Source organism: Hypanus sabinus, chromosome 20 (assembly GCF_030144855.1).
Source record: "Hypanus sabinus isolate sHypSab1 chromosome 20, sHypSab1.hap1, whole genome shotgun sequence".
NCBI classification, from domain to species: Eukaryota; Metazoa; Chordata; class Chondrichthyes; order Myliobatiformes; family Dasyatidae; genus Hypanus; species Hypanus sabinus.
This window is the reverse complement of record NC_082725.1, coordinates 68,433,552-68,505,640: the sequence shown is the minus strand read 5'-3', so window position 1 is coordinate 68,505,640 and position 72,089 is coordinate 68,433,552. Positions and strand designations below refer to the sequence as shown.

Sequence of the window (72,089 nt, the reverse complement as noted above, 5' to 3'; positions counted from 1 at the left end):
TCAGACATTGTACATATATATCATATAATCATTTATGTCACAAATCTCCACAAAGTATTTATCTGGGGTATACACTTATAGAGAATAGTGGAAAGAAAAAACAAGCAAAAGGAAAGAACTAAGTACAAGTAGGGAGTGATCTTTTTTTACAACAGTTTCATTGATTTGTGAGAATAAAGTCAGGCCTATGAGGCATTATGTAGTTAAACCATTCATTTGGCAAATGTCGTTTTTCTGTTTTTGTTACTCAGGTGATGTCCAATGAAAGACATGGAGAAAGTATCAGAAGTGAAGGAGACGTTCTTGTTGAAATCCTTAAAAGACTGGCTCGAGGTGCCAGGTGAGGCCTCTTAGGCTAAAAGAATTTACAAACCCTTGAATGAGTATCCATCTTCTGTTTAATATACCAGATTCATACTCGGGTCTGTTGAAGTGTCTTGGTTCTGGGTAAGACTATATAAGAACCAGCCTGCATTACTGAGACTGACTTTGATTAATTGCAGCAGGAAGTCAGGGTTGACTGCACGATGAAAGCTTCCCAAAGCTCGTGCTTTCGTTCGTAGCCAGTTGCAGTTTTCTTGATTCCTACTTCTGAATAGAACTTGTATCATTTCAAACTGAACAACTTTTTAAGTACCAGAAGGGCATGAAAATTCTTCTAACCCACATGGATGTCCTTGACAAAGGTAGTGTTTAACAACAAATAATAGCATGGATCTTTAGACAGATATAGCACAGAAACAGTCACTCATTTACAATAAACCTATTGTATACTCCCCACGTATTCTCATGAACTCCCCATTTCCACCACTAACTACATGCTGGAACTATTTACAGCATCCAATTAATCTACAACCCCTCCCTCACGAGTTATGAGAGGAAACCAGACCCACGTGCACTCCCGGATGAGTCACTGGAGCTGTGAGACAGTGTGTCATCTACAGTGCTGTAAGTGTTCAGATTTGCCCTGTTATAGGGAGGATATGGAGGCATGGGAGTGGGTGCAGAAGAGGTTAAACAGAATGCTGCCTGGATTAGAAGGCATGTGATACAGGGAGAGGCTGGACAAGCTAGAGTTATTTACTCTAGAATGATGGAGGCTGAAGGGAGACCTGAAAAAATTATGAGATGGATAAGCAGAGTGGACCCTCTTTCCGAGGGTCATGGTAGCTTGGTGGTTACAGTACTGCCAGAGAAGTACAGCACAGAAACAGGTCCTTAGCCAATCCAGTCCATGCTGAGCCATTTAAACTGTCTACTCCCATCGACCTACACTGGGATCATAGTCCTACCATCCATGTACCTACCCAAACCTCTCTTAAACGTTGAAATCCAGCTCACATGCACCACTTGTGCTGGCAGCTCATTCCACAGTCTCACGACCCTCTGACTGAACTTCAATTCATGTTCCCCTTAAATTTTTCTCCTTTCACCCTTAGTCATGACCTCTAGTTGTAATCTCACCCAACCTCAGAGGAAAAAGCCTGCTTGTCTATATCTCTATCAAATAACCTCTCGGTGTTCTACGTTCCAAGAAATAAAGTCCAAACCTTTACAATCTTCGTCAAGTCAAGTCACTTTTTATTGTCATTTCGACCATAGCTGCTGGTACAGTACACAGTAAAAATGAGACAATGTTTTTTCAGGACCATGGTGCTACATGAAACAATACAAAAATTACACTGAACTACGTAAAACAACACAGAAAAAAAAACTACACTAGACTACAGACCTACCCAGGACTGCATAAAGTGCACAAAACAGTGCAGGCATTACAACAAATAATAAACAAGACAATAGGCACAGTAGAGGGCAGTAAGTTGGTGTCAGTCCAGACTCTGGGTATTGAGGAGTCTGATAGCTTGGGGGAAGAAACTGTTACATAGTCTGGTCGTGAGAGCCCGAATGCTTCGGAGCCTTTTACCAGACGGCAGGAGGGAGAAGAGTTTGTATGAGGGGTGTGTGGGGTCCTTCATAATGCTGTTAGTTTTTCTGGTGCATCGTGTGGTATAAATGTCTGTAATAGTGGGAAGAGAGACCCCGATGATCTTCTCAGCTGACCTCACTATCCGCTGCAGGGTCTTGCGATCCAAGACAGTGCAATTCCCAAACCAGGCGGTGATGCAGCTGCCCAGGATGCTCTCATTACAACCCCTGTAGAATGTGTTGAGGATGGGGGGGTGAGAGATGGACTTTCCTCAGCCTTTGCAGATAGTAGAGATGCTGCTGGGCTTTCTTTGCTATGGAGCTGGTGTTGAGGGACCGGGTGAGATTCTCCGTCAGGTGAACACCAAGAAATTTGGTGCTTTTAATGATCTGTACCGAGGAGCCGTCGATGGTGGTGGCCTTGCCATATAACTCGGGTCCCCCAGACCTGGCAACATCCTTGTAAATTTTCTCTGTACTCTTTCAACCTTATTTACATCTTTACTGTAGGTAGGTGTCCAATTTCCGGCCTATAATTTCCTGGTTTATTTTTAGAGCTTTCTAAAACCGCAGAACAACATAGGCAATCCCCTAATGTTCCAGCATTTAACCTGTCGCTAAATATCTCTGCTGGAGCCCCCACAGTTCCGAACTGCCCTCCTGCATGGTCCAAAGGAATACCTTGTCAGGCCCTGGGGATGTATCCACCCTGATTTGCCTCAAGACAACAAATACTTCCTTGTGTGTAATCTGTAAGGATTCCATGAAGTTCATGTCATTTTGTCTACTTCTATAGTCTACTGAGTAAATACAGATGCAAAAAATGCACTTAAGATTTCCCCCATCTCTGCTCCAACATCCTGGTCTTCCAGGGGATCAATTTTGTTCCTTGCAATCCTTTTGCTTTTAATATATCTACAGAATCACTTAGGAATCTCCTTCACCTTGTCTGCTCAGGCAACCTCATGCCTCAGCCCTCCTTTGTCTCAGGAATCTCCTTCACCTTGTCTGCTCAGGCAACCTCATGCCTCAGCCCTCCTTTGTCTCAGGAATCTCCTTCACCTTGTCTGCTCAGGCAACCTCATGCCTCAGCCCTCCTTTGTCTCAGGAATCTCCTTCACCTTGTCTGCTCAGGCAACCTCATGCCTCAGCCCTCCCTTGTCTCAGGAATCTCCTTCACCTTGTCTGCTCAGGCAACCTCATGCCTCAGCCCTCCCTTGTCTCAGGAATCTCCTTCACTTTGTCTGCTCAGGCAACCTCATGCCTCAGCCCTCCTTTGTCTCAGGAATCTCCTTCACCTTGTCTGCTCAGGCAACCTCATGCCTCAGCCCTCCTTTGTCTCAGGAATCTCCTTCACCTTGTCTGCTCAGGCAACCTCATGCCTCAGCCCTCCCTTGTCTCAGGAATCTCCTTCACCTTGTCTGCTCAGGCAACCTCATGCCTCAGCCCTCCCTTGTCTCAGGAATCTCCTTCACCTTGTCTGCTCAGGCAACCTCATGCCTTAGCCCTCCCAATTTCTTTCATAAGTGTTCTCTTGCATTTCTTATACTCCATAGGTACCTCATTTGTTCCTACCTGCCTGTACCTGCAAGCACCTCCTTTTTTTCTTAACCAAGGCCTCAATATCTCTTGAAAACCAAGTTCCCCTACACCTGTTATTTTTACCTTTTATTCTTACAGTCACATACAAAATTTTACTTTTAAAGACCTGCCACTTACCATGTGCAGCTTTGACAGAAAACAGCCTAGCCCAATCTACTCTTGCCAGATCCTTTCTGAAACCATCAGAGCTGGTCTTCCTCCAGCTTAGATGAGGTACAATAGGTACAGTGATCTATCACATCAGTGACCTGTTCATTATTCAGACCAACCAGCTGGAATGTTAAAGCCTCTGGCTCTCATGCTGAGAGAAGGAGAAGCCGGTACTTGGGCCAGAGAAAGTAGGAGGTGACATGGGCGCAGATAGTTATGCTTCCTTCTGTATTGAAGACGTCGGAGTGAGTGCGCGAAAGCAGTTCAACTTGGACATTTCTCTTGCGATCGCAAGACCCTGTTGGATGTTGATAGTATAAGAAGCTGCAGGCCTGCTTCCTTGTTTGGTGATGAGACAGACGACGTGGCAGCTGCACGGCCTTGGTTATAGCGAGGACTAGGCGTCAAGCTGCAGGCTTACCAGCTTCTGGAGTCCAGGTGAGGAGACACTGGAGCCGGTGTAACATGGTGTCCATGCTCATTTGGGAGCTCACCTCTCCCATCAGTGCTGCTCTCCAGTGTTTGACCAGTAGTATGACAAGCTGGATTGCCAGGAGCTGTACCAGCAATTTGCACGTCACTCAAGGACTTGGACTATACATGTGTTTTCTTGCATAACAGTGTGGGTTTGTTATCTCTCTCTCTCACTATTTTGAATGTATTTAATTTGATTTATACACAGTAAGCACCTCCTGTACCAAATAAAGTGGCCACTAAGTGTATGCTTGTGGTCTTCTGCTGCTGTAGCCCATCCACTTCAAAGTTGAACATTTTATGCATTCAGAGATGCTCCTCTGAACACTGCTTTTGTACCATCTGCTTCTTTGAGTTACTGTCACCCTCCTGCTGATTTAAACCAGTCTGGCCATTCTCCTCTGACCGCTCTCATTAAAAAGATGTTTTCACCCATAGAACTCCTGCTCACTGGATTCTTTTCTTGTTTCTCACACCACTTTCTGTAAATTCCACAACTGATGTGTGTGAAAATCCCAGAAAATTAGCAGTTTCTGAGATACTCAAATGCCCCATCTGGCACCAACAGTCATTTCATAGTCAAAGTCACTTGGGTCACATTTCTTCCCCATTCTGATGTTTGGTCTGAACAACTGAACCTCTTGACCATGTCTGCATGCTTTTATGCGTTTAATTGCTGCCACACGATTGGCTGGTTAGATACTTGCATTAATGAGCAGATGTACAAATATGTTTTTCCTCAATGGGGGCAATCAGTGCGAAAGGTTCGCTGGTGATGTGGAGCGAGATTTAAAAGAGCTCAGGCCCTTTTTAGCTTTTATCTTAGCAGGTGGTCAACAGCATGAGAGATCATTGGCAATGCAGCAGGAGGTTTAAAAAGAGCTCCAAGTGCTTTTCAGCTTTTTTCCCTCGGTAAGCAGCAGTCAGCGCGGGGCTAATAAAAAGAAAGGGGGCATAGGTGGGGCGGCCATTGGTGGAGTGGGGCATTCTTAGATTGGTTTGGTTTGGCTCATAAAGCTTATGCAAGAACAGGCTTGGGCACGTTCTGAGTAAGTAAGAACACTTCTAGTAAGTTTTTCTTTTATCTCTATCGCTACATAGTGTGCTGAGGATAGATCAGAAGATAGTGGTATGTTACTTGTATGAGATGTGGTAAATTTGGAAGACCTCCAGTCTCCCTGATAATTACACTTGCATGAAGTGCATCGAGTTGCAGCTCCATAGGGACTGTGTTAAGGAAATGGAGCTGCAGTTGAATGACCTTCAGCTCATATGGGAGAATGAGGAGGTGATAGACAGGAACTACAGGGAGGTAGTCACCCCTGACTTGCAGGAGACAGGTCCCTGGTTGTCTGTTTGGAAAGGGAATAAGCAGCTAGTGCAGAGTACTTTTGTGGCCATTCCCCTCAATAACAAGTATACTATTTTGGATATTTTTGGGGTGATGACCTACCGAGGTAAGCGACCAGGCCTCTGATACTGTGTCTAGCTCTGCGGCTCAGAAGTGGGCTGAGGAGACGAGGATTGCAGTAGTGATAGGGGATTCCTTAATTAGAGGAGCAGACAGCAGATTCTATTGACATGAAAGAGACACCAAGATGGTGCGTTGTCTCTCAGGAGCCAGGGTCAGGGGTGTCTCAGATCGGGTCCATGCATTCTAAAAGGGAAGGGTCAACAGCAGAAAATTGTGGTATATATTGGTATCAATGACATAGGTAGGAAAAGGGAGGAGGCCCTGAAGATAGAATATAGGGAGTTAGACAGAAAACTGAAAAGCAGGGCCTCTAGAGTAGTAATTTCTGGATTGCTGCCTGTGCCACATGCCAGTGAGGGTAAGAGTAGGATGATTTGGCAGATGAACTTGCAGCTGATGTGTTGGTGCATGGGGCAGGATTTTAGATTTTTAGATCATTGGGATCTCTTCTAAGGAAGGTATGGCCTGTACAAAAAAGACCAGTATCTTTGCAGACCATATAACAATTACAGCACGAAAACAGGCCATCTCGGTCCTTCTAGTCCGTGCAGAACACTTACTCTCACCTAGTTCCACCTATCAGCACTCATCCCATAACCCTCCATTCCTTTCCTATCCATATACCTATCCAATTTTTTTTTAATGACAAAATCAAACCTGCCTCTACCACTTCTACTGGAAGCTCATTCCACACAGCTACCACTGAATGAGTAAAGAAATTCCCCCTCATGTTACCCTTAAACTTTTGCCACCTAATTTTCAACTCTGTTCCTCTTGTTTGAATCTCCCCTACTCTCAATGGAAAAAGCCTATCCTCGTCCACTCTATCTATCTCCCTCATAATTTTAAATACCTCTATCAAGTTCCCCCTCAACCTTCTACGCTCCAAAGAATAAAGACCTAACTTGTTCAATCTTTCCCTGTAACTTAGGTGCTGAAACCCAGGTAACATTCTAGTAAATCTCCTCTGTACTCTCTCTATTTTGTTGACATCTTTCCTATCATTCGGTGACCAGAACTGTAAACAATACTCCAAATTCGGCCTTACCAATGCCTTGTACAATTTTAACATTACATCCCAACTCCTATACTCAATGCTCTGATTTATAAAGGCCAACATACCAAAAGCTTTATTCACCACCCTATCCACATGAGATTCCACCTTCAGGGAACAATGCAACAATATTCCTAGATCACTCTGTTCTACTGCATTCTTCAATGCCCTACCATTTACCATGTATGTCCTATTCTGATTAGTCCTACCAAAATGTAGCACCTCACACTTATCAGCATTAAACTCCATCTGCATTGCTCAGCCCACTCTTCTAACTGGCCTAAATCTCTCTGCAAGCTTTATAAACCGACTTCATTATCCACAACGCCATCTACCTTAGAATCATCTGCATACTTACTAATCCAATTTACCACCCCATCATCCAGATCATTAATGATTATGACAAACAACATTGGACCCAGTACAGATCCCTGAGGCACACCACTAGTCACCAGCCTCCAACCTGACAAACAGTTATCCACCACTACTCTCTGGCATCTCCCATCCAGCCACTGTTGAATCCATTTTACTACTTCAATATTAATACCTAACGATTGAACCTTCCTAACTAACCTTCCATGCAGAACCTTGTCAAAGGCCTTACTGAAGTCCATATAGACAACATCCACTGCTTTACCCTCATCAACTTTCCTCATAACCTCTTCAAAAAATTCAATAAAATTTTGTCAAACATGACCTTCCATGCACAAATCCATGTTGACTGTTCCTAATCAGACCCTGTCTATCCAGATAATTATACATACCATCTCTAAGAATACTTTCCATTAATTTACCCACCACTGACATCAAACTTACAGGCCGATAATTGCTAGGTTTACTCTGAGAACCCTTTTTAAACAATGGAACCACATGAGCAATACGCCAATCCTCCGGCACCATCCCCGTTTCTAATGACATTTGAAATATTTCTGTCAGAGCCCCTGCTATTTCTACACTAACTTCCCCCAAGGTCCAAGGGAATATCCTGTCAGGATCCGGAGATTTATCCACTTTTATATTCCTTAAAAGCGCCAGTACTTCCTCCTCTTTAATCGTCATAGTTTCCATAACTTCCCTACTTGTTTCCCTTATCTTACACAATTCAATATCTTTCTCCTTAGTGAATACTGAAGAAAAGAAATTGTTCAAAATCTCCCCCATCTCTTTCAGCTCCACACATAGCTGTCTGCTCTGATTCTCTAAGGGACCAATTATATCCCTCACTATCCTTTTGCTATTAATATGACTGTAGAAACCCTTTGGATTTATTTTCACCTTACTTGCCAAAGCAACCTCATATCTTCTTTTAGCTTTTCTAATTTCTTTCTTAAGATTCTTCTTACATTCTTTATATTCCTCGAGCACCTCATTTACTCCATGCTGCCTATATTTATTGTAGATATCTCTCTTTTTCCTAACCAAGTTTCCAATATCCCTTGAAAACCATGGCTCTCTCAAACTTTTAACCATTCCTTTCAACCTAACAGGAACATAAAGATTCTGTACCCTCAAAATTTCACCTTTAAATGACCGCCATTTCTCTATTACATCCTTCCCATAAAAGAAGTTGTTCCAATCCACTCCTTCTAAATACTTTAGCATCTCCTCAAAGTTAGCCTTCCTCCAATCAAAAATCTCAACCCTGGGTCCAGTCCTATCCTTCTCTATAATTAGATTGAAACTAATGGCATTGTGATCACTGGACCCGAAGTACTCCCCAACACATACCTCCGTCACCTGACCTATTTCATTCCCTAACAGAAGATCCAACACTGCCCCTTCTCTAGCTGGTACCCCTATGTATTGCTGCAAAAAATTATCCTGAACACATTTTACAAACTCCAAACCATCCATCCCTTTTACAGTATGGGCTTCCCAGTCTACGTGTGGAAAATTAAAATCTCCCACAATCACAACCCTGTGCTTACTACAAATATCTGCTATCTCCTTGCAAATTTGCTCCTCCAATTCTTGCTCCCCATTAGATGGTCTATAATACACCCCTATAAGTGTTACTACACCTTTCCCATTCCTCAATTCCACCCAAATAGCATCCCTAGACGAGCTCTCTAATCTATCCAGCCAGAGTACCGCTGTAATATTTTCTCTGATAAGCAACACAACACCTCCCCCTCTTGTCCCTCCGATTCTATCACACCTGAAGCAACGAAATCCAGGAATATTTAGTCGCCAATCACACCCCTCCTGCAACCATGTTTCAGGAATAGCTACAACATCATATTTCCAGGTATCAATCCATGCTCTAAGCTCATCCACCTTTCTTACAATGCTCCTAGCATTAAAATAAATGCTTTTAAGAAACTCTCCATCTCTTCCTCTCTGTTTATCTCTAACAGTACAAAGAACTTTACTGTCTTCTTTTTCTTCCTTCTCCTATACATCTATTCTACACTCTGGTTCCCCTCCCCCCCCCCCATATCTAGTTTAAATCCACTGGAGCCTCTCCAGCAAACCTACCTGCAAGAATATTTGTCCCCCTCCAGTTCAGACATCCCACAAGAACAGGTCCCACCTTCCCTGGAAAACTGCCCAATTATCTATAAATCTGCAGCCCTCCCTCCTGCACCATGTCTTCAGCCACGTGTTGATCTGCACTATCTTACTATTTCTAAACCCACCTGCACGTGGCACTGGTAGCAATCCTGAGATTGCTATCCTGGAGGTCCTGTCCTTTAACTTGGCACCTAGCTCCCTCAACTCACCTTTCAGGACCTCCTCACTCTTCCTACCCACGTCATTGGTCCCTACATGGATCACCACATCCGGCTGCTCACCCTCCCTCTTGAGAATACTGAGAACTCAATCCGAGATATCACAGACCCTGGCACCAGGGAGGCAACAGACCATCCGGGATTCTCGAGCTCTTCCACAGAACCTCCTATCTGTCCCCCTGACTATCGAATCCCCTATCACTACTGCTCTCCTCTTTTCCCTCCTTCCCTTCTGAGCTGAGGGTCCAGTCTCGGTGCCAGAGATGCAACCACTGCAACTTTTCCCTGGTAGGTCATCCCCACCAACAGTATCCAAAACAGTATACTTATTGTTGATGGGAACGGCCACAGGGGTGCTCTGCTCTTCCTGTCTATTCCCCTTCCCTCTCCTGACAGTCACCCAACTACCTGTCTCCTGACTCCTAGGGGTGACTATCTCCCTGAAACTCCTGTCTATTTCTGCCTCTGCCTCCCGAATGATCTGAAGTTCATCCAGCTCCAGTTCCCTAACATGGTTTGTCAGGAGCTGCAGCTGGATGCACCTTTTACAGGTGTAGTCATCAGGGACAACAGTGCTCGCCCTGACTTCCCACATACTGCAAACGGACACTCAACTGCCCTAACTGCTGCCTCCATTACCTACTCCTAATCTAATTAGATTAATTAAAGGAGCTTACCTGGCCTTACCTCACCTGGAGTGAAGCTCGTACTCAGCCTCTGCTCGCTATTTAAATTCTCCCGCTGCCACACGGGCTGACTTTAATGCGCTTGCGCAGTCTAGCCTCTTTGCCCCAATCAGTTTAAAAAAAACAGCTTCTCTCCGAGCTTGTTTTACCTCTTTCCTCTCCGCCTCTTGCTGCGATTTTGATCCAGATCATTAATGTATATGACAAACAACACTGGACCCAGTACAGATCCCTGAGGCACACCACTAGTCACCGGCCTACAATCTGACAAACAGTTATCCACCACTACTCTCTGGCAACTCCCATCCAGCCACTGTTGAGTCCATTTTACTACTTCAATATTAAGACCTATCATTTGAACCTTCCTAACTAACCTTCCATGTGACAGGTTTGCTAGAGCTGATGGGGAGGGTTTAAACTAAGTTGGTAGGGGATGGAACCAGAGTGATAGGGCTGAGGGTGGGACAGCTGATATACAAGGACTGTAGATGCAGTATGTAGTCAGACTGTGATGAAGAACAGGCAGATAGTAAGGCAAAATTGTAGTCAGTCAGAAAATCCATTTGGTGCTGGATCCCAAGAGACAGAATTTGTAGTATGGCTACAAGATGACTTTTTAGAGCACCTTGTGTTTGAGCACACAAGGGGAATGGCAATTTCAAATTATATTATATAATGACCCAGATATAATTAGGAAGTTTAAGGTAAAGGAACCCTTAGGAGGCAGTGATCATTATATGATAAAATTTACCCTACAATTTGAAAAGGAGAAGTTAAAATCAGGTGTATTAGTATAACAGTGGAGTAAAATGGATTACAGAGGTATGGGAGAGGAGCGGACCGAAGTTGATTGGAAGGGGACACAGCAGGGATGATGGCAGAACAGCGATGGCTGGTGTTTCTGGGGAAATTTGGAAGGCGCAGGAAAGATACATCCGAAAGATGAAGAATTATTCTAAACGGAGGATGAGGCTATCATGGCTGAGAAGGGAAATCAAAGACAACATAAGAGGAATAGACAGAGCGGTCAGCCAGCGCCTCTTCCCCAGGGCACCACTGCTCAGTACAAGAGGACATGGCTTTAAGGTAAGGGGAGGGAACTTCAAGGGGGATATTAGAGGAAGGTTTTTCACTCAGAGAGTGGTTGGTGTGTGGAATGCACTGCCTGAGTCAGTGGTGGAGGCAGATACACTAGTGAAATTTAAGAGACTACTAGACAGGTATGTGGAGGAGTTTAAGGTGGGGGAGTTATATGGGAGGCAGGGTTTAGGGTCGGCACAACATTGTGGGCCGAAGGGCCTGTACTGTGCTGTATTGTTCTATGTTGTTTTATGTTGTTCTGTAAGAGCAAAAGGGAGGGCATATAACAAGTAACGCACACTGAATGCCAGAGAAACTCATTAGGCCAGGCAGCATCCATAGAAAAGAGCAACCAGTCGACATTTCAGGCTGAGACCCTGTTGCTGCCTGGTCTGCTGAGATCCCCCATCATTTTGTGTGTGTTGCATCTGCAGATTTTCTCATGTTTGCATATTATAAGTATTTTGTGTCAGTCTTCACTCTGCGAGAGAGTGAGGGGTCAGAAGTGAGTGTCATTGCTATTACTAAGGAGAAGGTGCTTGTGCTGCTGAAAAGTCTGACGGTAGGTAAATCACCTGGACCTGATGGATGACACCCCAGGGTTGTGAAAGGTAGCTGAAGATTTGGTGAAAGCGTAGTAGTAATCTTTTAAGAATGACGAGATTCTGAAATGGTTTGTGAGGACTGGAAAATTACAAATGTCACTCCACTCTTCAAGAAGGAAAGGAGACAGAAGAAAGGAAATTATAGACCAGTTAGCTGGACTTCAGTGGTTGGAAAGATGGAGTCTATAATTAAGGTTTCGGGGTACTTGGAGTCACATGACAAGGTGGGCAAAAGTTAGCATGGTTTTCCAAAGGGGAAATCTTGCCTGACAAATCTGTTGGAATTCTTTGAGGAAACAGCAAGCAGGATAGACAAGGAGAGTCAGTGGATATAGTTTGGATTTTGACAAGGTACTACACATGAGGTAGCTTAACAAGATAAGAGCCATGATATTATAAGAAAGATGCTAGCATCAATGGAGGATTGGTTGACTGGCAGGAGGCAAAGTGTTGGAATAAATGGGGTCATTTTTGGTTGGGTGCTGGTGACAAGTGGTGTACCACAGTGGTTGGTGTTAGGACTGCTTCTACGGTATGTCACTGAGCTGAATGAAGGAACTGATGGCAGGTTTGTGGATGATATTAAGATAGGTGGAAGGGCAGATAGTGTTGAGTAAGCCAGGTGTCTGCAGAAGGACTTACAGACATATTGGGAGAATGGGCTATGAAGTAGCAGATGGAATATAATGTAAGAAAGTGTATGGTCATGCACTTCGGCAGAAGTAATAAAAGCATGGACTATTACATAAATGGGGAGAAAATTAAAAAATCAGAGGTGCAAAAGGGCTTGGGAATTCTCGTGCAGGACTCTCTAAGGATTCAACTTGCAGGTTGAATCAGTGTTAAGGAAAAGCAAATGAAATGTTAGCATTTATTTTGAGAGGACAAGAATACAAAAGTAACAATATAATACTGAGGATTTATATTGGCCAGACCACACTTAGAGTATTGTGAGCAGATTTGGATCCCCTATGTAAGAAAGGGTGTGCTGGCATTGGAGAAAGTCCCAAGGAGGTTCATGAGAACGATCAACACACACAAAGTGCTGGTGGAACGCAGCAGGCCAGGCAGCATCTACAGGAAGAAGCACTGTCAATGTTTCGGGCCGAGACCCTTCGTCAGGACTAACTGAAAGAAAAGATAGTAAGAGATTTGAAAGTAGGAGGGGGAGGGGGAAATCCAAAATGATAGGAAAAGATAGGAGGGGGTGGGATGAAGCTAAGAGCTGAAAAAGTGATTGGCAAAAGGGATACAGAGCTGGAAAAGGGAAAGGATCATGGGACGGGAGGCCTAGGGAGAAAGAAAGGGGGAGGGGAGCACCAGAGGGAGATAGAAAGCAGGCAGGGAGTGATTGTGAAATGGGTAGAGAGAGAAAAAAAAAGGGGGGATAAATAAATAAATAAGGGATGGGGTAAGAAGGGAGGAGGGGCATTAACAGAAGTTAGAGAAGTCAATGTTCATGTCATCAGATTGGAGGCTACTAAGATGGAATATATGGTGTTGTTCCTCCAATATGAGTGTGGCTTCATCTTGACAGTAGAGGAGGCCATGGATAGACATATCAGAATGGGAATGGGACGTGTAATTAAAATGTGTGGCTACTGGTAGATACTGCTTTCTCTGGCAGACTGAGCGTAGGTGTTTAGCGAAATGGTCTCCCAGTTTGCGTCGGGTCTCACCAAAAGGCCACACCAGGAGCACCGGACACAGTATATCACACCAGCCGACTCACAGGTGAAGTGTCGCCTCACCTGGAAGGACTGTCTGGGGCCCTGAATGGTGTTGAGGGAGGAAGTGTAAGGGCAGGTGTAGCACTTGTTCTGCTTACAAGGATAAGTGCCAGGAGGGAGATCAGTGGGAAGGGATGGGGGGGACCAATGGACAAGGGAGTCATGTAGGGAGCGATCCCTGCAGAAAGGGGGGGAGGGGGGAAAGGTGTGCTTGGTAGTGGGATCTCGTTGGAGGTGGCGGAAGTTACGGAGAATTATACGTTGGACCTGGAGGCTGGTGGGGTGGTAGGTGAGGACAAAGGGAACCCTATCCCTAGTGGGGTGGTGGGCGGATGGGGTGAGGGAAGATGTGCGTGAAATGGGAGAGATGTGTTTGAGAACAGAGTTGATGGAGGAGGAAGGAAAGCCCCTTTCTTTAAAAAAGGAAGACATCTCCTTTGTCCTGGAATGAAAAGCCTCATCCTGAGAGCAGATGCAGAGGAGGCAGAGGAATTGTGAGAAGGGGATAGCCTTTTTGCAAGAGACAGGGTGGGAAGAGGAATAGTCCAGGTAGCTGTGAGAGGCTGTAGGCTTATAGTAGATATCAGTAGATAAGCCGTCTCCAGAGATGAAGACAGAAAGATCAAGAAAGGGGAATGAGGTGTCAGAAATAGACCAGGTAAATTTGAGGGCCAAGTGAAAGTTGACACCTATACTCTGTCCGCCAGAGAAAGCAGGATCTTCCAGTGGCCACACATTTTAAGTCCACGTCCCATTCCCATTCTGATATGTCTATCCATGGCCTCCTCTACTGTCAAGATGAAGCCACACATAAGGAACACCTTATATTCCATCTGGGTAGCCTCCAACCTGATGGCATGAACATTGATTTCTCTAACCCATTAATGCCCTTCCTCCCCTTATTACAGCATCCCTTATTTATTTATTATTCCCTCCTCCCCCTTTTTTTCTCTCTCTGCCTCTCTGCCCATCACTCTTTGCCTATTCTCCATCTCCCTCTGGTGCTCCCCTCCTCCTTTCTTTCTCCCTAGGCCTCCCGTCCCATGATCCTTTCCCTTCTCCAGCTGTGTATCCCTTTTGCCAATCAACTTTCCAGCTCTTAGCTTCACCCCACCCCCTTCGGTCTTCTCCTACCATTTTGGATTTCCCCCTCCCCCTCCCACCTTCAAATCTCTTACTATCTTTTCTTTCAGTTTGTCCTGATGAAGGGTCTCGGCCCGAAACGTCGACTGTACTTCTTCCTAAAGATGCTGCCTGGCCTACACCAGCATTTTGTGTGTGTTGCTCATTTTATTTCCAGCATCTGCAGATTTCCCCGTGTTCATGTGAATGATGCCAGGAATAAAAGGGTTAACAAAGGGTTATGAGGAGCATTTGATGGCTCTGGACCTGTACAAAGTGGAGTTTAGAAGAATTGAGGGAAAAACACATTAAAACCTATCAAATATTGAAGGGTCTGGATAGAGTGGATGTGGAGAGGATGTTTCCTGTAGTGCGGAAGTCTAGGACTAGATGGCCCAGCCTCAGAATTGAGGATCATCCATTTAGAGGTAAGGAAAAAATTCTTTAGCTATAGGTGGTGAATCCTTGGAATTTTTTGCCACAGATATCTGTGAAAGGCAAGTCTTTTGGTATATCCAAGGCAAGGTTAGTTGGTTCTTGATTAATGAGGGTGTGCAAGATTATGGGGAGAAGGCAGGAAAATGAAAAAGATAATTTGTCAGCCATTATGAAATTGTGGACCAGACTCAATTGGCCGAATGGATTAATTCTTCTCCTTGGTCTAATGGTATCTAATAAAATGACCACTAAAGGTAAAACACTATAGTATAGTACACAATATTGGGCCAACCTTAAAAGCTACTCTAAAATCAATCTAACCTTTCCCTCCTATATAGCCATGTTTCTGTCATCCATATACTTATCTAAGCATTTCTTGAATTTCCCTAATGTATCTGCCTCTACCACCACCCCTAGCAGGGCATTTCATGCATTTACCTCTGTGCAAAAAAAAACTTAACTCTAACATCCCCCACCCCCCCGTACTTTCCTCCAATCAGCTTGATATTATTCCCCCTCATATTTGCCATTTCTGCCCTTGGAAAAAGTCCCTGGTTTTCTGTGCTGTACTATTATTCTGTAATGCTTGAAGCAACATTGTACTACACTGCGTGTGGCTAGATTTATAAATCTGCGATGAAGCACACTGCAAGTGTAGTTCCTAGCTATGAGCAATAATGCATCAAGTGCACTAGCGTGAACCTTATAGCATGACCTCCATGCATGGAGCAGCCACTTTGGGTCAGGTGATGATTTGGGGCAAATTTGCCCTGGAGTGGTAGCTGAGTGACATCAGGAGCCCCTCCAGCAACAGAGAAATCAGATCACTCTTTACCTTCATTAAAGATCTTCTGCAGCTGGAGCCCACACCAATCACAAAGCACAGATTCACACCACAGCTTTGCTGCAGTGACATCAGTCATGCATTCCACTTCAACTGAGCTACTGCAACATTTCCAGCCACATGCTTGTCACTTAAAGATCTCTCTCCACACAGGAGTAAAGCTTTCTTATCCAAGAAAATCATGGTTGATATTTGTACTGGTTCAAAAGACTTTTCTGGATGCACATAAATTCCTTCTGAACATTTTACATTTCAAATTCGCCTGTATTTGAAGAACCTTTGACAACACCCTTCCTCATTACTACAGTACTGGACTCCGTACTCCTCTCTTATAGTCCTTCCTCACCCAGCATGTTACTGCTGAAACAATAACACCCTTCTTTTAACTACATCAGAGTAATTGCACACATTTCAAATTCCCACTGATCAATACTTTGTTTTTTTACCTTAGTAGTCAGACTCCATGTGTTAATAAGAAACATAGAAAACCTTCAGCACAATACAGGCCCTTCAGCCCACAAGGTTGTGCCGAACAGGTCCCTACCTTAGAAATTACTAGGCTTACCTATAGCCCTCTATTTAACTAAGCTCTATGTACCTATCTAAAAGTCTCTTAAAAGACCCTATAGTAACTGCCTCCACCACCTTTGCCAGCAGCCCATTCCACTCACTCACCACTCTCTGAGTAAAAAACTTACCCCTGTCATCTCTGTATCTACCCCCCAGCACCTTAAACCTATGCCCTCTTGTGGCAACCATTTCAGCCCTGGGAAAAAGCCTCTGACTATCCACACAATCAATGCCTCTCATCATCTTATCCACCTCTATCAGGTCACCTCTCATCCTCCGTCACTTCAAGGAGAAAAGGCCGAATTCACTCAACCTATCTTCATAAGGCATGCTCCCCAAACCAGGCATTATCCTTGTAAATCTCCTCTGCTCCCTTTCTATGGCTTCCATGTCCTTCCATGTGAGGCAACCAGAACTGAGCACAGTACTCCAAGTGGGGTCTGACCAGGGTTCTATATAGCTGCAACATTACCTCTCGGCTCCTAAATTCCACAATTGATGAAGGTCAATATACCATATGCCTTCTTAACCGCAGAGTCAACCTGCGCAGTTGCTCTGAGTGTCCTATGGACTAAGACCCCAAGAACCCTCTGATCCTCCACACTGCCAAGAGTCTTACCATTAATACTATATTCTGCCATCAGATTTGACCTACCAAAATGAACCACTTCACACTTATCTGGGTTGAACTCCACCTGCCACTTCTCAGTCCAGTTTTGCGTCCTATCAATGTCCCGCTGTAACCTCTGACAGCCCTCCACACTATCCAGAACACCTCCAACCTTTCTGTCATCGGCAAGCTTACTAACCCATCCCTCCACTTCCTCATCCAGATCATTTATAAAAATCACGAAGAGTAAGGGTCCCAGAACAGATCCCTGAGGCACTCTACTGGTGACTGACCTCCATGCATTTATGACCCGTCTACAACCACTCTTTGCCTTCTGTGGGCAAGCCAATTCTGGATCCACAAAGAAATGTCCCCTTGGATCCCATGCCTCTTTACTTTCTCAATAAGTCTTGCATGGGGTACCTTATCAAATGCCTTGCTGAAATCCATATACACTACATCTACTGCTCTTCCTTCATCAATGTGTTTAGTCACATCCTAAAAAAATTCAATCAGGCTCGTAAAGCACGACCTGCCCTTTACAAAGCCATGCTGACTGTTCCTAATCATATTATACCTCTCCAAATGTTCATAAATCCTGCATCTCAGGATCCTCTCCATCAACTTACCAACCACTGAAGTAAGACTCACTGGTCTATAATTTCCTGGGCTATCTCTACTCCCTCTCTTGAATAAAGGAACAACATCCACAACCTTCCAATCCTCCAGAACCTCTCCCGTTCCCACTGATGATGCAAAGATCATCGCCAGAGGCTCAGCAATCTCCTCCGTCGCCTCCCACAGTTGCCTGGGATACATCTCGTCTGGTCCCAGCGACTTATCCAACTTGATGCTTTCCAAAAGCTCCAGCACATCCTCTTTCTTAATATCTACATGCTCAAAGCTTTTCAGTCTGCTGAAAGTCATCACTACAATCACTAAGATCTTTTTTCATAGTGAATACTGAAGTATTCATTAAGTACCTCTGCTATTTTCTCCGGTTCCATACACACTTTCCCACTGTCACACTTGATAGGTCCTATTCTCTCATGTCTTATCCTCTTGCCCTTCACATACTTGTAGAATGCCTTGGGGTTTTCCTTAATCCTGCCCGCCAAGGCCTTATCATGGCTCCTTCTGGCTCTCCTAATTTTCTTCATCAACTCCTTCCTAGTAGCCTTTTATAATCTTATAGACTAGATTTATTACAGCCTTTGTACACCACAGTTCCTGTCCCCTACCGTAACTTCCCTGTCTCATTGGAACATACCTATACAGAACTCTATACAAATATCCCCTGAATATTTGCCACGTTTCCTCCGTACTTTTCCCTGAGAACGTCTGTTTCCAATTTAAGCCTCCAAGTTCCTGCCTGATAGCCTCATAATTACTCCAATTAAATGCTTTTCTAACTTGTCTGCTCCTATCTCTTTTCAATGCTATTGTAAAGGAGATAGAATTATGATCATTATCTCCAAAATGCTCTCCCACTGAGAAATCTGACACCTGACCAGGTTCATTTCCCAGTACCAAATCAAGTAAAGCCTCTCCTCTTGTAGGCTTATCTACATACTGTGTCAAGACACCTTCCTGAACACAGCTAACAAACTCCACTCCATCTAAACCCCTTGCTCTAGGGAGATGCCGATTGATATTTGGGAAATTAAAATCTCCCGTCATGACAACTCTTATTATTACACCTTTCCAGGATCTGTCTCCCCATCTGCTCCTCAATATCCCTGTTACTATAAGGCAGCCTTTAAAAACACCCAGTAAAGTTATTGACCCCTTCCTGTTTTTAACCTCCACCCACAGAGACTCCGTAGACAATCCCTCTAAGGCATCCACCTTTTCTGCACCCATGACACTATCTGTGATCAACAATGCCACGCCCCCACCTCTTTTGCCTCCCTCCCTGTCCCTTCTGAAACATCTAAAACCTGGCACTTGAAGTAACCATTTCTGTCCCTGAGCCATCCAAGTCTCTGTAATGGCCACCACATCATATCTCCAAGTATTGATCCACGCTCTAAGCTCATCTGCTTAGTTCACAACACTCCTTGCGTTAAAATAGACACATCTCAAACCTTCGGTCTGAGCACGTCCCTTCTCTATCACCTGCCTATCCTCCCTCTCACACTGTCTCCTATCTATCTCTATTTGAGAGCCAAACGCCTCTTCCCCAGTCTCTTCAGTTTGGCACCTGAGAACATTTCTATCACATACAAACCTTTGATTTCTGTCCACACAAGCAGTCCTCACATGACCTTTATCCTCCTCCACTTCACCATCTGCTCTAACACTCTGGTTCCCCTCCCCCTGCAAATCTAGTTTAAACCTCTCCCCGGAGCAGCACTAGCAAACCTACCCGCAAGGATGTTAGCCCCCTTCCAGTTCAGGTGCAAACCATCCCATCAGAACAGGTCCCACCTGCCCTGGAACAAGGCCCAATTGTCCAGAAACATGAAGCCCTCCCTCCTGCACCAACTCCTTAGCCACGTATTTAGCTGCATTATCTTCCTATTTCTAGCCTCACTAGCACATGGCATGGGGAGCAATCCTGAGATTGCAACCCTGGAGGTCCTATCCTTCAACTTTGCACCTAACTCCCTAAACTCTCTTTGCAGGACTCCTCCTTCTTCCTAACCATGTCATTGGTCTTACATGGACCACAACATCCGGCTGCTCACCCTCCCCCTTGAGAATACTGAAAACTCGATCCAAGGTATCGCGGACCCTGGCACCAGGGAGGCAACAGACCATCCAAGATTCTCGATCTCTTCCACAGAACCTCTTATCTGTCCCTCTAACTATCAAATCCCCTATCACTACAGCTCTCCTCTTTTCCTTCCTTCCCTTCTGAGCTGAGGGTCCAGTCTCAGTGCCAGAGATGCAACCACTGCAACTTGTCCCTGGTAGGTCGTCCCCACCAACAGTATCCAAAACGGTATACTTATTGTTGATGGGAATGGCCACAGGGGTGCTCTGCTCTTCCTGTCTATTCTCCTTCCCTCTCCTGACTCCTAGGGGTGACTGTCTCCCTGAAACTCCTGTCTATTTCTGCCTCTGCCTCCCGAATGATCCGAAGTTCATCCAGCTCCAGCTCCAGTTCCCTAACGGTTTGTCAGGAGCTGCAGCCGGATGCACCTTTTACAGGTGTAGTCATCAGGGACAATTGTGCTGTCCCTGACTTCCCACATCTTGCATACGGAGCACTCGAATGCCCTAACTGCTGACTCCATTACCTACTCCTTAAATTAATTAAAGGAACTTACCCAGCCTTACCTCACTTGGAGCAAGCTCGTCGTCAGCCTCTGCTCACCGAAGCATCTCGAGCCAAACCCTCAAAGCTCCACTCCTACCCTGAGCCACTCACACCACAGGCCGCTCCTCGCTAGCCGCTCCACTTCAGTTACCCGTCCTTTTATTTGTCCCTGCCAATTATCTCACGATCCCTTCACTCCTCCTCTTCTGCTGCAACGGTTTCTCGATCACACTGTCCCAGGTACCTGCTGCATGCTCACCTCAGCTGCTTCCCAGCACTCAGTGCTCTCACGAGCCCTTCACTCCTCCTCTTCTGCTGCAACGGTTTCTCAATCACACTGTCCCAGGTACCTGCTGCACGCTCACCTCAGCTGCTTCCCAGCACTCAGTGCTCTCACGATCCCTTCACTCCTCCTCTTCCTGCTACAACGGTTTCTCGATCACACTGTCCCAGGTACCCACTGCATGCTCACCTCAGCTGCTTCCCAGCACTCAGTGCTCTCACGAGCCCTTCACTCCTCCTCTTCCTGCTGCAACGGTTTCTCAATCACACTGTCCCAGGTACCCACTGCATGCTCACCTCAGCTGCTTCCCAGCACTCAGTGCTCTCACGAGCCCTTCACTCCTCCTCTTCCTGCTGCAAAAAGGATAAACTTAGCCGTCCAATCCTCACACATGTCTTACAGTGCCTATAAAAAGTATTCATTCCCTTGGGGAGTTTTCATGTTTTATTGTTCTACAACATTGAATCACAGTGGCTTTAATTTAGCTTTTTTTGACTCTGATCAACAGAAAAGACTCTTTTATGTCAAAATGAAAACAAATGTCTACAAATTAGTCAAAATTTATTACAATTATTAAACACAAAATAATTGATTGCATAATTACTCACCCCTTCAAATCAATATAAAGTAGATGCACCTTTGGCAACAATTACAGCCTTGAGTCCATATGGATGGGTTTCTATCAGCTTTGCCCATCCGGACACTACAACTTTTCCCCATTCTTCTTTACAAAACTGCTCAAGCTCTGTCAGATTGCACAGGGATCATGCGTGAACAGCCCTTTTCAAGTGCAGCCACAAATTCTCAATTGGATTGAGGTTTGGATTCTGACTTGGCTGCTCCAGGACATTAACTTTGTTGTTTTTAAGCCATTCCTGTGTAGATTTGGTTTTATGTTCAGACTCATTGTGTTGCTAGAAAGCAAATCTTCTCCCATGTCGCAGTTTTCTTGTAGATTGCATCAGGGTTTCCTCTGTATTTTGTGGCATTTATTTTACTCTCTACCTTCACAAGCTTCCAGGACCTGCTGCAGTGAAGCATTCCCACAGCATGATGCAGCACCACCATGCTTCACAGTAGGGATGGTGTGCTTTTGATGATGTGTGGTGCTTGGCTTACGCCAAATATAACATTTAGTCTGATGGCCAAAAAGCTCAATTTTGGTTTTAACAGACTATAGAACCTTCTTCCAGCTGACTTCAGTCTCCCACATGCCTTCAGGCTAACTAGCCAAGATTTCATGTGAGTTTTTTGTAACAGTGGCCACTCTCCCATAATGCTGCGACTGGTGAAGCACCTGGGCAACAGTTGTTGTATGCACAGTCTCTCCCATCTCAGACACAGAAGCTTGTTACTCCTCCATAGTTGTCATAGTTTTGTGAGGAAGCTGTCAGTTGGACCTTCCAGACACAGGTGTATTTTTACTACAATCAATTGAAACACCTTGACCACACACAGTTCTCCAAAAACAGATCTCCATTTAACTAATCATGTGACTTCTAAAACCAATTGACTGCACCAGTGGTGATTTGGTGTGTCGTATTAAAGAGCGTAAGTACTTATGTAATCAATTATTTTGTGTTTTATATTTGTAATTTAGATCACTTTGCAGAGATGTTTTCATTTTGACACAAAAGTGTCTTTTTCTGTTGATCAGCATAAAAAAAGCCAACTACATTCCACTGTGATTCAATGTTGTAGAAAATTATAGCGCAGAAACAGGTCCTTGCTAATCCATACCAAAGCATTTAAATTGCCTTCTCCCATCAGCCTGCACCATCATAGCCCTCCATACCCCTACCATCCATGTACCTATCCAAACTTCCCTTAGACAGTGAAATTGCATTTACATGCACTACTTGCACTGGCAGCTCATTCCACACTCTCACAACCCTCTGAGTGAGGAAGTTTCCCTTCATGTTCCCTTAACTCATTACCTCTAGTTGTAGTTGCACCCAACCTCAGTGGAAAAAGCCTGCCCGGATTTACCCTATCTACACCCCTCAATTTTGTATACCTCTATCACTCAGTCTTCTGTGTTCTAAGAATATCCTAAGGTTTTCAAAGTTGTAAAACATGAAGACTTCTAAGGGGGATGTATACTTTTTATAGGCTTGGTACATGCCCATGTCTGCTCTGCTTACTGGACTGATTCCATTTTCTTTCTTTATTTGGCTGTAGGTCCATCCTGTGTCCTATTCATCTGCCAAATTAGTTTAAACACTTAGTAAACCTTTCTACGGGGACATTGGACCCATTCCAGTTCAGACAGAACCATCCTGCTTCTAAAAGTCCCACCTCCCTCAGAGACATTCCTGATAATACAAAAATCTATAGCCTTCTCCTACACAACCTATTTGGCTACACATTCATCTCTCTTCTTTTTCATATTTACCCACTAACACATGTAATCCACAGGTTGTAGACTTACAGATCCTCCTCTATAATTTGTGACCCAGCTCTCTGAACTTGCATTACAGGCCTCATAACTCTTTTCACTGATGACATCAGTACCAATGTGGATCACAACATCCGATTGTTTACCCTTCCCCGGGACTGTTTATGACATCCATAACCTAAGTTCCATCAGCCTTCGTTCACAGAAGTCTACTCCCCTTATTATCAAGGCTCCCTACTGGTCCCCTGTACTCTTGCTCCTTCCCCTTATATAGTTCAGCCACCCACAGTGCTGTAATATTGGTTTACTTTCCTTCCTACAGCTGCCTCTGGGAATGCCTTTAAAAGTGACCACCTCCATGGAAACTTCAGCCTCACAGAGGCATTGTGGTACCTGCAATGGGCACTTGAGTTCCAAAGCCTGCCATTCAAACTGGTCAAATTGGAGCAATGCTTTTAATTTAGGAAGGGCCCTTTGAAATGGTAATCCAATCTGTTCCCACAATTTGAACTATAAACATGAAAATACCCAATACCAAGACTACCACCAATGTCACACTGCCAATCCAAAGGTCAGTGCTATGAGCCTTCTGCACCGAAGCTCCTCATTCACCAAAGACCACACTCAGAGACCCCTGCATTCAAAGATGCACAGCACAAAACTACTGCAATACCACCTTCCTGCAGTAATTCCATATGCCTTGATATCTTAACACCTACTGATTGAATGCTCAGTGACCGAGCCTCTGCAACTAACTCTCTTGGATACAACATTCCAAAGATCCATGACACTCTGGGTGAGAGAATTTCTCCTCTCATTATCCTGCTGCCTAACCTTTTGAATTTGGTTTTGCTGGTTCTAGACACCTTATCAGCGGAACCTCATCACCACATCCACTTTATTCACTTTTCCTAAAGGATATTGTATGTTTCAGTAAGTTCACTTCACATTGTGCTAAACACATGAGAGTACAAACCCAGCCAGCTTAATCTTTCTTTATGGGATAATCCCCAGTTTTCCTTATCTCTATTACACAACATCCCTCCTTAAATAGGGAGACAACCCATATACAAAATTCCATGGTGATTCATGTGCACACATAAATGTGATGTAGGGTCTCTGCCTGAAATGTTGTCAATTCCTTCACACATGAGACGCTGCTCAATGCTGAATTCCTTCAGAATTTCATATGATGCTCTGGATCCCAGCACCTGCAGTCTCCTGTGTTTGTCTGACCCACCAGATGATAGAATCATTTATCACCCTTGGTTTCTTTATGTCCCTATCCTCCATGTATAGCTGAGCTTGCTTTTGGTTCTGCTCACTCTCTCAGTGAACACCTGCTCAGAGCAGAGAAAGGGAGTAAGTTTCCTGTTCACCTGTTCCCTCACAGCATGCAGTCCCTCGAGCTGCAACACTATCCCCAAGTCCACAGCCAGAGTCAGTCATCCAAGCTGTACACTGGGTACAGAAAGACCCATTGATAAAAACAGATGAACTGTTTTTCAGATCTACATGCTCCTGAAAGAAAAGCAAGTTCATAAACATATTGAATATCTAATGAAAGGAAGTACAATAAAGCAATTCATTTCACTGCTGTGGGCATTATGAATGAAACATTGTAGCTCTATTTAACAAAGATCTGTCAGGCCACAGTTTAAAGTTAGCAATTGACTGAGTAGAAAAACTGCTGGACAAACTCACCATATTGATGTTGCCTGATCTACTGAGTTCTTCGAGCTTTTTTTGTGCTGCGGTTTCCACTGTCTGCAGGATTTTGAGACTCCTGTGTATAAAAGCAACTTACAAATCTCACCCTCCCCATGAGTACAAATGTTCCCCAGTTTAATTCCAAGACTTTTTTTTTATGTTCTGGACTCTGGCCCTTATTTCTGTGCTCTCCAGCCAGAAAATTGGTCTGCTTTCTATCTATCTGGTGTCTCTGAGGTAAGACAGAGAGGATCAGATGTGTCATTCAGCTGCCCTACAAACCCAAATCATTGTATTTTCAGATTAATTTTTACAAACCTGTTTAATTCTGTCCTGTGTGATGTGGTCTCAATCACTGACAGCATTTTCTTTGTTCTTATCCCAGTTCTCATACCGATATTGCCATTGCATCGTTAGCCTTTGAAATACTGAGGCTCATTGGCCATTGAGCCATTGACCTACTCCAGGATCTCTGTTCACATAATCACCAAGTACCATCAGCATTATCACACTCACCGCAGGACCACTGACTACTCCAGAATCAGGACTCACAGCTCTCAGGACTGGAAGCGTCCTAATAGAGGAGAGTTACATTCCAATGTCTTGTTCTTTGACTGGTTTTGTCATGGATTCAAGGAAAGCCAAAACAAGCATGTTTTCTTCAAGCAAACTGAAATAGAGTTGGAGGAAAGGTACTGTACCAAAAGTCATTAAAAACATTCCTTCTCAGAAACATCTTGCAACCTTCTTTGAAATCATTAATATACAACTGAAGCTAAAATTTAGCCAACTAAATACAATTAATTAATATACTCAAAATACATTAATATGCATTTTGTAAAGCTTGAAGTCAGCAAAATAGAAATGTTGGAACATCTCTTGCATGTTTAGTGTGACTGTCCAAAGGCAAATATCGCAACAACTATTTTTGTGCTCTTTCATCAGTCTGTACCAGACTTCCATTCTGCTGGAATAGCTTTCTATTGTTTTGATACTTAAAGAGTTGTGAATTTCTGTTTGGGGATGAAAGTTTACTGAAATCTTGCTCTTTTTTCCAATGCAAATGGATAATCATTAGCATCTCTGGCAGAGAATAAATGTGTATTAATTTGATTGCTGTTGGTGTGTCAGTTTTTTGTCTGCTCTGGATCTGGAGCTTATAAATTGATTTTAAATCATTTCAACCAATCAATCCTTCAGTCATTGAGAGGCTGGCAGCTCCTAGGATTCCATTCATTCATCAGTATATTACTCCCAGAACACATCGCTGAAACAAACATCTATATATTGTATGTCCAGAAAATATGTGTTTCAGGAACATTATTGTTTAATCTTTATCATTTTAAGTAAAATAGATTGAAAATAACAATTTCTACTTTCCCCATATATCCTTGCAGAGCCAGGCAGATACCACAATTCCAGCTTGCCCAATGTACTAATTGTCCTGGTCTAGAGATGCCCTTCTGGCTTTGTTTCCCTGAAATGGTCTGACGGGTCTCACATGTGCTGTGTAGCCCGTGATCTACTCTGGGGTGTCTGACATCAAAGGATCCATCCCAACTATAACGTCAGCCCACCCAAGACAACATGGTGCCCTCAGTAAGCAGGGAGCCAGTCGCTTTGGAAGGAGGAAGAAAGTTGACAAGATATGTACCTTCCTTACATGTTCTTATTATAATCAACTATTATTTGATATTTTGTTGGGACTGCAATTGGCTGTGGCTGTATCATACGCTTAGATTCATACAGTAGAGAAACAGGCCCTTCAGTCCAACTCACCTATGCCAAATAATGTCATCCTGAGCAAGTCCCAGTTGCCTCATAACCCTGTTAACCTTTCCTATCCATTTATTTGTCCAAATGCCTTTCAATTATGGTTTTTGTACTCCTCTCTACCACTTCCTGTCAGCTTATTCCATATTCTCACTACCCTCTGCTTGTGAAACCTGCCCTTTCAAATCCTTCCCCTCACCTTGGATTGCTTGACGGCATCGGCCCATGATAAAAGAAGAATGAGAACCCCTTCTTTAGACCTACACTCTTTAGTTGTAGACTCCCATACCCTGGGGAAGGGTACCGTATCCATGCCCCTTTTTTAAAATCTCTATAGGATCATCCCTCTGCTTCCTTTGCTCCAGGGAAAAGTCCCAGCCTATCTGGTCTCTTCTTATGGGGTGTTAGCTTTCATAAGTCGAGGGATAGAGTTTAAGAGTCACGAGGTAATGATGCAGCTCTATAAAACTCTGGTTTGGCTACACTTGGAGTACTGTGTCCAGTTCTGGTCGCCTCACGACAGGATGTGGAAGCATTGGAAAGGGTACAGAGGAGATTTACCAGGATGCTGCCTGGTTTAGAGAGTACGCATTATGATCAGAGATTAAGGGAGCTAGGGCTTTACTCTTTGGAGAGGAGGATGAGAGGAGACAAGATATTAAGAATAGAGTGGACAGCCAGCACCTCTTCCCCAGGGAACCACTGCTCAGTACAAGAGGACATGGCTTTAAGTTAAGGGGTGGGAAGATCAAGGGGGATATTAGAGGAAGTTTTTTTTACTCTGGTTGGTGCATGGAATGCACTGCCTGAGTCAGTGGTGGAGGCAGATACACTAGTGAAATTTAAGCGATTACTAGACAGGCATATGAAGGAATTTAAGGTGGGGGTTATATGGTAGGCAGGGTTTAAGGGCTGGCACAACATTGTGGGCCAAAGGGCTTGTATTGTGTCCATCCCTTCACTTCCTCATCCAGGTCATTTATAAAAATCAGAAAGGGATCCCAGAGGCACACCACTGGTGACCGACCTCCATGCAGAATATGACCCATCTACAACCACTCTGCCCTCTGTGTGCAAGCCAATTCTGGATCCACAAAGCAATGTCTCCTTGGATCCCATGCCTCCTTACTTTCTCAATAAGCCTTGCATGGGGTACCTTGTCAAATACCTTCTGAAATCCATATACACTGCATCTACTGCTCTACCTTCAATGTGTTTAGTCACATCCTCAACAAATTCAATCAGGTATCACGGAAACCAGCTTCCCCTCCATGCACTGTTTCCACTTCACTACCTCAGTGAAGCAGCCCCCCTAATCAAAGACCTCACCCATCCTGAGACAAAGTCTTCATGGATATTTAAGGCAGAAGTTGATAGATTCTTGATTGGTCAGGACAATAAGGGATACAGGAGATTGGGGCTGAGGGGAAAATTCGATCAGCTACGATGAAATAGCAGAGCAGACTCAATAGGCCTAATTCTGCTTCTATATCTTATCCTAACACTATCCTGCAATTATTATTTTCCCTTGTAGTACCTCAATACATTGTTGTAATGGAAAGATCTGCATAGCACGCAAATTTTTCACTGTAGACGTGGTAATAAAAAAACAATTGATTTGCAGCAAACTGTTGCCAATGTCAAAGATATCTCACATTCCAGGTTTAAAAGTTGGATGCAAATAACTCACACAGGAAAGAATACCCCTGGAAGAACTCAAGCTAGGCAACACCTTGAGAGGTAAAGGGATGATCAATATATTTGACTCAAATGTCTGTATTGAAACTTCATCAGTCAATGAAGGTGAATGAGCAAGTGCAACAGGCAGTGAAGAGGGCAAATGGAATGTTGGCTTTTATTACAAGGGGAATTGAGTACAAGAGCGAGGATGTCCTTTTGCATTTGTACAGGGCCCTGGTGAGACCACACCTGGAATATTGTGTACAGTTTTGGTCTCCAGGTTTAAGGAAGGACATTCTGGCAATTGAGGAAGTGCAGCATAGATTCACTAGGTTGATTCCTGGGATGGCAGGGCTGTCTTACGCAGAGAGATTGGAGAGATTGGGCTTGTACACTGGAATTGAGGAGATTGAGAGGGGATCTGATTGAAACGTTTAAGATAATTAAAGGATTTGATAGGATTGAGGCAGGAAATATGTTCCAGATGTTGGGAGAGTCCAGTACCAGAGGGCATGGATTGAGAATAAGAGGTCAGTTATTTAAAACAGAGTTGAAGAAAAACTTCTTCTCCCAGGGAGTTGTGGAGGTGTGGAATGCACTGCCTCGGAAGACGGTGGAGGCCAATTCTCTGGATGCTTTCAAGAAGGAGCTAGATAGATATCTGAAGGATAGGGGAATCAAGGGATATGGGGACAAGGCAGGAACTGGGTATTGATAGTGAATGATCAGCCATGATCTCAGAATGGCGGTGCAGACTCGAGGGGCCGAATGGTCTACTTCTGCACATATTAAGGAGCAGCTGTCAATGTCAAAGATGACGAATATATTGTGTACAAATAAACACCAGGGAGACAGACGATAGCAAATTCCAACCATTTTTATTTTATCAACTTATACATAAAATTAAGTAAGAGACAAAGTTCCTTAAACTGCATATAAACTTAATATTGGTGCTCTAGTAATTAAGCCACTCACACAAAAATGAAATCAGTCCAGTTTAATTCTGTTTCTACAATCGCATTTTTCCATGAAGCATCTGTGTTGCAGAATACAATAACTCAGAAGGGGTGGGTGGAAGAGTGTCCTCTCATTAAACTATAACAACCATTGCCAAATGACAGTTCTACTTAAACCCTCCTGAAAATCCCTAGTATAAAGCAATATTGATCAAACACGCCATCTCACCTGCTCGTATTAAGAGTGGACTTTTATCTAATTTCACATTTTTATACAAAAAGCTACACAGTGTTACACTTCAGAGTACAATTAAATCTATTATGAATGAATTAGTGCTCTACACAATTACTTCAGATTTTAAAAATCAGAACGGCTATTGCAATGCCACTATAACTTAAGACTACGAGACTATGTTTAAAAAATATCATTTACTGGTCTACTCTACTTCAAAGCAAGCTACATCAGTACAATTACAGAGATTTAAAAAAATAATAAAAATAATTAACAGGCAAGGCTAGAGTTTTTAATGTTCCATCTCTTGTTCCAATCTTGAGCATTCTTTAGAAGTAGGCAGCCATTTCCAAACCGCTTTGATACAAGGACCAGAACAATTGACTGTTCCCATAGGAAACTGAGCTTTGTTAGTGTCAGGCACTTTCTGAGATACCAGCCCACCCCTCGAGCCCTCTCAGCAATTCTACAGGCCAATCACAATGCAAGTTCATTCAACTGCAGAAAGAAGAAAAGAAGTTATGTGACTACAAATAAAAAAAGTTGACAGACTTAAATGGAGTTGTAAGTTGCAAACCCAAATAGTAAAGGTGATATCTTCCCATACCTTTAAATGATTGCCATACCTATAATGCAGGTTATATTTACAAGTCTGTATCAAACCAGGCCAGCTGATTACTGTCACCAGGAGGAAGCCCATCCATCAAGTCCTGGGCATGTCCAAGGTCTGGGAGCCCATCGACTGGGTACTCAGCACCAGGATGGTGACCACTCATGTCATGTTCCATCATCGGATCAATGCCCATGGTATCCTGTCCATAACCGCCTGGGTGGTAAGAACGAAAACTAGGATCTACATTCGTGAAAGGGTTTAAGAAAGTGGTCGGGGTAAGGTGGCAAAAAAAGGGCACAGAACAAATGAGACAATAAATACATCACATGGAGAAAACATTTCCCTACCTCCCAAAACTTCTGCCAAGACCAAGGCTACATTCTCCAAGCTGAGCAACCTTTCCTCTCACTTAAGTGGCTGCATACACACACTGTTGCTAACACAACACCAGTGGAGGATACAGAAAAGTAGAAGCATGGCTGATTAAGAATATTAGTGTTGGAGAATGGTGACATGGGCCAAGGGACAGAGCAACAACAGCTGGGTGTATCCTACAGGTGACCAACAAATTCAAGAGAGCAAAGATGTAGGGAGATGCATAGAGAAGTGCAAAAATTTAGCAGCACAATGAAGAGTTTCTAAAATGCACCCCAGCTAATTTGGGAGCAGAGGGCCATGAAGTTACTTTTCAGAATAAAGATAACAACAGCATTCCCAAAGGGATTGTGTCCAGATTTTTTAATTCACATGAGTCAGACAATAGAAAAAAAAATCACAATTCTATATTTGTAGACACCAAACTTAATACTTGTGAACTGCAAAGAGGATGGTGCTAAACTGAAGCAGGATAGTAAAAGATAGGCAAACATGGGGAGATGCACAGAAAAGGTTAATATAGAGAAATGTGAGGTAATGTGAAAACACATTATGAAGGGGATAGCTCTAAAAGGACAAGGTCTAATTTCTAAATTCACCCAACATCAACACTGAATTACAAATCAGATAATTTCAAGCTTACAATTCACCCAGATAGGTAATCAGGGACCAATGTGATGGAAAGCTATAGCAATATGCTCAGTTTCAATTAAACATAGAAAGCCTACAGCACAGGCCCAATACAATACAGGCCCTTTGGCCCACAAAGCTGTGCCAAACATGTCCTTGCCTTAGAAATTACCCAAGGTTACCCATAGCCCCCTATTTTTCTGAGTTCCATTTACCTGTCCAGGAGTCTCTTAAAAGATCCTATCATATCCACCTCCACACCATCGCCGGCAGCCCATTCCACGCACTCACCACTCTGTGTAAAAAAACTTATCCCTGGCATCTCTGTACCTACTTCCAAGCACCTTAAAACGGTGCCCTCTTGTGTTAACCATTTCAGCCCTAGGAAAAAGCCTCTGACTATCCACAAGATCAATGCCTCTCATCATCTTATACACCTATATATTCATTTGTTTGAATACCTTAATCATTTCTGTTTGCTCTTTTTGGAAGCGAGTCTATAGCTAAAAGCAGACGTACCATCTGGACGGTATCCAAGAGGCTCCCCCTGGCTTCCCATGTCAATTCCAAGATCTCCAGTCTGTTTGAACAAAGTTGTAAGAAACATTATATTTGCTATTGCAGATAACCTTCCAAACACTTGTTGATTTTCCCCTGAAGGAACAATGGGAAAATGTAAACCTGCACAATAATATTAACCTGTTGTTTTTAAAAATGCTAAGTTAGCATTCAAAAAGTGAGCTTGTGTAGCATGGCCAGTTAACCCTGGTAACCTTACCTCATTCCAAGCCATGGGCTCAGTTCTAAACAGAGAGCTCGTAAGCTCAACTGACAGACGCTTCTTATAATCTTGTGGTTTGTCTTCAGACATACGGAACAGCACAGCTGCAGCATAGGTAGCTATGGAAAGAGAAGATGAGGGTCATAAACCATTCCAATTTTAACTGCCATATTTAACAAACCACTGGTGTTCCAAAAAAACTTTACCAAAGAATTTATTAAAGATATAATAAACAGACAAGGATCAATTGACCACTGGAGCCCGCATTATTGTTGACTTCATGAACATTCACCTCAGCATTTCTTAAAGAACAATAAGCATCATGCCTTGATTCACCTATGGATCAGGCTTAAGTATACCAAGCTCTTTTGGATAAAAACATTCCAACAGCAGAGAGAAGAATTTCTCAGAATCCATTGTGAATGACCAAACCATTTTAAGATGTTTTACGATACCACAGTTAGAGAACGTCCTCCGTATATCTATTTTGTCCAATCTATTAAGTGTCCTGCTCTTTCTTTCTTATAACGCCAAAGCAGTCTATTTAAATTCTTTGCATCCAAGTATTAGGGACGAAGTAGACCCACTGGTTGAATTTTTTCAAAACGAACTCCAGGAGGAAAGGGGAAAATTGAAGGACAGCCAATGTGACTCCCATATTTGAGAAAAGATAGGCAGGGAAATGTTGGTTAGTGAGTATAACATCTATTGTTTGTAACATGCTAGAGACAAAAACCAGAGGAAATAAGCTGAATACTATCAAACTAGGTCAACACAGCTTTATGAAAGGTTGGAAATTGAATGAGGGTAACCTGCAGATGTCATGCATATAATTAACAAATGGCATTTGATATAATGCCACATAAGAAGCTGATCCATAAATTAGGAGTAAAGGCACTAGTGGAAAGTGGGTCAGCATGGATGAAAACTGGTTGTCACAAAGTAAAGTAAAAAAATAGATTCCATTCAGATTGCTGGGATGTAACCAGTGTGCCCAAATGATTGGTTCTTGGCCCTCAATTGTTCACTATATCCATTAATGACCTGAAGGAGGAAATAAAATGCAAGGTTTCCAAAGTTGTCAATGATACAAAAATAGGTGGAAAAGGTACATTGTGACAAGAATGTTGTGTCTGGGCAAAAAAAAACTCAAATGGAGTTTAACGTGGGGAAATCTGGTCATCCACTTCAGTTAGACAAAAAGGCAGATTAGCAATATGGAAAATGAAGGCAAATGAGTGAAGCTCAGATCTGACTACATAAATCACAATACTAACAAGCAGGTCCAACAAGTAGTTTAAGACAAACAGTATTTTATAAAACCATAAGACACAAGAACAGAATTTTGCCATTTGGCACATCAAATCTGCTCCACCATTTAATCACACCTGATCCTTCCCGCTGTCCCACCCAGCCTTCTCCCCATTACCTTTGATCCAATAAAAACCCTATTAAACTCAGCCTTAAATACACCCAACAATCTGCCCTCCACAGCTGCCTGTGGTAACAAATTCACCACCCCCTGGTTAAAGAAATCTGTGTTTCAAATAGACACCCCTCTATCCTAAGGATATGCCCTCTTGTCCTAGACTCGCCCACCATGGAACATCCTTTCCACATTAGAAAGGTTTCAGTGAGATCCTTCCCCCCCCCCCCGACCCCATCCTAAATTCCAGTGAGTACACACCCAAAACCAAACGGTCCTCATATGATACGCCTTTCATTCTTGTGAACCCTTTCCAATACCAGCACATCTTTTCTCAGATGAGGAGCCCAAAACTGTTTACAATACTCAAGGTCAGGCCTCACCAGTGCCTTATAAAGCCTCAGCATGACAACCTGCCCTTGTATTACAGACCTCCTGAAATGAATGCTATCGTGGCATGTGCCTCCTCACCACTGATTCTAACTGCAAGTTAACCTTTAGGCTGTTCTGCACAAGGACTCTCAGGTTTTTTGGATTTTCTCCCCATTTAGAAAATAGTCACACATTTCTACTACTGAAGTGCATGACCATGCATTTTCTAACACTGCACTTCATTTGCCACTTTCTTGTCCATAGCCTACTTGTCTCAACACTACCTACCTCTCCACCAATTCTATCATCTACAAACTTGGCAACAAAGCCATTCATTGCATCTGCCAAATCATTGACATAAAGAATAAAAAGAAGTGGTCCCAACACTGACACCTGCAGAACACATTTTGCCTTTATTATAATAAGGTTTGAATAGGGAAGTTTTGCTGCAATTGTATAGGTATTGGTGAGGCTGCAGCTGGTATTCTATGAATAGTTTTAGTCCCTTTTCCTGAAAAAGGATAGGATTACTTTGGAGACAGGCCAAAGGAGATACACCAGGAAAATAAATTACTAGGATGTGACAGTTGTCCTATCAATGGAAGTGAATAGTTTGTTCTGAGGGTCGTGAATCTCTGCAACTCCCTGCCAGTTCAATAGAAATTAAGGTGGACAGATAATTTGGGAGATTTTAGGATTAAGGAACTAACATAGAAGTTCAGGCCATTTGAGATCAGCCACAAACATATTGAATGGTGGGGCAGGTGGCCTGTTTCTCCTACTATTTTCCGGTGTAAATAGTTAAACCATTAGCACCCCACAAATTGCAGGAAAATACACAATCCAACATGCAAGTCTAGTGTCATAAATTCCGTTATGTCTATTATAGGAGCATTAAATGTCACATTACCACACCAGGGGCTTAGGTGCTTGTTCACATTAGGCAAGAACAAACCAGTTCATCTTGTTATACTCATTAATAGGTAGCAATCAGTCAGGTCTCTTATAACAACCATTTGCACTCACCAACACCCTCATTTCTTGAGTGCAGTAGCTCTGTCAGTGGAGCTGTTGCTCCTTCAGCCTCAATGGCTTCAGCTGCTTCTTTATCCTGAGCTAGTTCGCACAGTACACCAGCTGCCACCCTCTGGATATTTTCGATTGGAGAGTACAGCAGCTGAAAGAGAAAGCATTTTACCAAAAGGTTATTTCACTCATCGTTAAGATTAGGATTTAAGTAGGCATTTTTTAAAATTATCTAATCACCAAATGGATCAGCCAGTGTTTGTAATTGACATCTAGACAAAAACACTGCACCCTGATGAGTCTTGAAAGGGCGGATGTGAACAGGATGTTTTCTCATGGGAGAAACAAGAGCCCACTATTTAACAGTAAGACACCATTGTCTCAGAGATTACTGGGCCCTTTCATTGACTATGATTCCTTGGAATTCTTCATTAAATAGTGGAAGTAGGGGATTTGAATATGAAGACAGGCAGATTGACTTTTGATGAAGAGGGAAATAGAGGTAAATGGGAAGGTAGGTGTTGGCTACAATCACATCACCCATTAACTAGCAGACTGTACTTCAGGGGATGAATGGCTAACTGCTAATTCTTATGATTGGGTACAATTGCCCAGAGGTACAAAAATGCAGTGTAAGACTGTTGTGATATACACTTCAGACTGACACACTTCTTAAAATTGGTTGTGCAGATTTAAAATTTATTACATCACGGGGCATTAAGCAATCTCTCAAATAAAATATCCCACTGGTACTCTGTTCAAGTTATCAGTTAGCTGAAGTCATAACATGGTCAGAAATCAACACTTTCAAGGAAGAGGGGTCAAGCATATAAAATTGTTTCCTGTAAGTAGGCTCATCACTGAAAAAATGGTTCACTTATATGTTGATTTTACAACTGCATGAAAACTGTAATATAAAATCATTGAATTTTCAGAATATACCAACAACCACTGGTCTAAACAGGTTCATAACCTTAGATCAGATTGAAACACGATCAATTATTGGTGTCTGGACAAGCTTGATGAAGTAAAACTCAATAGGACTGGTGGGACAAAATGTAGTCAGTACATTTAAAGAGGCAGACTGATGGGTTCAGCACCTTATCCATGGGTTCCATTCCAATTCTGCACTTTGTTGACACCATCCACAGAGTTTGGATTAGCAGCAGGGAGTGTAAAGTCACTATACAACACCTGGTGCTTCTACAAACCATACTGGCCACCTGGTCATGCCAGAGGATGCCACCACTCATCCACCAATCCAGTGAAGAATTCAAACTTTACAGGAGCGAAGGACAAGGGAAAGGACTTACCTGGACAAAGAGTGGAATGGTATTAAGTCCTCTAATAACAATCCTGTTGTGAACATCACGGGCAAGAATATGAAGGGCTCCAGTACAACCTTCCACAATCTCTTCCATTCGCACTCCCTCCTACCAAATCAAAAGCAGAAGAAATTGTAACCATATATTCCTGTGATTTGGAATATACTTTTAAGCATGTTCTAAGATAAACTTACCACGAACTGCTGCTGTGTACCTCCCATCGATGTACGGCGCTGAGTATCCTGGTGTGCTCTCACTAACAGTTGAACCAACCTTGGAATCGCACCTTGCTCACGAAGTGGAGCATGGTTAGCTGGACACAATGCCAAGTTGCGGATCAGACCAACAGTAGCCTAATCAAGGCAGAAATCAGGAAGCCATTATGTACATAACCATAGTTAAGTGAAGATCCCAAATCTCTCAGTAACTATTTAATGCTTCAAGCAATACTGTTTCAAATATCCCCACTGGGCATATTAAGTACAGCATATTCTCAAATCCAAGCTGAATTTCATGCAGTAAATTTGTGGAAAGGATCATAAAGCAAATGACATTATGGAATGACTCATGTCAAGTTTGAAGCTATAATGGACTTTGTGAAGTAAAAGCTCACTTATACCACAACTGAAGAAAAGTCTCAAGTAAAATTAAAAATGAGAAATCTAGTCCTATCTGATGTCTTACTGGCTTAGCATGGAAAACACCAGGTATCAAATTTACCAGTCAGTACCTAATACTTGTTGGGCTTTGTGTACCTCAGTTTCTGAACCTTGAAGACCAGGAAAGTGCAAACTCAATTCCCAAGGGCAACTGCTGCACAGGCACTCAAACGCAGAGCACAGATTCTGATAGAAACTCTGAGATCCTCAAGGCCAATTCTTGTCCTTAGAGATGGAAGTATTCACAAGTACTGCCCAACCACCAAACCCCGATATTTGGAGATAAATCCACTGACAGCAAGTCTTTGGTGAAACAGGAAACTTTTATGGTATTAAGTATGAAACTGACTCCACAATTACAAATCTTAAACCAAAAAATGGGCAGAGGACAGAGGCTGCAAAAGCAGTATATCCTATTTTTAAATTAGTACCTCAGTCTTGCTCTATTGCAGAAATTTAAGGGGGCAAGAAACTATTGCAATAGCATGGAAAAGCAGCACTGTCAAGAGATTCCTATGCCCTCAAGGGTGAACAAAATTCTGCGGAACTACTTAATAGCAATAGTCATCCCAAAGTCAGGAACATTTCTTCCAACATTACTGAAGGACCTGCACTAGCTACTCAATCTAAGTTCAACAAGATCTAACTAAACTTAGAAAATTTGATACCCAACTCAAACTTGCTACGTTCTCTGGCTCAGCTCAGTTTTTTTTCATTTCTGACCATGATTTTCTTATTGCTGTCAGGATATGTGCATGTTGGCCAACACCTTTCCTATATTAAATCAGCGGCTATATTTCAGTTCTTCACTGGAAAATCCTAAAGAGAGACTTTATAAACACAAGCCTTATTTTCCAAAACATAGATGGTGCACATAATGAAAAATTCATCTGTAGGGTATTACCTTAATCAGAGGCCAGTGAGATGGAGGATGTAGAAGTTTAACTACCACAGGAAGCCCATAATGGAGTCGGACAGCATTCTGGGCCATCTCTGCATCTTGGTGCCTACTTGTTAAATGACGAAGGGCACAAATGGCAGGTTCAGTGATATCTTCTCGGTCACCAGCTCGAAGGACAGTGCGGACCAAAGCCTCAATACCTCCAACTTGACAAACCATCATCTTGTTCTTATAGTTGTTACATGTCAGGTTGGACAGAATACCTGCTGCACACGTCACAACATTGATATCATCTGATCCCAGGAGCTGAACAAGTGTCCCAAGAAGACCTTCCATTCCTTCCTAAAATAAATATTAAAAGATGCTTAAAAATAATTCAACAGCATTCCTTAAGATATCTGAATTACCAGAAATAATCAGAAAACACCAGCTACTGTGACATGTTGGACCACCTGTTCAACATTAAGTATGGCCAATACAACCAACTAAATGTCCACTTTTTGAAATCCAACTCAATTGCACTGTTATACAGATATTGATTTAGAAAGCAGTTAGTGTTCAGCTTTAAAAATTGATTATTCTTATGAAATGCGAACTTCCCTTTCACTTATTTGTTACCTGCTTAGTAGCAGCATCTGACAGGTTCCTCAAGGTCCAGAGGCAGTTCTGAACAAGTCGCTGACTTGGGTCTGTAAGGTGCAATCCGAGGGCCTGCATACCACCTACAAAAGAGTGGCAAGTAATTTAAATGTTATCTACCTGCCTGAAATCAACAGGAATAACAGCAGAACAGCTGAGCCACTCACCAGCTTCCACTATTGCTGGTTTATTGCTGGAGCAAACAGACAGCACCTTGAGTACACGGCTGGTGGTCCACAACAATTTCTCATAGGTGTAGGTTCTCATGATGTTCACAAGTGCCTGGGGCCCTCCACTTGCTAGAATGATCAACTACATAAGAAATACGACCTTTAGTGTAAATGTGCTACAACATGGTTGCTTTCTACTTTATTATTAAAGCACTTACTTTGCTTTCTTGGTTGCCATATGCCAAAATCTGAAGGCAATCTGTCGTGATGGCCAGAAATTTGACATTGGTTTTATTTAGCAAGGCAACCATTTTCTGCAGACCACCAGCCAAACGCACTGCCATCTTGGCTCCTTCCTGGTGCAGCAGAAGATTGTGAAGGGTCGTTATAGCATAGAACAGAACAGAATCCACTGGAGATCTACAAAAATAAATCCAAGTTTATCTATTAATGCTACAATATTTAAGTGAGGACTTGGATTCAATAGTAGTTATTAGCCCACCCAAGTTCTTGGTAGCAACACACACAAAATGCTGGTGGAACACAGCAGGCCAGGCAGCATCCAAAGGAAGAAGCACTGTCGACGTTTCCGGCCAAGACCCTTTGTCAGGACTTCGTCAAGTTTTTGGTAAGCCTACATCCCTGCCCCAGTGAATATTCACTAAAGCTTTAAAGCGATACAGACAAGTGTCCATTTTCTCCGTCACATGTGGCATAAGGAGCAAACTAGAAAAGGCTTACACTGACATGGATGACAGAGTTACAAAAATGATGCATTATAATATATACATCTCATCCACAAGAAACAGCAAATACAGTTCTATAGTTTTGATTTAAAATAATTTTTAATGAATACCCACCCCAGCATTTTCACCAGAGCAGGTATGCCTCCAGATTTGAAGATGGCCAGTAAGCCTTCACGATGATGTGACAGATTATGTAATGTTCCAGCTGTGCAGCGTGCAGTTTCCACATCATTAGTGTTCTGCATGGTACGGACAATAGCAGATACCATCTGAGGGGAACGCATAATGGCATGGCGAGAAGCTTCTTTCTTTGACAGCTGATGGACCATCACAGCAGCTTTATTTACCACAACCTGGAGAAGTGGAGAAATACAAATTAAAAAGACATTAGCATACAGTAGATGTAGACTTTAAATTTCAAATACAATTAAATTATAAGTTTATGGATCAGTAGCAACTATAGACTGTGAAAAATGAGGGAAATGCAAGACAGATATATTCCAAATAAGAAATTTTCGGATGGAAGGAGGACACTACCATGGCTGACAACTGAAGTCAGAGCCAAGGTAAAAGAGAGGACATACAAAGAAGCCAAGGTCAGCGGGAAAGAAAAGATGAATTATAAAAAGAAACTTGAGACTAGTATCAAAGATGATATTAAAAGGTTCAAGTATATAAAAGGTAAAAGAGTGAGGGTAGATACAGGACCAATAGAAAATGACATTGGAGATATTGTAATGAGAGATGCAGTGGTGGCAGAGGAACCAAATGCATATTTTGCATCAGTCTTCACAGTGGAAGACATCTGCAGTATACCAGACATTCAAAAACATCAGGGAAGTGAAGTTAAGTGCAGTGAAAATTACGACTGAATATGTACTCAGGAAGCTACATGGTCTGAGGGTGGATAAATCTCCTGGACCTGATGGAATGCACCCTCGGGTTTTGAAGGAAGAAGCTGCAGAGATTACAGATGCATTAACAATGATTTTTCAAGAATCGATAGATTCTGGCATTGTACTGGATAACTGGAAAATTGCAAATGTTACTCTGCTATTTAAGAAGGGTGGGAGGCAGCAGAAAGGAAACGATAGACCTGTTAGCCTAACATCAGGGGTTGGGAAGTTGTTGGAATCAATTGCTAGGGATGAGATTACGGAGTACCTGGAGGCACATGACAAGATAGGCCAAAGCCTGAAAGGAAAATTCTGCCTGACTAACCTATTGCAATTTTTTCAGGAAATTACAAGCAGGGTAAACAAAGGAGATGCAGTAGATGTGGTGTACTTGGATTTTCAGAAGGCCTCTGACAAGATGTCACACGAGGCTCCTTAGCCTAAATGGGGCAGAAAAAGTGATAAGGAGGACTCATATACAGAGGGATGGTCTGACGGAACATGGAGTTAAATGTGTTGAAAGAATAAGTAAATTTAGGAAGGACAACAAAATTCTAGGGGAGTATAGCCCGATGGGAGTTCGGGGGGCTGGGTTAAGCACAATAGGCAGCGATTCAAACAGAGAGAGGAGAAATGGGTTAAAAATTCTATATCTGAATGCACAAAGTGTCAGAAATAAGGCGGATGAGCTTGAAGCTCAGGTGCGAATGGGTAACTAAGATGTTGTTGGGATAACGGAGACATGGCTGCAGGGAGATCAGACCTGGGAAATGAATGTACAAGGGTATACGTGCTATCGTAGGGACAGAAACGTGGGCAGAGGGGTGGGGTGGCCCTGTTGGTGAGGAATGAGATCCAGTCCTTTACAAGGTGGGACATCGGGTCAGGAGAAGTAGAATCTGTGTGGATAGAATTGAGGAAAAGTAAGGGCAAAAGGACCCAAATGGGTGTTGTCTACAGGCCACCAAACAGTAGCATGGATAGTGGGTGCAAGTTGAATAGGGAGTTAACATTGGCATGTGGCAAAGGTAATGTCGCAGTAGTTATGGGGGATTTCAACATGCAGGTGAACTGGGAGAATCAGGTTGGTGCTGGACCACAGGATAGGGAGTTTGTAGAGTGCCTACGGGATGCATTCTTGGAACAGCTTATACGAGAGCCGACCAGGGACAAGACTATTCTGGATTTAGTGTTATGTAATGAAAAGGATTTGATAAGCAATCTCGCAGTAAAGGAGCCATTAGGAGGTAGTGATCACAATAAGATAAGCTTTTATCTGCAATTTGAGAAGGATAAGGGTAGCTCAGAGGTGTCAGTGTTGCAGATGAACAGGGGGAACTATGGAGCCATGAGGGAGGAGCTGACCAAAGTTGACTGGACGGATAGCCTAGCAGAAAAGACAGTGGAACAGCAATGGCAGGTATTCTTGGGAATAATGCACAAGGTGCAAAATCAGTTCATCCCCCAGAGAAAGAAGGATTCAAAGGGGGGGAAGGGGCCACAGTGGTTGACAAAGGAAGTCAGAGATTACATAGCATTAAAAAAAAGGAAATATGATAGAGCTAAGGTGATTGGGAAGTTTTTAAGGAACAACAGAACTTAACTAAAAAGACAACACGGGGAGAAAAAATGAGGTACGAATGCAAGCTAACCAGGAATATAAAGGAAGATAGCAAAAGCTTTGTTAGGTACGTGAAGAGAAAGAAGATAGTTAAGAACAATGTTGGGCCCTTGAAGAATGAATTGGGTGAAATTATTATGGGAAACAGAGAAATGGCAGAAGAATTTAATGAGTACTTTAGATCTGTTTTCACTAAGGAAGACACAAGCAATCTCCCAGATGTATGGATGGGCCAAGGACATAGGGTAACAGAGGAATTGAAACAGATTGACATTCGGAAGGAAACGGTGATGAGAAGACTGATGGGACTGAAGGCTGACAAATCCCCAGATCCAGATGGTCTGCATCCTAGGGTACCAAAGGAGGTGGCCCTGGAAATTGCGGATGCATTGGTAATCATTTTCCAATGTTCCTTAGATTCAGGATCAGTTCCTGAGGATTGGAGAATGGTTAATGTTATCCCACTTTTTAAGAAAGGAGGGAGGGAGAAAACAGAGAACTATCGACCTGTCAGCCTGACATCGGTGGTGGGGAAAAATGCTAGAGTCCACTATTAAGGATGAAATAGTGGCATATCTAGATAGCAGTGATAGGATTGGGCCGAGCCAGCATGGATTTACCAAGGGTAGATCATGCTTGACTAATCTGTTGGAGTTTTTCGAGGATGTAACCAGGAAGTTAGACAGGGGAGATCCAGTGGATGTAGTGTACCTCGATTTTCAGAAGGCATTTGATAAGGTCCCACACAGAAGATTGGTGGGTAAAATCAAAGCTCAGGGCATTGGGGGGGAAGGCATTGACATGGATAGAAAACTGGTTGGCAGATAGAAAGCAAAGGGTAGCGGTGAATGGGTGTTTCTCAGAATGACAGGTGGTGACTAGTGGGGTGCCACAGGGCTCGGTATTGGGACCACAGCTGTCTACCATTTACGTTAACAATTTGGACGAAGGCATAAAAAATAACATCAGCAAATTTGCTGAGGATACTAAGCTGGGTGGCAGTGTGACATGTGATGAGGATGTTAGGAGAATTCAGGGTGACTTGGATAGGCTGGGTGAGTGGGCAGATACTTGGCAGATGGCGTTTAATGTGAATAAGTGTGAGGTTATCCACTTTGGGAGTAAAAACAGGAAGGCAGATTATCTGAACGGTGTAGAGTTGGGTAAGGGAGAAATACAAAGAAATCTAGGAGTCCTTGTTCATCAGTCACTGAAGGTGAATGAGCAAGTGCAGCAGGCAGTGAAGAAGGCTAATGGAATGTTGGCCTTTATTACAAAGGGAATTGAGTACAAGAGCAAGGAAATCCTCTTGCATTTGTACAGAGCCCTGATGAGACCACACCTGGAGTATTGTGTACAGTTTTGGTCTCCAGGGTTAAGGAAGGACATCCAGGCTGTAGAGGAAGTGCAGCGTAGATTCACGAGGTTAATTCCTGGGATGCCTGGACTGTCTTATGCAGAAAGGTTAGAGAGACTGGGCTTGTACATGCTGGAATTAAGGAGATTGAGAGGGGATCTGATTGAAACATATAAGATTATTAAGGGACTGGACAAGATAGAGGCAGGAAATATGTTCCAGATGCTGGGAGAGTCCAGTACCAGAAGGCATGGTTTGAGAATAAGGGGTAGGTCATTTAGGACTGAGTTAAGGAAAAACTTCTTCTCCCAGAGAGTTGTGGTGGTCTGGAATGTACTGCCTCGGAAGGTAGTGGAGGCCAATTCTCTGGATGCTTTCAAGAAGGAGCTAGATAGGTATCTTATGGATAGGGGAATCAAGGGATATGGGGACAAGGCAGGAACCGGATATTGATAGTAATTGATCAGCCATGATCTCAAAATGGTGGTGCAGGCTCGAAGGGCCGAATGGTCTACTTCTGCACCTATTGTCTATTGACTGCCATCCTGTTGCACTCATATCCATCATCATGAAGTGTTTCGAGAGACTTGACATGAGGCGCGTCAAGACCCTGCTGCCCCCCTCACTGGACCCCCTGCAGTCTGCGTACCATCCCAACCGCTCAACAGACGACGCCACTGCCATCACCCTCCACCTGGCCCTAACCCATCTGGACAACAAAGTCACATACCTTCAAATGCTGTTCATAGACTTCAGTTCAGCATTCAACACAATCATCCTTCAGAAACTGACTGGAAAGCTGAGCCTACTGGGCCTGAACATCTCCCTCTGCAACTGGATCCTAGACTTCCTGACTGGGAGATCTCAGTCAGTCCAGATCAAAGGCAGCATCTCCAACACCATCACACTGAGCACAGGGGCCCCCCAGGGCTGTGTGCTCAGTCAACTGCTGTTCACTCTGCTGACCCACAACTGTGCTGCAACACACAGCTCGAACCACATCATCAAGGTCGCCGATGACACGACCGTGGTGGATCTCATCAGCAAGAACGATGAGTCAGCTTACAGAGAGGAGGTGCAGCGCCTAACGGACTGGTGCAGAGCCAACAACCTGTCTCTGAATGTGAACAAAACAAAAGAGATGGTTGTTGACTTCAGGAAGGCACGGAGCGACCACTCCCTGCTGAACATCGACGGCTCCTCAGTAGAGATCGTTAAGATCACCAAATTTCTTGTTCACCTGGCGGAGAATCTCACCCGGTCCCTCAACACCAGCGCCATAGCAAAGAAAGCCCAGAAGCGTCTCTACTTTCTGCGAAGGCTGAGGAAAGTCGATCTCCCACCCCCCATCCCCATCACATTCTACAGGGGTTGTATTGAGAGCATCCTGAGCAGCTGCATCACTGTCTGGTGCAGAAATTGCATCATCTCAGATCGCAAGACCCTGCAGCAGATAGTTAAGTCAGCTGAGAAGATCATTGGGGTCTCCCTTCCTGCCATTACCGACATTTACACTACACGCTGCATCCACAAAGGAAACAGCATTATGAAGGACCCCACGCACCCCTCATACAATCTCTTCTCCCTCTTGCCGTCTGGGAAAAGGCACCGAAGCATTCGGGCTCTTACGACCAGACTGTGTAACAGTTTCTTCCCCCAAGCTATCAGACAACTCAATACCCAGAGTCTGGGCTGACACCTTACTGCCCTATTGTCTAGTTTATTATTTATTGTAATACCTGCACTGTTTTGTGCACTTTATGCAGTCCTGGGTAGGTCTGTAGTCTAGTGTAGTTTTTTTTCCTGTGTTTTTTTACGTAGTTCAGTCTAGTTTTTGTACTGTTTCATGTAAAACCACAGTCCTGAAAAACAATGTCTTGTTTTTACTGTGTACCTTACCAGCAGTTATGGTTGAATTGACAATAAGAAGTGACTTGACTTGAAGATAAGATCCCATGGAATTACAAGAAAGTTACTAGCATGGGTGGAGCACTGACTGATTGGCAGAAAACAAGAGTGGGAACAAAGGGATCCTTTTCTGATTGGCTGCCGGATACCAGTGAAGTTCAACAGGTGGTCAGTTTTGGGACCGCTGCTTCTTACAATGTATGTCAATGAATTGGTTAAATTTACAAAGATAGGTGAAGGAGCCGGTAGTGCTGAGGAAACAGAGTCTGCAGAGAGACTTGTAGTTTAGGTGAATGGGCAAAGTGGCAAATGAAATACAATGTTGGGAAGTGTATGGTCACACACCTTGGTGGAAGAAATAAACAGGCAGACTATTATTTAGATGGGGAGAGAACTCAAAAAGCAGAGATGCAAACAGACTTGGGAGTCCTTGTGCAGGATACCCTAAAGGTTAACCTCCAGGTTAAGTCAGTGGTGAAGAAGGTGAATGCAATGTTGGCATTCGTTTCTAGAGATATAGAACATAAGCACAGGGAGGTGATGTTGAGGCTCTATAAGGTACTCGTGAGACCACACTTGGGAGTATTGTGTACAGTTCTGGGTTCCTTATTTTAGAAAGGATATACTGACATTGGAGAGGGTTCAGAGAAGATTCATGAGAACGATTCCAGGATTGATAGGGTTACCATATGAGAAATGTCTGGCAGCTCTTGGGCTGTATTCTCTGGAGTTCAGAATGAGGGGGATCCCATAGAAACACTCTGAATGTTAAAAGGCCTGAACAGATTAGATATGGCAAAGTTATTTCCCATGGTAGGGGATTCTAGGACAAGGCACAACTTCAGGATTGAAGAATGCCCTTTTAGAACAGAGATGCAGAGAAATTACTTTAATCAGAGGGTGGTAAATCTGTGGAATTTGTTGCCACGAGTGGCTGTGGTTGCCAAGTCATTGGATGTATTTAAGGCAGAGTTAGATAGGTTCTTGATTAGCCAGGTCATCAAAGGGTATGGGGAAAGGCAGGGCAGTGGGGATGACTGGAAGAATTGGATCAGCCCATGATTGAATTACGGAGCAGACTCTTATGGTCTTAATAACTACATGCTGTACCTGTAAATAATATCCACAACATCTGTCTGATTAAAAAGATACACAAACACAAACTGTAAGCACTTGACTCAATTTGTGGAGGAACATGAGAATAAACGGGAAAAAAGAACCTGAGCTATCCCAGTTTCATACTTAAATACACCCTCAAGTGACAACTCAACAGATAACACTACATGGGCAAAAGTTGTCCGAAGCATTGCACACTGACAGCAAAAACCTAAACAAATCTTCAATGCTGAACACAATCAATGGTATTCCAATAACTTTTCTAGCATCACTATGACTAACAAGCTTGTTTCAACAAAAATTAAATTGTGCCTACTAGTTTCTGCAATTCAGTCCGAAAGGAATTTTAAATGGAATGGACAAGTAGCAGCAACTTATTGGCTTTTGCTTTTTTTTGGTATCTGGGCACCATAGACAAGTGCAATAATATGTTAAGTAGAGTTACATCACCAGAATGGTCTGGCCAAACAAGGGCTTTCATACTTGCTTCTTTAATAGATAGTTAATCATGAGTGATAAATCTGAGCTTGCAATTTACTTCATATTTACAATTGGCAGCTTAGCAGTTAGCGTGACCCTATTATAGCTGGGGGGTGGGGGGGAACGCTGGAGTTCAGAGTTTAATTTCAGTGTTGTTCTGTATGTCATCCCCGGGTAATGCTTAGGTTTTCTCCGGGTCCTCTGCCTCTGGTTTCCTCTCAGTCCAAAGACATAACGGGTAAATTAGTCATTGTAAATTGTCTGTGATTGGGTTTGTCAGGGGCAGCTGGGGTGGTGTGGTTCGAAGGGCTGGAAGGACCTACTCTGTGCTGTATCATTGAATAAAATAAATAGGTTATAAAGGTTTCTTTACCTGGTCCTCATCATTGAGCAGTTTTGTCAGTTCAGGTATAGCTCGTGTAGCCAGTTCTGCATCATCCTGATAGTTAATTAGGTTAACAACAGCATGCTTCAGCATCTGTGAAGGTTCAGCTAAGCGTTGCACATTGGTTGGGTGCGCTGCATCGAACTGTGTGGATGGGATTTGCATGCCTTCATCTAGTGTTTCAGGGAACATGGCAGCACGAACCCGCTGGGCTCTTGTCATAGCATACTGTCCATCAATATCTAAATCACAGGAGAACAGAATAAAAATTGGGAAGCAAAAAAATCAATCTTGTGAAACAGCTAAATGTAACTATGAATCACTATTTCAACCGGTACTAAATGGAGTCATTCCACTGCACCAAAGACAAGAAAATTAATTATTTCAATTCACTGGAATCTAATTCTGTATCACTAACTATAGCAGTAGCTCTTAAAAACATTTGAGGAAATCATACTTACCAGTTACTTGTTCTGGTGTGAAGGACTGGGAGAAACCCTGTTCCCATTCATAGAGCACATGACTGGTATCCACTTCCTCCTCTTCCGGATTGCCCTTGCCGCTTAGTGAAGGGGCAGTAGTCGTGGCCCCAGAATGAATGCCTGAATCCAAATATGACTGCTGCTGCCAGTGACTGACCTGGGCTTTACGATCTGGTTCCATGGCCATATCCAGTTCCATCAAATCAGCTGTGGCCCAAAGTAGAAAAAAGTCAAGATTTTAATTTCAATTCATTGTTATTTAATGTACAACCCTCAGTATAATTAGGTCAGAGTATCTCCAGAAATGTCAGCACTTCATGGGTCTATTTGCAATCAGTCCCAACAAACCAGGACAAATTGTTGGTCCTCCCTTCATTATGCATACTACCACGGGAGCAATACCTACAAACCAGCAAACCGAGTGGCACTATGACTACATGCAGATCTACCTCAAAACCTCAACATATTACCAGGGGGCTTATGACTTTCAAACTTCAATAAACATAATTCTATTTTATGTTAGATGAATAAAGGGTGATCTTATTAAGTAAAGCCAGATCTTTAGAGAAAAGTAGCAAATGAAACTATCATAAAATGGAGGTGCACATTACCATTACTGGATGATGGGAAGCCTGGGGCTGATCATCCATCTCATCAAATGATACGACAAGATAGAGGCCAAGTGGCTGACTTCTGCTCCAATGTTCTAAGGTATAAATTCTGCTGGTTCAAACCAAAATCCCTTCCCCCCACAAGCTCCCTGAACCAGCCATCAGCCCAAGCCTCCTCCCAAGTTTGGCATCCCTGTCCTGAGATTATTCACAATGCACTGTACAAACTGAATACTATTCATGTGGCAGAAACCACCCACATCTACTCATACTCCCAACGTGTCAGCTATCAGACAAGTAATTCATGCTGTTATGTTGCACACTTGACAATTTCAATAACCTCCCACTAACCCAAAATTTATTGTCTTCATTTCCCCGCTTTAGTCAACAGAGTGGCATTGCCAGTAATGCAGCTTTCACAGGCCTCCAGCAACTTCAATTCAATTCTGACCACTGGTACCTTCAAGTTTGTACTCAGTAGCATGAGTGCATTGACAGAAGCAACTTTAAAAAAAATCAACAACTTATGACCAGTTGGTTTCCCAGCATGCTCTAATTTCCCCCCATATCCTAAAGACATGATGGCTGCTAACTTACTCCTAACCCTGGAGAATCTGGGGCTGGGGTCAGGGGGCATCTGAATTATGAATTAAGTGGAATTGGTCAAATTACTGAGAACTATTATAGTTTCAATGAGCAACTGCTCTTTTTATAATTGTAAAATATAATGAAGCTGCATTTCATAGTTCCTAATGGAGCAATTAAAAATTACCACCCGTTTGTCTCATGTCTCCCAGCCCCTGAAGCCTTAGAGGATCACCCACTAACAGCATATAGGTATAGTATATCAGTAGAAGTGAATCTACTTAAAGCAACTGAAAATTCTGAAAATTTACATAATTTGGAACTAATCAGAGAACCCTAACATTTTGACTAACAGCTTTATGCCAAAATCAGTGGAATATGCATATATAAGTTGATTGACAGAAAATACTTTTTCAAATATAAAAAAATCAATAACCTTACCAAGCTTTCCCAGCAACAAGTGCCACAGATGATCCAGCAGCAGCACTCAGTACACAGAATTAACCAGTCCAGCAGGCAAAAATATGCAAATATATCAAACCTCAAACTGACTGATTTTAATTGTATAAATCAAGATGTGGTGCACAAGAAGCCAAGAAATTCTGTACCTGATGTAGTCATCTCTTCAGCTCAATTCAGCCTTAGCCTTTTACTTCCAATCCCTGAAATACAAAAATAACAAAGATCAAAAACAACAGAATAAATACCAATTACAAGTAGAGAATATATGTACACCGATGGTAAGTGGAGCCCAACTTTAATCTTTGCCAGGACTCAGAACAGGATTCAAGGAACCATTGAAAATCACTTGTCCTGCAATCCAAAAAAATTCACTTTGTTGCATTCAACACCACACAATGCTGGAGGAACTCAGGGAGCATCTGTGGAAAAGAGTCAACAGTCCACGTTTCAGGCTAACACCCATCATCAGAACACATCTCATTCCATTAGCAGCACTTAGAGGGAGTTTGGACAACATCACCCTAAACCACATCAATAAGACTATACTTCGGGCAAAATACAATATTGCCTAAGTATATAAAGTATCCTCATAGATTTAACTGCTAGCCCATCACTTCCACACAATTCTCCTGATTTGATAGTTTGTTATTTACCAAAATACTAAAGCATAGCAAACAGATAATCAAAATTGTGGTAAATAAATGTTTGCTTGGAGGTCTAATATCTGCCAGTTTACACTAGCCTTTACCGGTTTTATAAACGATGAAATCACTTTTATACATTGACAATTATAGTTTTGATAGAACACACCAACAGCAGATTGCTAATAGTTGTGAATCTATATGGCGAATAAAGCTGATCTTTGACATTCGAGGTGTTTGGTCAGGCAAATGAACTGTCAGAATAGAGGAATATATAGATCATGATAGGCAAATTGGTGTGACATGCAACATTCAACAATTAAGATGAATTTAAAAAATGTATTAAAAAAGTTAAAGGAAAGATACAGAATAAAGTGTGCATAAATTGCAGCATGTATTTGCTATGTGAACAATATTGTTCTGCTTTTACCATCTTCCTGGCAGCCACATCCCAGGCTTGCATCAAAAATCGATTTTAAACTTTATCCCTGAATATCCCTGAAATCTGGCTCACTAGCGTGGACAAGTCAAGCCTACTCGCAAGTTAAAGGCCTGGATCCTGCCTTCTCCCTGTATCATTTGACGCCCTATCAATAATCTAACTCCCCTTTAAATAAACTCGAGGACTATGTGTCCATACTATCCATTGCAATGAATTCCAGATTCACCATCCTCTGGGTATAGAAATTCCTCATTCTTTCCAAATAGATGTCTCTATTCCAGGGGCTACCAACCTGGGATTCATGGTATTAAAAAAAGTTGGGAACCCCAGTTCTATTCTGAGGTTGTGCCCTCTGATCCTAGACTCTCCCCAATATAAGAAACATCCTCTCCACATCCATTATCTAGGCCTTTTAATATTCAATAGGTTCCACCTCCCTCCTACCCCCAATTCTAAACTCCAGCAAGTACAAGCCTAGCCTCATAGTCCTCATATTTTAACCCTTTCATTCTCAAAAATATTTTGTGAACCTCCTTGGACCCCCTCTGCACATCTTTTCTTAGAAAAGGGGCCCAAAACTGCTCACAATTCTCCAAGTGCAGTCTGATTATTGCCTTATAAACCTCAATACCCTATTATATTCTAGTCCTCTCGAAATGAATGCCTACATTGCATTTGCCCTCTTAACACTGACAACTTATGTTAGCCTTTACACCTTGGTTTTTGATTTTTTTCATTTACACCTTTATTCTTTCTACCAAAGTGTGTAACTATACCATATTCTAACCCCGCAGACACCCTGCTCCAACACTACCTACCCCTTCATCTTGTATCGTCTGCAAACTTGTTACCGACAGCTAGCCAGAATAGGCCCCCTTTATTGACACTGCCTCCTGCCAGTTAGCCCATCTTCAATAAATGCTAGCATCTTTTCTGTAATTTGTACCAATAGAATTTAACAAATGCAAAAGACACTTGTACTTTGTTTTAAATTTTTAGTCACTCAATATTGTAGGGCAATAAGATTTGGATACAGGCAACCACATCAATTGGATTGTCATTATCTCTCCCTAGAAAGTAAGTGCATTCATGTGCTAAGCACAGCTCAAACTTCAACTAATGATTTGCACTGCTGTTGACAGTATGTCAGATGACAATGAAGGATTAGAGATCTCAGCTAGTTGAGACCAGCAATACACGTTCAATGTCAGGAAACCAAGGAACCACTTACAACTTCAGGAAGGTGAAATGAGGAGAACACTTACCAATCCTTTGAATGGTCAGCAGTGGAAAGGATGAACAACTTTGAGCTCCTCAGTGTGAACATTGGCCCAATACATTGATGCAATAAAGGCAGCACACTAGCAAGCTCTATCTAATGACAGTATAATTGAGGACGGCACTCTGACTGGAGGTTCCAACGCATAGTATCACAAGAGGCCATAGAGTAGTGGTTGCCAACCAGTCAATTGCGACGGGCCGGTCAATCTGAGACTTTCCCAGCAGATTCCGAAAAAAAAAGAAATGCACACTGGGCATAAGGGACCGGAAGTAAAACCCCGTAACCCCGGAAACAACCTCTCTTTACAAACAGCTCTCCTTAGCATAATTGCTATATTACCATTATCCTCATTGGTATTAACTTATTTTATAATGCTCACATTACAACACTTCTCCCCCCCCCTTTAAATTCCAACATTCTCCAAATCTAAAAGAACTGGGAAACAAAAAACAGTGGCGTCATTAGCTTGCATACCCCTGAAACTTACACTAGTGTCTCAGTAACAGTTTACCAATACAAAACACCTGAAAAACGTGGCAGGTTCAACATTCAGTCTAACAAAAGAAACTGGCCATTCAAATATTCAGTCTGTCAGAAGGTTTGCGAGGGCAATGTGCTGCAACAGATGAAAATTATTAAATCTAAGTACAGGAGCTGTCTTACTGACAGACACCTCACAGACTGTCTCAGACTGGTTGTCTGTACAGCCAAATTTCAGGGAACTAGCAGAAAATACTCAGCCCCAGTCAATTATGCAACAGTCAATTTTTATTCATTTATTTTTCGTGTTGAAATAAAATTAAATAGTGAAACATAGAATTAAAGGTGTTGTAATGTGAGCATTATAAAAATCAGTAATACTAATGAGGATAATGGTAATATAGCAATACTCCCGCTACGGAAAGCTGTTTGTAAAGAGAGGTTGCTTCCGGGGTTTTACTTCCATTCTTTCCGCCCTTGTCTAAATGATTTAGTAGGTCGACCTTGCCTTTCTTTCACTAAGGCCGAGGTAGGGGATTAGGTTGGCCACCACTACCATAGAGGATGTAGACTCCATCACAGGCACATTCCTCAAGGTGAGTAAGATCCATCACTGACTCTCACCATGTGGGAGAGGCCTCTTCTCATTAACACCATCAAGGAGGAGATACAGGAGCCTCAAGACCAACACTCAGTTTAGGAACAAGTTTTCCCTCTCATGCCCATGAACACTACCCTTTTCTGCACTATTATTGTTGTAATTTCTAGATCTTTATGGCTTTACACTGTACTGTTCCCACAAAACTACTTCAGCACGTCATGATTCTGAGCTTCACTTCTAAGGCTGCTTTCTCTGCAAACTGGATGACTTAAGGCAAATCATTAGAGGTTAAACACAACTGTAGGGAATGAAAGTAAATCTTCAAAGTATGAAGTATAGTGGTCACCTTTCAGTGTCCGGGGGCTGATAAACTTTCCACTTACTAACAGCTCAACAACACCAGTTACATGTCCAACACTCTGGTGTTTAAACTTATCAAAACATTTTTAGAAATTAGTTGTGGAAGGAGTGTATTCAGTCTCAGAAGTGGGGAGGGGAAATGAGGGGAAGGTGTAGGGCAAGAGAAATAGAATTCACTGGCTTTTATAGAGCAATTGCATCACACAGGAAGGCACTGGTCTGTCATGTCAGTATTGGCTTGAGGCAACAGCAATCAGGCTAGCCAGACTTCCTGCTCTCTCCCTATTCCCATGCAAATTATTTCCTCTCAGATTCTCAACCAGCTCCACTTTATGTGATACAATGCTATCTGCCTCCACTACCATTACTGGCAGTGTAGGTGTAGTTTTTAATTAAGTTGCGGCCCAAAGTACAGAATTTCAAAACTTGTAAGTTTTGAAATTGCTTGTCTATTTGTTACACCCAGTTAAAACATAGCTATCATCCAAATGTACATTTTCACTGCTCCATGTATCTATGCATATAGAGATAGCCAATGAAAATTATATACAAATGTCTAAACAGCAAATCCCCAGGAAGGACATGTTACTGGGATAGTGAGCCTGGGTGAGCAGTATTTCAATAGCATACGCATTTGACAAATCTGTCAGACAACATCAGGACGACAACTGGCTTCGTTATCTGCATTAAAGGGGGAAATCAAGAGGCAAAATTCCCTCATACCTGCTGTCAAAACACCATAAGAGCAGGATCAAGATCAAGATAATCTTAATTGATGCTTTTATCTAGATTTTGAAACTGCCACACTTTGTTTACATGCTAAATGTAAGAAGAATTCTGTGGATTGATTTAAAAAGCACCAGATGAGAGTAGTGCAAAACCAGTCATACTTTATTCTACAAGTCAGCCATAATCAAATGGGAATATCAGGCAGGACAGTTGAATGCTCCTCACGTGGATGTGGGAAAGCAGGGAGACCTCTGATGCCCCGATGACTTAACCTGAAGCTTAGAACACTCTGCGTTAAGGAATCAGTGCTGAAACTGGATGAACTTCAGATCATTTTGGAGGCTGAGGGGGTGATAATTATGGATTTTACATTGATAGGCTGGAAAAACTCCTGTTTGATCTCTCCAAATCCACCAACATGTGATTTCTAAACAGAGGGAACTCAAGTTCAAAATACCTGAAAATAGAAGGACCAAGTTTAATAAGCATTTGAAAGTATGCATAGCTTACTTAAGTCGATATAAATTCCCAAATCAGCACATACCTCTATCACAACTTATTACCTACCAGATATTATTCAGTCAGATCTGCTTTAACATGGCACAGTTCCTTTTATCTGACATTTAAAAGATAATCATGTTCAAATCAGTTTCACCTCCAGTTTTGAAATTCCACTGCACAAATCTCTCCACACCCTTATGAATCATCATCCCACAACTCCAATGTACATGGGTTACTCACTGAGCAACAAATGCTGGACAGCCATTCAAAATTACCAGTTTACTACACATTAATCATAACTTTTTAGTGAAGTAATACATTCAACTCATACGATCAAAAGACAGATCCAAAGTAAATGCAAAATAAAAATGACTACAAGACTGAGTAATCATTTTGTTATGCACATATTCTCCCAAAAGGAAATGGCACAAAGCCGACAGACACAGTAGTCGCAGGTCCTGATTAGTCATGAGGACAGACACACAAACATTTACTCATTCTCTCACCGATATAACTCCACTGCCCAGTCAGGTATTTATTGCCATGAACCTAGGTTTTATGCTATTTGTTAAACGTAACAATATCTTCGACAATTAAGAGCCAAAGATATTAAGCATTCATTCTTTTAACATTCCCTTCTTATTGACAGCAACACTGCCACGATAATCAACATAATCTACATTTCAGCACTACAAACATGAAAAAGGGTAGCACAAGTTTGATTCGTTAAAAGAAATTAACACTGTTCTACAATAACATATACACCATAGCCAACTTTTCTATTTTGTCTCCGGAACGCAAACACCAATATATATCCCAAAGTAGTACTCTAAAGACAGGATGGTGCAACCATGGCTGATAAGGGAAATTTAAAACATTAAAGCAAACGAGGGGGCATACAAAAGAGAAAAAATTAGAAGTTACAGGATTGAGAAGCATTTAAAATCCAACTAAAATGCCATGAGAGAAAAGATGAAAATTGAAGCTAAAAAAAAAATAAAAAGAGTAAAGAGAGGCGACAGTAGATAGATATTGGACAACTTGAGAGGTCATACTGGTGGACAAGGAAAATGGCTGATGAATAAGTAGCTTGCATCTGTGTGGAAAACACTAGCCGTATGCAGGAATTTTGAAAGTGTCAAGGGTAGAAATGAGTGCAGTTGCTATTACTAAGGAGAATGTGCTTGAAAACTGAAAGGTCTGAAGGAGCTAAGTTACTTGGACCAGACTGTGTACACCCAGGGTTCTGAAAAAGAGAGATTGTGGAAACATTAGTAATGATTTTTCAAGAATCAATAGATTCTGGAATGATTCCAGAAGACAGGAAAATTGCAAATGAGAGGAAGGCAGAAGAAAAAATTATAGGCCAGTTAGCCGGACCTCAGTGGTTGGGGAAAATGATAGAGTCAATTGTTAAGGATGTGGTTTCAGGGTATTCTGAAGGTACGTGGCATATTAGGACAAAGTTATCATGGATTTCTGAAAGGAAAATCTTGCCTGGCAAATTTGTTAGAATTCTTTGAAGAAATATCAAGCAGTATAGACAAAGGAGAATCAGGGGATGTAGCGTCCTTGGATTTTCGGAAAGCATTTGACATGGTGGCATACATGAGACTGCGTAACAAGTTATGAACCCATGGCATTAATGGAAAGATACCATCATGGATAGAACATAGAGTGTCAGGGGGCAGAAGTGAGTGCATTTGCTAATACTAGGGAGGTGCTTGGGAAGCTGAACAGTCCAAGTCTCCTGCACTAGAAGGATTATAACCCTTCATTATGAAAGAGGTAACTGAAGATACTGTGGAGACATTAGTAATGATCTTTCATTCATGGTTCTGGAAGACAGGAAAATAGCAAATGTCACTCCCCTCCAAGGGAGGGAGAATAAAGGAAATTACAGGCCTGTGGTGTTGATTGTTAAGGATGAGGTCACAGTATTTTAAGGTACAGACGAATGACAATTGGTGGATGTTGTGTTCTTGGATTTTTAAGAAAGTCTTTGACAAGATGCTGTACACAAGGACTCTTAACATAAAAGCCCGTGGAATTACAGGAAAGAAACTAGTATAGATAGGGGATTGGCTGATTGACAGAAGGCAAAGAGTGGGAAATAAAGGTTGGCTGCCAATGACTAGTGGTGTTCCAGAGAGGTCAGTATCGGGACTGCTTCTTTTTACATATGTCAATGATTTGGGTGATGAAGTTGATGGTTCTGTGGCCAAGTTTGAAGACAATACAAAGACAAGTAACAGCAAGTAATGTTGAGGAAAATTTGACCGCTCTTAGACTGTACTCCTTGGAGTTTAGAAGAATGAGGGTGATCTCATAGAAACATTTTGAATGTTGGAAGTCATGGACACAGTGGATGTGGCGAAGTTGTTTCCCATGGTGGGGGAGTCTAGTACGAGAGGACATAACTTGAGGATAGCAGTGCACCCATTCGAAACAGAGATGCTAAAAAGTTTTTTTAGCCAGAGGGCGGTGAATCTATGGAATTTGTTGCCTCAGGCGGCAGTGGAGGCCAAGTCACTAGTGTATTTAAGGTAGAGATTGATGGGTATCTGAGTAGTCAGGGCATCAAAGGTTATGGTGAGAAGGCAGGGGAATGGGACTAAAGGGGAGATTGGATCAGCTCATGATGAAATGGCAGAGCAGACTCGATGGGCCAAATGACCAACTTCAGCTCCTTTGTCTTATGGTCTTATGTCAGCAAGACCAAAAAACTAATTATAGACTTCAGGAGGTCCATGAGACAGTTCTCATTGGAGGATCAGAGGTGGAGAGGTTTAGCAACTTTAAATTCCAAAGGTGGTGTTATTGTCTATTTCAGGGGACCTGTCCTAGGCCCAGCATGCAAGTGCAATTATGAAGAAAGCACAGCCGCGCATCTACTTCCTTAGGAGTTTGTGAAGATTTTGGCATGACAAATTTCTATAGACTGCCTGCATCACAATCTGGTATGGAAGCGCCAACGCCTTTGAATGGAAATCCTACAAAAAGTAGTGAAAATGGCACAGTCCAACACGGGTAAAGTCCTCTCCCACCACTGAGCACATCTCGCAGGAAAGCAGCATCCATCATCAGGGACACCCCACGACCCAGGACAGACTTCTTCCTGATGGCAGGAGTGAAAAGAGAAGGTACAAGAGCTTCAGGATTCGCACCACCAGGTTCAGAAACAGTTCAGCCTCCTGAATCAAAGGGGATAACTTCACTCGCCTCATCACTGGAATGTTCCCACAATATTGCTTATTTATTTATTGTTTCTTGTTGCATTTGAACAGTTTGTTGCTTTCTGCACTTTAGTTGAATGTCTAAGTTAGGCAGTCTTTCTGATAATAGTTATCATTTTAGTAATCTGAGTACACCCACAGGAAGATGAATCTCAGGGTTATATATGGTAACATATATGTACTTTGATAATAAAATTTACTTGGAATTTAGAACAAGAGGAAACTCACTGAAACCTTTCAAATGTTGAAAGGCTTAAGTAGAGTGGATGTAGAGAGGATGATTCCAATGGGGAAGAGTCTAGGACCAGAGGCCTCAGACTAGAGGAACATCCATTTTGAACAGAGATGAGGAATTTGGCCCAGTCATTGGATATATTTAAGGCAGAGGTTGATCCCTTTGGTACAGGGATGGTGGTTAAATTGAAGCATGTGGGGACAGCAGTCTGGAGAGAAGTGTTGGAGATGTCAGTAGAAACAGTAAGCTGGCATGCACACTCCCTGAGTACCCAGCCTGGGACGTTGTCTGACCCGGCCACCTTACCTTGGGGGGGGGGGGGGGGGGGTGCAGGTTGACTCTGCAGAGCCCTCCTTGTATCTGCTGCTGTTACGAGCAAGGGCTGCTCACCTGGGAGGGAGCTATATCTCATGGCTGGCATGATGTTGCATGCCTCGAAGCGTGCATAAAAGCCATTACAGCGCCAGGGAGTGAGGCATCAGTGGTACAGCCACTGTTTTCCTTTGCGTAGTCAGTAATGCATAAAATGGTAAATAGGTTACTTTAGAGTAAATTACTACAGGCTTCAGAATACAAAATCTATTTTTAAACTGCACCATAGAATAGTGTATACATAAATCTTCATAATGTGAATTCTAGTTATTAGAGCACAGAATCAAATTAACAAAACAAACCATCAAACTATCAGTAGAAATTTAGTTACAGATTAGAAATGTAATTTAGGGATTAAGGAGTTTAAGTATGGGATGTACAATTTTAATTGCATTGCTCTAAATTACATTAGCATTTTTGGCTGCCCCAAAGTACTAATTAATCCTGTATTTTGAGGTTCGGTAATACTGCACCCTAGTTAGTGACCACCAACTTCTTACAAATATCAACCTCAGAAGTCATTCAAATGAATCATAAGGCCTGGCAGCATTTTAAGACAGAGGCAGTTAACATTATAGGTTGATCACTATCTGAAGTTTTCACAGGAAATTTACACTTTTCTTTGTAAAATCTCAAGACCATTTTAGTTATTTCCGATTTCTAGAAATTTACATTTGAAAAAACAATCAACTTTTTTCAGCTACAATACCTGTGCTAGGCTAAGAAACTGCACCATCAATGCCAAAGCAAGAATTTTCAATCCTATTCTTAAAATAACAAACTGATTGAACCATGAATTTTGGAAATTCTTACAAATGCATCTTATTACAGCCAGAATTTTCTTTTGAAGTCAGATTTCCAGTAAATCAACTAGTAGCAATTAATTTGAGTCCTGAGACTAGATCAGCACTCCTGCTCTTGCCCCCACCCCCTCTTACAACAGAGAACTATGCCACAAAGCAAGGCAGATCTCCAAAAATCCTGGAGAGCTGTGAACAAATGCTGACAAGCAACAGCAAAAGAACTCCTAACAGGCTACCTCATCCCCCAGCTGACAGATAAGCATGCGACTAAAAAACCTCCATAAAAGGGAAACAGTTAAAAAAAAATTCCAAAAAGGTAAAAAGAATGTGTAAAAGTATTTACTAAGCCCTACAACTGAACCCTAGATAAGCATTAAAAAATTTGAATTCAGTAGGAATTTTTGCTTTCCCCTCAGAAAACAATGGTCAAAACTATTCAAAAACCACAGGAACAATTAAGAGCTCAGAATCTTAAAAGGCTGTAAGTGGAGACTCTGCATGCAGCTCTGATGGTTATCAAATATTCCTATTTGGGGCTACTACAGCTGAAATCCAATCACTGCCATGAGTACCATCAGTTAGCAACATTGTTTAAGGGATTTTAGAAAAACTATCAATCCACGAAATCAGACCCCTGCATTCTCCAAAAGGAAGTATGGAAGGCATGCTGGGATGCCGGCATGATTGAAACGCAGGGCCTTTAGACCCTCACTCCCAACTATCCTGCTGGTGAATGGAAAATAAAACTGAAGACCTAAGAGCAAAATAGCAGTACCACAGGGACATCAGACAGTGTTGAGTGCTTCACAGAAACAACTCACCTCCGCCATTTTGGACACAGTGCTGCAGCCCGAGGGGCTGATCACTCACTGCAAAGACTGAACAGCTGAACCTTCTAAAGGTAGAGGAGGTGGAGTCCACAATGGATTAATTCATTCTGCTGCACAAACATGGCGGTTTCCTCTATTCTGCTCACTCGGCCTGGAACATCTACCAGTCATTGCTGTCAAGTGACATCCATTTTATCTGCCAGGTTTTCCATCACCATCCTGGTAGTGGTGTACATTACACCACTGTCCAGGCAGGAACTGGAGGAGCTGAGCACTGTGATCAGTAGTCACAAAACAGTACAACATGACGCCTTCCCCATCATTGTAGTGCATTTCAACCAGGACAGCTTGAAGAATTCTTTAAACAACTACCTCCAACATATCGCATTTGGAACCAGAGGAGCTTATATGCTTGACTACTTTTTACCACAATCAAGAACACTTACCACGCCATCCTACACCGATCACCGAGCCGCACTTCTATATCTGGTGTACATAAAGTCTGCGGCACCAGTGTGAGGACCAAGGGGTGTGGTCAAGAGCGGCAGAAGAGCACTTATGGGACTGCTCTGAGCCAGTGAACTAGGGATTCAGGGACTCATCTTCAAATCTGAAATAATATGCAATACTTCAAAACGTGTGTGGGTGGATGCGTGCCTTTGTGAGCATACCCAAACCAGAAGCTGTGGATGATTCATAGTCTGCAGAGGGCTTGATCTCAAAGTTCAGAGTCAAATTTATCAGATTACATACAGGTCATCACATGCAACCCTGAGATTCTTTTTCTGCAGGCATACTTATCAAATCTATAGAACAAAAACTACACTGTAACCATCAGAAACTGTAAACAAACTGTGCAAATGCAGATATAAATAGCAATAAATAACAAGAGTGCTTAAACAGATGCAATTATCCCTTTTTGTTCAAGAGCCTGATGATTGAGGGGTAGTAACTATTCTTGAACCTGGTGGTACGAGTTCTGAGACACCTGATGCCAGCAGCAGAAAAAAATTAGCACGTTCTGGGTGGTGAGGATCTCTGATGATGGATGCTTTTCTACAGTAACATTTCATATAGATGTGCTCAATGGTTTGGCCAAATCCACTACCTTTTGTAGGATCGGGGTGTTCAAGACCAGTGATACTGAACTGTACAAGTAGTCCAGGTAGAAACCACATTATTTTAAAGAGCAAAGAAACAATTATGATTGATGTTAGACTGAATAAGAGGATGCATTCAGCTCTGGCAGGGTTTGCAGATTATTACTTCCTATAAGGCAAAATCTAATATCATGAATGGGTGTGATGCTTCAATCCCAGATGAGCTCAACACCTTTTATGCATGTGTTAAAAAGGGAGAATAAAACTACACCTGTGTGAATCCATTCAGCATCTGGTGATTCTGATGCCTATCTTGGTGACTGACTGCAAAACAGCTTTCAGGGGAGAGCCCTGGTGATGTATCTGGTGGGGCAGTGAAAACCTGCACCAACTGGTGGGAGTGTTGAAGAACATCTTCAGTCTCACTACTGCAGTTGGAAGATCCTACCTGCTTTAAAAGGGGAACAATCATACTACTGCCCAAGCAGAGTAGCATGAACTGCTTTAACCATCACCCAGCTGCACTCACATGTGTGAAGTACTTTGAGAGTTTGCCCAAGAACATAATCAATTCCTCCCTAAGGACCTGGACCTGCTACAATTTACTTATCACAATAGGTAGGTCTAAAGCAGATTCAATCTCACTGGCCCTCCACTCTGCTTTGTATCATCTGGACAACATGAGGAATTGGGGATATAAAAAAATCATTTTGAACCTATGTAACCTCTGGCTAAAAGAATAATTGGGACTGAATAGTAATTTTTGAACTGAAGTAAACTGTCTTCAGCAGTTAGCTAAGACAGGCTCATTACCAGTTCTCTTTGGCTTGCAAAGACACTGAGAGTTTGAGAATATTGTACCCTCTTTTGAATAGGAAGAGGAGAACTGACCGATAATGACAGGAATTAATATCCACCTGTAATTAAGTCAGGGCCTAGCAAAGGGAATAACTGATGAGGACTGGACAGCACATCCACCTGTAATTAATCCTTGATCTAGCAGACCCTCTTATCTGTAACTAAGTTTCTCACCAACAGACTTAGTGGGTATACCAGTTCAAATGACATCTTGCAACAGTAACGTATGGGGCTTACTATGTATAAATATACGGCTGTAACCGGAGAGAGGGGGCCCACTTGTCGGATGGTGGCAGTACTTACGTGTCTTCCCTGACAACTGGGTCTCAAACTCCTGCAGGAGGGTGCCCAATAAACTGTTGTAACTACAAGCTGCTGCTCTCCCGAGTTTTAATCAGATCCAACTTTAACAGCATTACCAACATCAGGCTGCTGGTTATTGATTACAGCTCAGTGGTCATCATACCTCAGTTACAATCAACAAGATGCAAAAACTGTACTTCAGTACTCCACTCAGCAACTGGATCCTCAGTCCTCATCATGAGGCCAGTCAGTGCAGAACAGAAATAACATCTTCTCACTGACAATCAACACTGTCGTACTTCAAGGATGCGTGCTGCACTCTACACCCACGACTGAGGCTAGTCACAGCTTAAACACCATCTATAAATTTGCCAATGGCACTGCGATTGCTGGCAGAATTTCAAGTGGTGACAAGGCAGCATACAGGAGTTAGAAAGATCAGCTGGTTGGTGTCACAGCACAACCCTGAACTAAAGTCACAAAAACCAAGGAACTGACTGTGGACTTCAAGAAAAAGTCGAGGAAGCACCTCCCCACCCCCACTCAAATGGATCTGCGGTGGAAAGAGTAAGCAGTTTTGAGTTTCTGGGTGTCACTATCTCTGAAAATCTATCCTGAGTACAACATATAGATGCAGTTACAAAGATGGCACGACAGCGACTGTATCTCATTAGGACTAGTATGTCACCAAACACTCGCACAGTGTATTCTATCATCGTTCGATATGGAAGGATCACTGCACAGGATCAGAAAAGGCTGCAGAAAGTTTCAAACCCAGCCAGCTCCATCATGGGCACGAGCCTCCCAGCACAGAGGACATCAAAAAGAGATGCCTCAAAAAGTTGGCACCCATCACCCAGGACATGCCCTCTTCTCAATTCCACCATCGAAATGGTGGCACAGGAGCCTGAAGGGAACCAAGAGGTTTATAAGCCAGTTCTCATTGGAGGAATCAGAGGTAGAAAGTGTCAGCAACTTTAAATTCTTCAGTGTTATTTCAGAGGATCAAACTTCAAAAGGTGTGTGAACAGTAAGTATAGTGGCTGGCTGCATCATAGCCTGGTATGGAAGCTCCAATGGCCTTGAATGGAAAATGGTAGCAGAAATGGGCCAATCTATCATGGATAATGCCCTACAAAGGAGCACTGTCATACAAAAGCAGCATCCATTATCAAGGACTCCACCACCCAGGTCATGCTCACTTCCTGCCACTGCCATCAAGAGGAAAGTACGGAAGCCTCCAGACTCTCACCGCCAGGTTCAGGAACAGTTATTACCCTTCAACCACCAGGTTCTTGAACCAGAATGGATAACTTCCATACACTGAATTGCTCCCTCAACCTATCAACTCACTTTCAAGGACTCTTCATCTCATGTTCCCAATGTTTTTTCATATTTGCTTAGTTGTTGTCTTTGGCACATTGGTTGTTTGTCCATCCTACGGGGGGCAGAGTTTCACTGATTACAGCTCCTGGACTTATTGAGTATGTTCACAAGAAAATGGATCTCAGGGTTGTATACGATGACATTAATAATAAGCTTGATTAATTATTTAATTTAATAAATTTAATTTAATTATCACTTTAATAATAAATTTACTTTGTACTTTTGTATTTAACATTTCAGGTACAGCTTCTGCCCCTCCACCGTCAGTTTTCTGAGTAGACAATGAATCCATGTACACTACCTCACTACTTTTTCTTTTTTAAGTTCTTTTTCCACCATTTAAATATTTTTTTTAAAAACAGCTTTGTTTCATTTATCATGTATTGTATCGCATTGTACTGCTGCTGCAAAACAGATTTCAAGACATATGCCAGGAATATTAAACTTGATTGCGATTCTGATGCTTTACTCCAAAAGTTATTGTCACCACAGAACAGAAATTCAAGATTTAGAATCCTGTACAAGTTAAACTGGTACAAAAATAATATCAGTCACAATCAACCAATGTTTTAGTTAATCAACTTGCAGTACTTTTAGTAACTGAAGCACTTCTGTGAAAATTCAGATGTATTACATTAAAAGTGCTTTAGTTATAAAGTAATGACTAAAAGTACTAAAAGAACAAAATGTTTTCAATGCAAAATCATGTCAGTCAAAACTATTTTATACTCCATATCCCCATCCACTTTCAAATCCAATTGTATGCAAAACCAATCTATACTGCCCTGAACAATACTTACTGAGTAGGTAGCAAATTAGCAGAAAACATTCAAATTGCCATTTACCATAAGGTACAAGCCCTCCAGAAATCCAAGTTTGGGGGGGGGGGGAGGAAATGCTGGTCCAAGTCACTGCAACGTGGCTAGCCCAGAAGTACTTCAGCACAAATTTCCCAAAACAAAACTATGCCAGATCGATCTCTCAGCTGAAACAAAACATTTTAAAATCACTTTCAGCAGAAAAGCAAGTTTGTTTTAAATCAACAGGTTTAATTTAAAAAAATTAGTAAAGGATCCTGGACACACAACATGGCACAAGAAATCATGAATTAGAAAAGAGAAAAATCATTCAGTCTTCCATGGCAAGTTTTATATTTCATAGAAATTCCTGACAGTAGGCCCTTACCACCAAAGTATGAACCAAAAAATATATAGCATACTTAACAAGCCATATCAAATAGGAACACAGATATCAGAAAACAAATTCTGGTTTACTTTGTTTTTCCCTCTCTGCTTTGAAAATTAACTCAATGACCTTAGCAGCAATGATTGCTAGTCCTGTTCCAAAAATACAATCTAAGCAGGTTTTCAAAACACGTCGCACCTATTTCCTCTCCGAATGCCAACTAAAATACTCCAGTCCTCCATGGTGCAACATAACAGTATGATATTCAAGAGTAACTGAAGTTACACAAGAATCAGAAGAGCAATCTGCAAAATTAAAATTTTCCAAACATTAAATATTTTCAATGAACCTAGGCGATGCAAACAATATGTAATAGCAAGTTACTATTAAAAGTGTCAAGTTAATAGAATAATAAACTTAAATCAAAAAACCTTCAGCCTTGAGGTCAACTAAAATCAAACTGGACAGAGATGGCCTGACAGAAATGCGGGATGTAAAATTATGCCAATAATACGATTTTAGTTCAAGACACTGTAATTAAGTAAATTAAGCACTTTCTAACTTCCCTTAAGGTATTTGCAGGACACTCAGACCAGGTAAGACATATTACAATGACTGCAAAATACCCACATCCTTGAAGCCCCTAGTGATTAGATTGTGGTATTAAAACCATTTAGGCCCAAACAATGTGCATTACTCTGCAGTGTTGTGTCATTACTCCTCCACGCATATGGAATTCATCTTACAAACTTCAAAGGACCAGCAGTCTCTGTACACCTCACTGCAAGCGCACAACACCACATTCCTTCCAGTGTGCCATACTGATTGCATTTCCAGAACCACAACTTTAAAGGCAGTCTTCCACTGGTATTGGCACAAGTTAAAAATTCTCTGAAATAAAGTAGGCATTGTAAAAAGATCAATTTTACAGCCTTAAAAAAAAAGCAAAGCAGGAAGCCATTACGAAAATGAACTATGAAAGCAGTCTGGATTAACTTGAAATCAGTTCAAACGACATTAGCATGACAACTTAATGACGACTGAATTCTGAAAATCAAATCGAAGTTTGTCTTTTTTTTAAAAAAAAGCAAAACAAAATTAATACCAAGATTATCAGTGAGACTGTCTACACTTTATTAGTTCATGATCCCATCCCAACAGCTTACAAAAGGAATACTACCCAGGGCTAAATTCAACTTTGACACAGTTAATTCCCATGCACAAAGGGTTTCCTAATGATTACAAAAATAGTGGTAAAAGTTGCAGCATGCAAAGAGACTGAGCCACACAAACCATGGATTTCAGCAAGACCTTTGACCAGTTTCACAAAACAAAATGTTCAAGACCAGAAGCCCATGGAATCAATGGGAGTGTGGAAAACTGGATCTAAAAATTAGCTCAAGCCAAGAAGCTTTTAACATTTTTGTTGGAGTTCTAAGTGACTCAGTACTCAGTCCATTGTTACCCCACAGGTTACATTATGATTTAACTCTTAAATGGAGCATAATCACGGACATTTTCAGATGACGCAAACCATAAGTCAGAGGAGCAATACAGGCCATTCAGCCCATCAAGGCCTCTCCACCATGGCTCATATATTGCTCTCAACCCCATTGCCCTGCCTTTTCCATGTAACCTTCGATGTTCTTACTAATTAAGAACCTACCACCCTCTGTTTTAAATATACCCAATGTACTGGCGTCCACAAGCATCTTTAACAATGAATTCAGATTCATCAATGCCTTGTCAAAAAAAAAATCATTTCTTTTCCAAATGGATATCCTTTTTTTCTCACACTGTGTCCTCTGGTCCTGGATTCCTCAAATGTAAGAAACATCCTCTTCACATCCACTCTAGGCCTCTTAATATTCAATTAGGTTTCAATGAGATCACCCTCATTCTTCTAAACTTAAAATAGAAGAGTCAAACACTCCTCATACATTCACAAAATGCTGGAAGAATTCAACAGGCCAGACAGCATCTATGGAAAAGAGTACAGTCCTTAAGGGTCTCTACCCAAAACGTTGACTGGACTTTTTTTCCCCATAGGTGCTGCCTGGCCTGCTGAGTTCCTCCAGCAATGTGTTGCTCAGATTTCCAGCATCTGCAGATTTTCCCTTGTTTGTGACTTCTCAGACATTAAACCTTTCATTCCCAAGATAACTCTCATGAACCTACTCTGGACCACCTGCAGTGCCAGTGCATCCTTTCTTAGATAATGGGCCCAAAATTGCTCACAATACTCAAATGCGGTTGGACCAATATGTTATAAATCCTCAGAATTACACACTTTTATATTCTAGTCCTCTCAAAATGAACACTAACATTGTATCTGCCCTTAATGTATCGACCTGCAAGTTAACCTTCTGAATTTGCTCCCAATTTAGAAAACAGTTTATATCCACTACCTTCTAAATGTAGAAACTCAGACCTCCTTTAAATCGTTCCTTTCACACCCTAAAACCCTGCACTGGGGGAAAAAACATCTACCCTTTCTATGCCCCTGATATATAGCTCAACAAAGTCACCTCTCAGCCTTCTTTCCCCCAGTGAACACTCAATATACCCAATTTGCCCTCCAATCCCAGCAACATTCTTGTAAATCTGTTCTGCGCCTTCAGTTTAATCACATCCTTAGTACATCATGACAACTAGAAAGACACACAATCCACTTAAGTACAGCCAAACCAACATTTTGTACAGGTGTAACATGACATCCTAACTCTTGTACTCAATGCCATATCCTGTATGCCTTCTTCACTGGCATATGTAACCATGTTAAGATTGGAGAAGCTGGAATAATTTACTTTGAAATATATTTTAATTTTGAGGGGAGAATTATGAGGGGCTTGGCCAAGAAGGGCCCAGTTTCACCAGTAAAGAACAATGGCTTCTGTCACAAACGTTATGCAACCTTCATATCGCAAAATATTCCTGAATGCTTTGTCATCCATGGTCTCACATGTTAAGCAAATGCACATCATATGTTCAAGTCTGATAGCAACTCAAACTGGAAATACTGGATCAGCAAATGGAAAGAAAATGATTTAATTTTCTTGAGACATTCAATTCAAGGCATCCTACCAAGGCCATTTTTTTTCAGATTTGAAAAGGTGGATGCTTGCAAATAAAATAGCATATCTGTATCAATTTTTAGCTCAAAAACCAAGATTCACTTCAAAATATTTCACGGAGCTACAGTAACTACATATTATGCTTTGTACTGCTGGTGCATACCATCAACCTACTTTTTGTTTATAAGAAAAACTAAAATAGGCATAAAGGTTGGAAACCATTTACATTTCATTACCTCAAAAGGTGTTGCATTTAAATACATTACCAGGACCATATGAAATATCGACCATATCCTCTCACAACCACAATATACTTTGGCCAATCTTTCCCAAAGTTTCATAGCATAAAACCTACAGCACGCACAAGCCATTTCAAGTCCTCTATTACCTGTTTATCTAGCTTCTACTCAGCTGTATCTCAGCAGTTTGTTTCAATTATCACATGTTCCAATGAGGTCCATTTTTTTTAAACAGAGAAAGATTTGACCAAATTCCAGACACTAAATCTGGTACTAACCAGGATTACATATGAATGCCCATCAATCAATCCAATAATAATCTGTCTCCTTTACTGAAAATATGAGAACATTTTGGTTTTAAAGTATTTACAAATATGCTTCGCAAATCTGAATTTCTTTTAAAATTGTGAACAGTAGAGTCAGTACAGATGAATGACTCATATCTAACGAAATGTGAATCAATTTGCAAACAAAACCAATCATTTCACCAACCAAAGTTTACTGACAACATTTCACATCTTGATGTTTAAAGCTTCAAGCTTCTTTGTTTATGCCTTTAAGAAAAACAAGACATGCAGTTACATGTAGTCAAATATTGTTGTCAAGCAGCTTGCAATAGCAATGGTATTAAAAGCCAGCAATCTTGGCTGAAGGAATGTTTCCTTTGAACAAACAATCTGCAACTATTGGGAACACTCAGAGATGAAGGAATTCAGATTAGGCAGTATGGAAATAGTGGAAATTTCAGCTTGAAATCTTTCATGTAAACAAAAAGGTGTGCATTATTTCAAAAGGTATTTCACTCATGTCAGTCTGGACTAGACATTAAAATTCAAAACACCACCAAGTTTAACAAAATTCTCTGTCTAAAGAGCAAACACGAGAAAATCTGCAGATGCTGGAAATTCAAACAACACATACAAAATGCTGGTGGTACACAGCAGGTCAGGCAGCATCTATAAGGAGAAGCACTGTCAACGTTTCGGGCCGAGACCCTTCGTCAGGACTCGGCCCTAGACATCAACAGTGCTTCTTCCTATAGATGCTGCCTGGCCTGCTGCATTCCACTAGCATTTTGTGTGTGTTCTCTGTCCAAAGACTTTTTTTTAAAAAATGAATTCATTTTCAAACCCAAAGCTTCTATCAACATTCACAATATGGCATAACTGAACAGTTTCGTTATCTGCATATGAGCCAGATAAAGTTAGAATTTGGATCTACCAGGCACTGTTGTGAAATCTTAGCTACCAACAAGTTTGAAAATTGTCCAGCTTGATGTAGGCATTCTGTAGTAAAAGAATGAAAAACAAATCACCTACATGGCAGCAACTTATCTAAAGGTGACTACATTCATAAGAATCACTGGCACGATTAACAAGCAAGGCAAACTTTAGTAGAGTTATCTACTCTCCAGATTATTTTTGACAGAGCCACCTATTTTCACTATAGGAATGCAGCAAGAACAAAAATGACTTCACTCTCTAAATTGCCATATTTCAAATGTTTATATAATGTATTATAAATAACATCTATGTTACAAGTAATAAAATCACATTGCAAACTGCACAAAATACCTGTGCAGTTTCACACTAGACAGATAATTCAAGTTACACAAAACAGTGATGTGTCACTGCACACAACTCTGATGTGGCATTGCACTAAATTCAAGTAACCTTCACGATGGTGAAACTACATTGACTTTCTTTTTAAAGATTTTCTCTGGAAATTCACACTCAATTAGGAAAATTAAGACAGAACAAATAATGAGACTTAAAATGAAAACTTAGCTCTAAGAGTTGCAAGTTTTGTTCATCTAGTTTCCTGAATATATTTGTATTCTCTAACCACATCCCAAACTTAAACATGTTAAAAGATATTGCTCCAACAAAATTAATTTAAACAAAAATCAGCTTTCAGCCAATTAACAGACCTACATCACTCCTCTACAGCAAAACACTATTTTCAAATACTGTACGTCTCGGCAATGCACCACAGAACATAGTGTACCTAATATTCATTCAATAATGAATCCCTCAATTAGTGAGATACGAGCATAATTTGCAACTATGCAAATATAAATAGCACAAACAACAAAAACTAAGAAATATTTGGAAGATCAGAAACATTTGTTTAATCAACTGCTTATAATTAAACCATATAAAATTATGCCATGAACCATAGACAAAACTAAAACTTTTAATTATGATCACAGAAAATATAAGGGGCTGCAAGTATGTTAAAAATAAGCCTTTTAAATTTTAGAATTTGTGGTTACAGTCCATTTTTAAGGAAACAGGTAAATATCATAACAGATGTCATCAAAATTTCACAAAGAAAACTTTCTACACACTTCAACAGTTATAAATCAAATCAAATGTGTTCACATTGAAGTTAAATTATTTTGGTGCAGAATGCACTGAAATACCTTACTATTTCCTTATTCAAAATATACCAGAAGTGAAGATCCTTGCTCTCACGTGCCCTTGTTTTCCCAACCATTCTTAAAACTAATGAAACTCCTTAAATATGTAAATTAAAACAAATTCAAATTCTTAGATACGCATTTCCTCAAGGAATTAAATCAGTTTCTTCCAACTAAACGAGAGCAAGAAATTAAATTATTTTCAGTTCTGACATAAGAAATCAATTCACAAGAAAACATTAAACAACTTCAACAGAAAATAGCAGAAACATTTAAAATTTATTTCTGTCCAGATGAACTCAGGCATGGATCTTAAACCAAACATTTTACAATGTACCTGAAGCTACCTTCAATTAACAAAAAATCCTTTGAAATGCAAACTCTGTGTTAATAAGCAAGTTTCATTTTGCACCACTGCAATTTAATTCACACACTTCCCCGTCCAGCTCCAAGCCAAAAACTAAGTCCATACCACAACCTGCACCTTTCCTGGGTAAAGGGCAGTTCGTCTTCTCATTGAATATAGAAAAGGGCTATTCTCCAGCACACTTCACGGTTCGGTTAATGGTTACTCGCAGACTGGGAATGCCGAGGAAAGAAATGAACAGAAATAAACCCCTTCCTCTTAAAAGGACATGTAAATATTGTATTAACAGCGTACAAAATTATTTCTAGTATTTAAATAGTAGCCTACTCTTTGAGCTTGATGACACTTAAAACTATACATCAAAAAATTCTGTCATCATTTGAAACTATTTCTTCCAACAACAGAATTTTCCTTAAGGGGCGGGACAATACCTTTCCCCTTTCCTTCCGCAGCGTATATATGCCGACACCCCGGAGCAGGTGTGCCACAACTCCTCGGCAATGTGGATCTAAATCATTTGCAACCCAACCCAAAAAAAAGCATAACGAGGTATTTAGAACCGCACCTAGCACTCGTCACCTCAACGTGCCCATACACTGGCATCACACTTCCTCAACCCCGTCCACATGAACAGACCGCCAAGGGACAAATAAACAATCCACATATGCACTTTCGCTTCCCTCTTCCAACAACGACCCCAGCCAAGTGTCTGGTCTAATACTTTCAACAGCCACCCACCCACAGGTAAACATCCAGTGCCCTTCTTCAACCCCTCCCTCCGTAAACACCTTCTCACCTCCCCCCATACCCGTAAGTACCCTCCGGAGGTCCGGTTTCCCGACTTCCCCGTCGCCGGGAGCGACCCAGTCCCCTAGCCCATGCCCCGCGGGAGAAGCTGGAGCAGCCGCCCGTCTTGAGGCCGCACCTCCCGGGCTCAGCCTTACTCCTGGTCATCACACTATGGGCGCCCCAGCCGGCAGCAACGACGAAACCTGGCCTCTAAGCGGGGCCTACACAGCGTTTCCCGCACCGTGCGACTCCTGGCCAGCCTCACCGTGCAACGCGAACCCAGCCGCTCCCTCTCCACCAGCCTCCGCCACCGACACCCACACCAACCAAAATGGCGACCGACAGGGGCGCTGCTTTTAAAGGGACGACTGCGCGGTCGTGCGCCTCCGCAGCGACAAGTAGTGCGAGCGCCAAACCAATAGCCCAGAGAAGGGGGAATGCATGAAGATACCTGACTTACGGTTCTTGATTCCCAGAACAGTCAGATCAGGGAATATAAAATGGAATATTATATTGTATTTCAAACACAGACAGAGTTACTTTCTGCATCAGGAATTAGACTGTCTATCATTCCCTCTCTACTTCTTCTTCCCCTCTCCCCGGTAGCGGTCGGCGGGTCGAGGGTAGCGGGGCGCGGTGCTGCGGCCGGCCGCTGGCGGTGCCGGTAACTGCTGGCGAAGTGAGGGTGAGGTGCGCGAGTTGTGAACTCCAGCCCAGTACACAAGGGCGGCAGTCCGCCTCCTCTCTTCATACTTCCCCTCAGCCTCCATTTTTCACACTGTCCTGCTTTCAGTTTACTTATTCTTTTTTTCCTCAGCCTTTGCACAAGTTTGTACTAAATCGAGAGGTATTTTGTACTTAGTTTAAAAGTATACCACGAACTTCAAAGAGTTC

General features: G+C 42.1%; 2 protein-coding genes across 11 annotated transcripts in view; one reads left to right on the top strand and one right to left on the bottom strand.

The window, feature by feature from the left end:
• Nucleotides 1–25,866, top strand: part of ulk4 (unc-51 like kinase 4) — a 712,463-nt gene extending 686,597 nt beyond the window's left edge. For all 8 annotated transcript variants that reach the window (XM_059945716.1, XM_059945717.1, XM_059945718.1 and 5 more), the window contains 2 exons: nt 252–340; nt 25,139–25,866. In XM_059945716.1, coding sequence (XP_059801699.1) covers nt 252–340; nt 25,139–25,202 — 153 coding nt within the window. In that variant the 3' untranslated portion in view covers nt 25,203–25,866. The remainder of the gene's footprint in view (nt 1–251; nt 341–25,138) is intronic.
• Nucleotides 25,867–29,067: 3,201 nt separating this feature from the next.
• On the bottom strand, nt 29,068–71,548 carry LOC132378620 (catenin beta-1). Of its 3 annotated transcripts, none has more exons than XM_059945711.1 (16): nt 71,461–71,548; nt 49,107–49,160; nt 47,282–47,509; nt 46,809–47,062; nt 39,172–39,410; nt 38,530–38,731; nt 38,309–38,453; nt 38,121–38,224; nt 37,506–37,844; nt 36,137–36,295; nt 35,931–36,050; nt 34,618–34,768; nt 31,791–31,912; nt 31,532–31,592; nt 30,002–30,247; nt 29,068–29,892 (listed from the first exon to the last, which is right to left on the bottom strand). In XM_059945711.1, exons 2-15 carry the CDS (start codon nt 49,117–49,119, stop codon nt 30,039–30,041), a joined length of 2,346 nt encoding a protein of 781 aa, XP_059801694.1. In that variant the 5' UTR covers nt 49,120–49,160; nt 71,461–71,548; the 3' UTR covers nt 29,068–29,892; nt 30,002–30,038. The 3 variants fall into 3 exon arrangements, with proteins under 3 accessions (XP_059801694.1, XP_059801693.1, XP_059801692.1); XM_059945710.1 differs by having other exon boundaries at nt 30,021–30,247; XM_059945709.1 differs by having other exon boundaries at nt 29,068–30,247.
• Between the last annotated feature and the right edge of the window lie 541 nt (nt 71,549–72,089).

Excerpts from the sequence above, each read along its gene's own strand:
- LOC132378620 (XM_059945709.1), bottom strand. Across the intron at positions 38,732-39,171 it reads GCTCTGGTGAAAATGCTGGG|ATCTCCAGTGGATTCTGTTC; the intron begins GTGGGTATTCAT and ends TTATTTTTGTAG. Across the intron at positions 31,593-31,790 it reads AGCCCATGGCTTGGAATGAG|ACTGGAGATCTTGGAATTGA; the intron begins GTAAGGTTACCA and ends TTGTTCAAACAG.